The 72,089-nt window shown below is 40.9% G+C and overlaps 1 protein-coding gene across 6 annotated transcripts; it reads left to right on the forward strand.

The window, feature by feature from the left end:
• The first annotated feature begins 14,056 nt into the window (after positions 1–14,056).
• Positions 14,057–47,562, forward strand: LOC121633244 (prospero homeobox protein 1-like). Of its 6 annotated transcripts, none has more exons than XM_041975091.1 (5): positions 14,057–14,122; positions 19,935–21,992; positions 25,738–25,857; positions 30,689–30,883; positions 42,602–47,562. In XM_041975091.1, exons 2-5 carry the CDS (start codon positions 20,001–20,003, stop codon positions 42,785–42,787), a joined length of 2,493 nt encoding a protein of 830 aa, XP_041831025.1. In that variant the 5' UTR covers positions 14,057–14,122; positions 19,935–20,000; the 3' UTR covers positions 42,788–47,562. The 6 variants fall into 6 exon arrangements, with proteins under 6 accessions (XP_041831025.1, XP_041831024.1, XP_041831026.1 ...); XM_041975090.1 differs by lacking the exon at positions 14,057–14,122 and adding an exon at positions 14,898–15,476; XM_041975092.1 differs by lacking the exon at positions 14,057–14,122 and adding an exon at positions 16,561–16,639.
• Positions 47,563–72,089: the final 24,527 nt, after the last annotated feature.

Genomic DNA, 72,089 nt, shown 5'->3' on the forward strand with positions numbered 1-72,089 from the left:
ATAGCATAATCCCAGATTAAAAAGGATGGGTTAGTGGACACACAGCAACACACAATGAGCCTTTTGTGTTTGCTTGTATGTGTCTATGTGTGGTAAAGCGTTTTTGTTTACTGTACAGCTTAAACACCTGCGACAGGGAGAGAAATGTTCTCATGCATGAACTTTAGCAATGTGCAGCCCACTATTCAGTACCAACGGCACACGCAGATGTGAATACATGTTCACAGAACAGCAACAGATTTACTAAAATGATTTGTGACAAAGAGTTGGAAGTTTACAATTTCCTGTCAATGTGAAACAGAATTTGAGTAAAGCACAGCCCTAAAATACAACACTTTTATTGTTGTTTGCATCACATGATAGAAATATATCCATATCCATATGGGGTCTCCCTGGCTGTAAGCAGGGGCTGTGTTCTTGGTCAGTCATGCAAGAGAATCTGTGGGTCACACAGCAGGCTGGAAAAGAGCAGCTCACAAGTTGCTCACTGCGACAGATGTCCTCTGGAAGACTTCTCCATCTTTTTTTGCACCCTCTCACCCTGTTATCCACCTCCGTCACCCATCCCTCCCGGGGCGGGAGGGAGCGCTGAGAGGTGATCCTTGCCTGCTTAACCTACTTCCCAAGACCTGGCTCGGAAAATGGGTATGAGAGTGTCTATGCTGATGCCGAGGATAACCTCACAGCACATGTCTGAAAGTCCCATTTGTATGTAAATGCCATTCCTGTACTTTCACAAACTGCAACAGCACATCTTAGCATGAAGTCACATAATGATGGAAATGAAGATCGAGCTTATGCTTATTTAATCATCTTTTTGTATACATGCATTTTAATTGCTCTTCTTTATTTGTCTTTGGTAAAAGAAAACAGGATTAAAGATTGCTATACAGCACAGCAACACATCAACCAGTGAGTAAAATATTCAATTTAGCTTCAGTCTTAGTGGTGTGTGTCAATTTATTACTTAAGCATTGGTTGTACTAAAATAATAAGTAAATTAGAAACAAATATAATCATCAATGCACTGCTGCAGATAAATCAAAGGAGTGTGAAGCTAAATTAGACAAAGAAATGGTTATAAGTAAATGTTTATAGGAAAGAAGCGTAATCAGTAAAACACCTTTTTTTGTTCATATGATAAGGGATTTATTACATAAAGGCCAAGTTGTTCGGCTCCACACAGACACACTGTTGGATTAGGGGTCTTACATTGAGCAACTCCTCGATTCCATTTGCAGTGAGACAAAGATCAATCAGTCAGATGAAGGGAGGAAGTCTTCAGCTAAAGAGAAATTAAACAAAGGTAGGGAGCAGCAAAGGGAGGAGGGAGTCTTTTAAATAAAGAGAAATTAAACAGATGAAGGGGATGGTGTCTTTAAATACCGCTCAGCACACTGTACGGCCTCCCTCATCCTTTAATGTAATGAGAAGAGGTGGAAAAATAAAGCTTGGCCCTAGGATGAAAAGGTGAGGGCGTTTTTTCATTCTTCTTTTTCCCCAGAGAGGTGAAAGCCTTATACTAATGTAGATTAGATGTTAAATCTGACACACAGAAGGTAGAAGCTTTGCTCAGTCTGTTCACTCATTTTATACAGTTTGGCCAAAGTTTGCAGGCAGTTATGTCATGATCAGAAAAAAGAAGAAGACAAAAAGTAAAACAAAAAATGAGTTTGCATTCAGACAAACTCTTTCCCATTCAGATGTAAAAATACTGATATTTAATCATTTCTAAACGTGACAAAACAACTATGGCCCACACGTCTTGCCATGCCCTCCTTATGATGTATTACAATGTCTGTCTCCTGCACTGAAATTCAGGATGAATACCATTTGTTGGTCAAGCAGGTCATTAGTTTGTGCCAGAGAAGGGGGAAAAAAACACACTAAAATCTGTGTGTGCATGTGTGTGTGTATTTTCTCTGTAATAATAATCCCCATGAAATCCAGATTTCTCAATCCAGTAGCTCAAGCTGACACTTTAAATAAAATCATTCTAATCCCACACATGGAAAGAGAAATGAAAATGGGGAGATTAACATGGTGATGGTGGTGGGTGGGGTGGGGGGGGGGGGGGTGGGGGGGGGTAGGTTACACTCTCCTCCGCCTCCTCCGCTGTTCTCACTCACCCTTCTCATCCTTGAACCTCATTGCTTCCTCTGGTGGACCTGACAGCTTCCTCATTATACTCGCTGACAGAAAGATGCTTTCAGCAGATTTGAAGTATTTCATTTTTGCTCTCAACTCCATTTTATTTGTCCTCTCAAAAAAATGTGCGCATGTGTGTGTTCATAGTAGCATGAATGCCCTAGCATCTACCTGGGAATACAACAACTGGGCACTGGTAAGACCACTGATCCAATCAAATGATGGGGAGTGATCTCTGTGGTCTAAAGTCACCGCCTTCTCTAAAACATACACTCAGTTCATTCATTTCCCTAAATGCATGAATGGGTGGAGTTTGAATGTGTTGAAGTAATTAAGCCTTGTGTTAGACCTTTGCCATCATAAAGAGACATATTGAATGGCTTAGTCAATTTACTGGACAACACAAGTCTGAGCTACTACTAGAGTTATGGCAAGAAGTTAAAACACATCCAAACACAGCAGCCAAGACTAAATTGTTAGTCACCAAACAATAATAACTGCTAGATAAGAAATTAATTTGGCCTACGATGATGCATATATGTTTTGAACTCTATAAACATACAACAATTACTAACATTAAACATGTAACTTTTCAACTCTTAATCATTATCATTACCAGCTGAGAGTGATGTAGAAAAGTAAGGAACATAAGAAGTAGAAAAGAGAACAGACCAAGGAAAAGCCTGTAAATAGCAGGACTTAAATCTGCAATCTCTCACTTAAAAGACAGGGGGCTGAATGCCATTCCCAACCCCAGGCTGTCACATCAACATGGGGAAGCATCGACAGCAGTGCGATGGGAGACGAAAACCTAGGTACTGGGCCATTATTGAGCCTATACTGCAAAACTGCTATATATCTTTTTGTAGACCAACAAAGGTGTATTATTTTTTTTTCCTGAGCTTATGTTGGGGATAAGTATGAATGACAATTTGAAAGGTTATCTGGATAAATGGCCTGTTCATGGCGTGCTCAGTGTGAGCTGAGATTGGCTTCTGACTCTTCTGCCCCTGAACTAAATAAAGCAAAAAATAGAGAATGAGTGGAAAGATGTTCTACTAGGTGTCTTTTAAAGCCTTGCACAACAGCTTCTCTATTTTGAGGCCTCTATCACAACTTATCTAATACGTGTTTTTAGCTAGTTAAATCTAAATTAAAAACATGTCACACACAGGTTACACTCTTGAAAAATCTAAAAATCTGTTAAAGTGGACCTAATATTATCATTTCTACTCAATTAATCTTAATCTTGGGTACTTCTAGATTTCACCCACTATAACTCCTAATAGTTAATTATATCAGAGCAAGAGAGAGCTGTCACTTGGGGAAGAGAATCAACGACAAGTTTCTTCTCTATGGTCAAATTCCTGGAAGCCTGCTGTGGGGGGTAAATGAATTGATGATGGTGTCTCATGAATGCGCACAACTGGTCAGAAAGTTTCCGCAGCTTGTAAACAAAGGAAAACCTTTGACACCTAATGCCAGACATTTGAAACGGTTTCATTTACCACCTGAGGTTTCAGACTCGCATCTTTTTAATGACAGAAGAGCCTTAACGTTCAGCTTAAGTCAGGATTGTACTCGGCCTCGATCGTAACAATTGTCCTTGAGGTGTAGCAAACAAATCCAAACATTTTCACAGCTGCGTTGCCAGAAAAACAAACCGGATCCACTGAAACAAGATTTCTGGGTCTCTGTAAATTTACCCTCACAACACATTCTCTACATCTTTAAGACAGAAACAAAGTGCCATTGTCCAAGAACTAGTGCTAGATCACTGTGGTGCAAAAACACTCGTCTTTTAAATGGTCATGTATATATGGATGACATCATGAATGTATGGATGACATGTCTATTATAACTCTCAGGGGCATGTATTTGACACTGCCTGGAGAATCTGACCATACAAGGAACTCTTGGAACTATAATGTGATAGTGCACAGGTTGCTGGAAAAAAAGGCTTCTGAGTGAGTGTGTGTGATGACAAATAAATCAAGTAACTTGAGGATACCTCTTTAGGGTGATAATACATTGTTTTGGAAAAACTTGGCCATTCAGTGTATTCAGTCTGTCAGCTGACCTCAGATTTTGTTGTTGCAGTGGTCTTTTTATATTACTTTTTATCTCTTGCTTTGTGGAGATGTTTCATACAAGTATAGAAGATCCTCTTTTTTCCCAAAGTCTGGAAAACAATCCTACACAAATTTATGATGAATTCTTTTGCTACAGTAGCAACAGACACATTCATACAATCTCTCAAAGATCAATGCAAAGTTGTTCCCTTGAAGCGTAGCAGACAAGGTGGACTTCCACACAGAGCTTCATCAGCATACACTGATGACAAAAATTTACATCACTCTGATGGACTCAGGCTCACCGCTACAGTTTAAACCTGATTGACATATACAGTCTTGTGTTTCTTGCCCCATCCTTTAACCTAAAATGACGTCATACAAATACTATGGAATACAGACCCTTGAAGACATGAAGTAATTCACAAGCTTCTATGGAAACATCTAATAAATATCCTTTCTGTTTGTTAATGTGCACCAAAATTGTCTTTTGCAGGCTCGTCATTACCCCAAAAAACATAAAACTGTTCTGTTTTTACAGTTTAATCCAGCTTTTGTCCTCATCTTTCCAGCTTCCCTATTACTTTATCTCTCCATTTCTGCCTGCCTGTGTCAACCTTCCTCCGCTCTCTTTGGCTCGGTCATCTCACCTCCATCTCAGCTTTTCATTTGGACATTTCCCTCCATGCCACTTTTCTCCTCGCATTTTTGTTAACCCTCTCCCACACACACTTTATCTCCATGTGATTCATTTGCCCTCTCTCTATATATCTCCGACTGTCCTCACAATCTCTCCCTCCATCCACCCCCTCTATATCCACCTCTTAAGCACATTTTTTCTCCTTCTCTCCTCCATCTCCACCACCATCCCTTCCTTTTAAAGGATAATCTTCAGCTAAGTGGACAGCACTTCGCTCTCTCTCATTCCCTCTTAAGAGACCATCCGATAATCTCAGAACTCTCGGTCGAACACCCTGCACAGGAGGGAGGGGTAGAACAGGCCAGGAAGTTGGGGGGGGGTTGGACTGGCAAGCCCAGAACGGAAGGCCTAAACTGGGTCAAGACAAGGCCAGTGCCTGGGTCCTGTGGGGCTGATTGGACCATAGTGGAATGGAGGAAAGGCCAATGCCAGATAAAGTTGGAGAGAGATCATCACAGCAGATGGATGTAATCTTTTCATCCTTCTATCTATTTTGTTTTCTCCATTCGAATCTGAACAACCCCACCTTTGAGACGCAAAGAAAATTTTTTTTATAAATTTGAGCCATTCTGTTGTTTTTGCTCAGATAAAAGGGCATCAGTTGGACACACACACACAAAGACACACACACAACAGGCTAAACAGAGGAACTAAGGATGCATTGATGCTGGCAGGGTCAGTTAAAGGACATGACATGCACACATGGCACATACATGTGGAGGTTGTGCTGATCGTACAAGAATCACTTGCCTCCTTACTGGGGAGAAAAGAAAGCCTTAGTCAGGTTACAGAAAACACACTTTTTTTTCTGCCCCTGTCCTCTTTACAGGTCAGTGGATGAATAAAGCCGCTGTCACTTTCCTTTGGGAAGCGTCAGTGACAGGCAGACTGACCACAATAAACTTCCGTACAGGAAGAGGAGATTCCTGCAAGGAAAAAGGCCAGGAGGATCAGGAACGGCTCCAGGCAGCACTTTTGCTCTGGCTTAGTTAAAGAAACTGGAAACAGTCTGTGTGTGTGCAGGAGGGAGGGGAAGTTGGGTTTGGGGATGAGTAATTCAATCATCACTTTGTCACATAAAAAGAGTAAGTTGAATAGTTTAATGTTCCTAATTAAGCTTAATCTTTCTTTTCTTTTTTTTTTCTTTTTTTTTTTTTGTCCACATTAGTCAAATAGAAATACTCATTATAAAACAAAACAAAGATGAACATAAAAGCACATTAAAGAATGAAAGTCTTCTGCATATTGCACAGGGGAGAAGATAAAAAAAATACTTATCTTAGAGATTCTAATTTAAAATTTTTGACTTTACAAATTCCAAAAGAAAGTAAGAAATTTTTTTTTTAAATAAGTAAGTAAGTAAGTAAATGTTTATTTATATAGCACCTTTTAAGATAAAAATCACGAAGTGCTTAAACAGCTGAGCAACATCATGGAACATGAAAGGAGCATCCCGGAAGGAATAAGCAATTCAGTAAAGTAAACATGTGGAGGATTGAATTTGACATTCAAGAAAACATTTCAAAAAATGTGGAGATATAGTACAACTTTATATATTTTATAGATAGATAAATATTGTGCAAATATTTGAAAAAAATCATCAACAATGTATTTTCTGTGCAAAAGAGCAGAGGCACTATATAGTTTAAAAGCCTGAATGTTTTTGGAGTGCAACAGCTGACAAGGCATTCTTACTTCTGTGAAGGCACCATTAACACTGAATGATGTTTACAGGTTGCAGCTTAACATCCTTCCATCACACTTTAAATGCTTCTCAATGTCAAGGATGTTTTCCTGACAGGACTGGTCCTTCCGAGTCCCATCAATTTTTGATGAGGAAAGAGTCTCTCGCTGCTTTCTGAAGAAAGGGACAGGCCTAACAAGTGAGCATAGGTCACAGCAACAAACCCACAAATAGTTACACTGCACACACACACACATACGCATGCACACACATCAGAAGTAAAACTGACAAGTATTTTGAATAGTTTGTAGTCATTCACTGGAATAACAGACCTTCATTCATTCTTGCAACTTATACTTTGCTGCACTATTGCAATGCTAACGTCATTAATGTCAACAAAAAAGATGAAAACGTAAACAGAAAACAGAACGAAGCTTTTGTTTGCATCGACTTTGACGTGCATAAAGAATTAAGGGTGCTTTGAGTACACCAAGGAATCACAGACGTATCGTTGAAATTTCCCTGAACAAAGGACCAAGTCCCTCAAAGGGAACAGTTTTGTCAAGATATTTTGTGGGATCAGGACCTTTCCTTCCTTATTTCAGCAAAACAATGCCAAACTACATTATGAATGTTTTATAAGAGCAATTTTTGTTTATGAAATCAAACTTTTAATGAGCATTAAAAATATATATCGATCAATTAATTGATGTTTTAATTATTCATAAAATTATTTAATTGTGTTTTTATAGTTTTAAAAGAATCTAATTTTCTCTGAAGTGGCAAATCCAGCATATGTAATTATTCTAGATAATCCATACACATCCAATCCTCCTACAGGTAATTACTCCGCTGCATAGGCTCCAGATTGAGACAGACATAATGCATCTCTGAGTATTAACAGGTCAGAAGAGGCAATATTAGTCTTAGAGCTATTCATACCAACAGAACAAAGAGACCGTGTTCTAGTATGGGACTTTCCTCTGTCCTAACATTGGATCACTACCAACACGTGCCACTGCAGCTCATTTATAGTCAGGTTAGGCCATGGTGAAAGCATGGAGGTGTGGTGTGGCACAAGAGTGTGGAAAAAGAGTTTCTGTTCAGGCATACATGAGTGGATGTTTGACTTTTCTGTGTTTGCTAAATGTTTTTATTGCATGTTTACTGCAATAGAAAAGTTCACAATAATTCAAACAGTTTTGTGTGTATTATAGAGAATGTGTGAGCACATCAATGTGATCTTTGAGAAGCGTGACAATAATGCTTCAAATAGGCTCATGCCTCCCTATCCTTGTCTTCTTCTCTCATTGATACACAGACATGTATGTGCATGTGTTTTGTACTTGACCAAGCAAGCAGATGTGCTCCAAATTCAAATTTTGACATAAAAAATGTACAATTCCTTACTCTCAAAAAATGGCTTGTGAAATTAAAACACACTGTTGCATTTCAGTGGATTTATTAAAATTAAATACTTAAATTCTTGTGCAAAGTGTGTTTTGACTATGATAAAACCTTCAGATGGGTTGCCAAGAACCAACCAACCTGTGTGGATTGTTTGTTTAGCTGTTCCCTGTGCAGCAGTAGAAATTTTCAGCGGATAACTCAACACCTCATCTAGTCTTTGTTCTCTTTTATATATCTATTATAAGCTTCTGCACTTGGCTTCTGTGACCTGCCGGTAAAACTCTCTTATTCTTTCCAGAAACATTATACCTCCTCCAGAGAGGGTCATGAAGGAAAGGTGCGCCTCCCCAGCCAAATTCGGCACACCCTGAGGTAAATGGAACAGCAGGAGCTGATTGGCCCAGAACACCTGTGCCAAGCAGGCACACGACAGGATGAGGGTGTCGGCATCCTCCTGGTAACCACTTGCTTCCTGCTGTTTTGCTGTTCTCTCTTTCTGCTTCTCCCATTTTATTTTATTTCTCTCTCATCCCTCTCTTCAAGCAGGAAGTCATTACAATAGGAAAAGGCATTAAATGAAGATGAGGAGGGGTGTGTGTGTGTGACTCTAAACAAACAGATCACTGCGTAAAAAGGCCACTGCTGCAGCCAAAATTCCTAAAGATAGTTAAGTTAGATTGAAAGGAGGAGGCACAATGATAGAGATGGAGTGAGGAGGAGGAGGAGGAGGAGGAGGGCAGTTCTTCTCCAGGGTCATGCTCAGAGGGCGTCGGGCAGCACGAGAGGCAGGATGTTATGGTTTATTCAGCCCAGGAGTGGGGGCGACGTGGACAAGGTGCACCGTGCCCTCAGCACCATCCTCAACGTGATTTATAGCAGCGCTGGCAGACGCTTCAGTCCACGGGGAAGTCTTTGAAAATGCCGGGAGCCTGTGTGCGTGCACATTTGCATTAATGTAATCCAATGTATATGCACAGTGCACACTTGTGTGAAGCCTGTTTTATGTGTGTGTTCAGTTGTGCACATGAACACTTTACAGGCTGCTGAGTTTTAACCTGTAGCTGGAGCTTGTTGGTGCATGGCCCAGCAGAGCATAGAACGTGTAGATTAATTACAAGCAACACACAGTAAATAGCTCCTAAAGGTAATGTACAGAAGTATGATGAATAGCCTGTAGGAATAAAGATTACCACTCTATTTCCAAAAAAAGAAGTTCTGATTCCACTAAAAAAAAAAAAAAACTTTTTCGACTGCTTTTTATGAGGCTTTCAAATATTGACATGGAGAAATGTTTTTGTTTTTTAAAACATGTTAATCTGAGGCTGGCAATACATTTCAAAACACTTGCAAGAGGTGCATATTAACCCTTTTGTGTTAATTTAGGAATGTAACAAATGTTTCATATGGATTACAGCTCTGGATTGCAGGCAGGTCAGTTTAGCAACTGGACTCACTTCACGTCACAGAAAAGCTTTTGTAATAAATGTGGAATGGGTTTTATCATTGCTTTGCTTAAACATTGAGAAAGATATGATCTGCCTGGCACCATATGTTGTTATATAAATTTATATATCACAGATGAACAAATTGCCCATGAAAAGTGTACTAATACACCCCATACTATCACAAAAGCTGTCTTTGGGACTGTGCACTGATAACCACCCAAATCAATCCACTCAAGGATGAAGCATTTGTGACTTCTGAAAGAATTTCAGTTTTTGATTCATTAGACCACAGTCTGATAATTTTCAGCCCTTCAGTTCAACCTACCTGGGGGGAATTAGCAGAAGGGTTTTCAGGACTTACTGTTTTTTTCTTGACTGACAATGATTTTCACTGGAGTACCTAAACTCATCCAGCCAGATGTTTAAAGCATAGAAATGTCTAACAAAAAGCACAATTTCCTGCTTCTGTTGGAGTTAAGTTGGCCACAAATGCTCATAAAGGGGGGAAAGGGGATGGTGGGAAGTGTTAACCTTTATGAAACTCCAAACACCTTTGAGCAAGTGATCAATATGCATGCTGCATGTTTGCAACAGTCACATTCCTCACTCTTCAAGCACCTGAGCTCTCACCAAAAATGGTTAGGAGTTAAAATTCATAGTTAGATCTACATGTTTAAAAAAAATGCAGGGTTACATCACACATCTTTATAATAATTCTTCACAGAACTTGTCATGCCATGTTGACTCTCTCTGACAGGAAATAACAGCCTAAGAATAAGTTACTATCAAAGTTTACAACCACAGGTTTCGGACCAGTAGACAGACTTGTGTATTACAGGTTGACTGTAATGTAGTGAGGCAGTAACTTCTGTTGCAGGATCATGTGAGGCCTTGAAGATCACATCGCTCCAGTACCGGGTTCTAGCCTTGCTCCCTGCATACAGAGATTTCTTTGACAATTTCAGTGGCATTATGTACTTATGTACATGATGAAATTTCCAAATCCTTGTGTTAAGAAACATATTGATGAACCCCTCACCATCTGTACCTCTTAATCATGTAACAAACTATTACCAATTAATTTAGATAATTGCAAGATGTCTCATTTGGTGCTTTTTAAACAAGATTTTTCTTCAGCATCATACAACTTCTCCAGTCTTTTGCTACCTCTGACCTAACTTGTGCTAAATGTGTTGCTAGCACTGAATTCAATGTGTTTTGCAAATAACTACAGATTTGAAACATCGGAGAAGTGGTTGCTTAATTATCAATTAATAAATATAGAATTTAAATTATCTGCAGCATTTGATTGATGTTTTCATTCATATCTTCATCAGTTTATTATATGATTATTTAGGAATATGAATGCTAATTTAGTCTATGTTCAACTGTAGTTTAAAAAACAATAAAACATCAGATTCTATAACAAAATAGGTTCTGTTTAAAATCTTAATTAGCCACCTAAATATAGCTGTCAGTTCATGTAGCACACTCAACGTAAAATGCTTCTAACTGAGTAATTCATTTCCAGTTTTACCCAGTAGTAAGATAATAAATAGGTTCCACTTTGACAGATGTCATTTTCAGTCAACAACCAACAACACACCCCATAATCTGGATGTCTGTGTTTTCTATCTGCGTGTGTTTAGGGGCCAATTATAACTCTTACCCTCCTCCTGACCTCCCCCGAGGCAACTCATCTCCTCTGGTGTGAAAGGTCAGCGAGATGTCACCAGAGAAAGGACTCTCTTCTGTGGAGGGGCTGCTGGGTGCAGCAGGCCAAACATCCACACCAGAGGTCAGAGGTTACACAGATACATAAAGCAGACAAGAGAGTGCCAACAGGTACAAGGAGTGTGAATGTCCATTGTTGTAACAGGAGAGCAGACTGTTGCAGGGAGCTAAACTTATAACCATAGACTAATGTGCGTGGTGAGAGCAGCACTTTAAAGCTACTTAGCCTTGTACATGTCACCTCATACCCTATAGATGCCTCTCTTAATAGTATTTGGATAAACTGGCGCAGGTAACTGATCGCTAATTAATGTTTAATGCCTTATAGAGAAAGCTTTGCATGTGTCAGAGTATGTGTGCTGTCTGTTAGCCATATAGCGTAGAAGCTATTAACAACTCATTAACCTGCGTTTTATTTGAAGCCCCCTGCCCTTGTCCATCAGAGCCTTAATGTGTTTTCTGTCCTGATTTAATTTAGCTACTCTTTGATTTTACGACTCGCCTCTGTTATTGTAGGATATCTTCTCTTTTCCTTGTAATTTTATTTTATGACATGGAGTGAGTCGAGTACAATACGCCCCCCGGGGAGGACCACTTACCTCTACGCCAACAAATATAATTACTGCTGATCAGAGAAGCGAAAACAGACCGCCGCTTATCTGCTGCAGCCCTTGCCTTTTTTTTTTTTTTTTTTTTCCACCACCGCGTTCAGTCTGGAGGTTGATGGAAATCTAAAGCGGTAGAGGACTTGCTGACTAAAGAAAAGTAACAAGTTTAATGTTGTACCTTTAAAGTTTATTCACAACTCAGTTGTTTAGGATAACAAAGCTTGTATTGGAAAATGTGGTGCTCAATTTACAGAAGTTATTCAAGTCTCCAAAGAAAAAATAAATAAAAATTTAAAAAAATTAAAAATAGCACATCCTGTTCCGCAGCCGCTGTTTCAAAGTTGCTACGTTATTGAACGGAGATTGGTGTGGATTTAACCTCGCCTTGAAACGCGCTCCCTCACAGCAGCAGCAGGGAGAGGGACTGGCTGTGTGACCGCGGCCTTGCAGCGAATCTAACAGGCGAAGTCACCGCCAGAAGTAAACAACTAAAGTCCTTTCATGTTTACCAAGTAAAGTCCTCTGCTCCATGTTGACAGGTGAGAGTTCATAGGAGCAAAAGTTGGTCCCCTCCCGATGGAGCTGCAAGCCTGAGTGTGCATCCCCCAAGAAATGGTGAGTGCGTGCGTGCGTGTGTGTGTGTGTGTGTGTGTGTGTGTGTGCGTGCGTGTGTGTGTGTGTCAGACAGAGGGAGAGATAAACAGAGAGAGTTGCTGAGGGGGCTCTTTGACTTTGAGCGCATAAGCCCTTATTTCATGGTGCCATTGTTTGTTTTAAGGACGTCAGGCTTAATACAGTTCCAGGCGATTTCCCAGCATGTCTGTCCGCCCAAGCACCTCCAAGGCGCTGCGTGTGTGTGTGTGTTTGCGCGTGCGCTCTCATGTATGAGCACGCCCTTCATTCTAGTTGACTTTGGCCTAACTCCTGTCACAGGCAGATTTGAATACTGTAAGACACCATAAAGACTTTGAAGAGAGCGCTGCGTTATTTTCTGCCAGATATAAGTCAAATATCGGCTAAATTTAAGGGGGTTTACACAAGGCACGCATGGTAAGATTAATTGTGATGTCTAGTACCATATATAATGAGTTTGACTGCAGCCACATTCCCATCAGTCTCACTGAGCACTATTCCTTTAATTGCTCGTTATTTTTAAACAGGGCGGACTCATGTAATGTTTGAGCAAACAGGTTTTTATCTTAGATACTGAAATCCTGGTTCCTAATATCTAGAAAAGTGGTGCAATAGGGAGTGGATAAAGATTTTTAAGATATAAATTCCAAGTTAATTTCAAATTTCCAAGTTATTGCTAAGTTAAGTTACTGAGACGTTTGTTTTGTACGTGCTCTCCTATTTCACTGCTTCGTTGTATTTAGATCATACATTTGCTTCTGCAGCTATGGCAAATACCCATTCATGCAAATAAAGCATATTTGAATTTGAGTGTGTGTGTGTGTGTGTGCGCGCGTGCGTGCGTGCGTGCGTGCGTGTGTGTGTGTGTTCACTCAATGGACTGTCATAAAACAGGCCACAGTGGATGCCCACCCCCCCAACCACACACACACACACCCTCACTTTCTCTATAAAGTGTGCGTGCACACACACACCCAAACACACATATACACACACGTAACCTCTATAATCACCACTACTTGTAGCCCAGAAAGGGGGATGTGGGTCATGGGGGGCCACACTGTGCCAGTTATCACAGTCAGCCAATAGGTGATTTCACTAATAACAACATATATGTAAATTACTGTTCTTTTACTGCAGCACCGATAGAGGAAATAAATGTTTCTTATATGGCTTTCAGGTCGTACAGGCTCCTTTTTTTCTCTCTCTCTCTTTACAAATGGGTTTTATCTTGGCCACAAAAACAAGTGCTCATCTTCATCCAGCATCCTCATCGTAGTCATAACGACAGCTGAATACATCAAGTCCTGGACATGAGGCCCAACAAGGACTTCAGACTCCTACTCACTTATTACGCTCAAATCCTCTCCTCTTCTCTGTCCTGTCTCCTAAACCTTTTTATTCAGGGACCCGAAGACCTCTCCGGAACAAAACAGCTTTTAGTGCTGCCATCTCGTTGCCTGCGTACCTTGTGTGTCTATATGTGTGTGTGTGTGTGTGTGTGTGTGAGTGAGTGAGTGAGAGAGAGAGAGAGAAAGAGAGAGAGAGAGAGAGAGAGAGTCCGTCTGTCTTTCTCTTGCTCACTCGCTCTCATTTATCAGAAAATTGTCTGAAAAGAAACGAGGAGCTGCTGTAGGAGCTCATCAAGTCATTATCTGATTATTAAGGTCATTTTATGGCTACCGCTGGTGAGGAGATTGCGTCCTCTGCTATTTGCTTACACATGTTGATTTTCTATTATTATTATTATTATTATTATTATTATTATTATTATTATTATTATTATTATTATTATTATTATAGTAGTAGTAGTAGTAGTAGTTGACAAATTATACTGAGAATAAAAATTACACTTTTATCGTCTCCAGCATACCATCACCGCAAGTACGCGCAGATAGCAACTTAAAATGTGTTTAAAAAAAAAAAGGAAGAAGAAGAACAAGAAGAAGAAGAAAAAAAGTTAATAACTCTGGGAAACAGTTTTCATGGCCTCTTTCCTACTGAATATGGACACTAATAAATATGTCAAAAAATTTAGCCATCAGTGCGTAATGACAAAGCGAATTATTAGTCTTGGGTATCGAGGTGTGTCGCGCTCAACCCATGCGAGGAGGGGGAAAGTAAGTTTGAAATAAATACACGGGTGATCCACCTGGAATGGGCCGCGATAAGAGCAGCTAGTGTTAACCGACATGTTTCCTCTTCACCTCACCCGAGTCTTCCGTTTCCAAACATGCGTTTCTTTAATGTCCCGGCCTGTTTTTCCACCCTATGTGCGCAACGGGCACCCAGGGGAGCCGAGGCCAAATCAAGCCACGGGCCAGTTTAGGGAGCAAATGGGGTGGAGGGGGGGAGCGGGACACCTGCTTTGGAAAAGCCACTCCAGACACTAAACTTTGCTGACTTCGATGCAATTCGTTCATCGTAAAAAAAAAAAAAAAAAAAAAAAAAAAAAAAAACTTGCTTGCGACATGGAAAAGAGACTCGCCTTTTCCTTTTTGGCACCTGACAGAGGGGCATGTGGAAAATAAGATTTCTCGTTAAATCCTTTAGGATCCTGTTTGTGCAGAAGATAAAAAAGATTATAGTGCAACAAATGAAAAGGAAAAGCTGGAAACTGGTTGTAACTGTGCAAGAAAAACCTTTCCTGAAATAAATTAAATGCAACTCGAAGATTTAATCTGCTTTTAGGAATACGAATAATATTATAATAATATTGTAATAATAGCCCAATAATAATAATAATAATAATAATATTTATACATCTCTAATTTCGCTTAATCATTGCACAAAGAAAATATATTTTTAAAAGGTACATAAAATCGCGCAATCTAAATATCACCTGTTGTCAACATCAAGGGATAAAACTTCGGTTTTAGTGAGTGCACGAGCCGAAGTGTAATTATGAGTCTTCAGTTTGTCAAAATGAAAGAGGACTGGACAGCAGCCGTCATCATTTCATAAATCTGAAGCTCAAACTGGTTTTCCTGTGGAAAGGATTATATGTCATCGTCCGCAGGGTCCAGAGTTACAGGTGGGGAGGTGAGGAACATTTTATAATTTGCTGATAATCATTTGCAAAACACATAGCTGGGCTATTGTGATCAGTTTATACTAATGAAACACTTTTTATGACAGTTGCAATCTGTACGCAGTAAATTTAACTGGCAACAGGCTGCGAGTCCGACTGACTGACGTTTCACGACGATATTCGGCTTTTAAAATGATCGTTTCACAAGGAGACATTTTGTTCTCTTTATATTGGTTTCTTGAGGAATAATCTGAATTTGTAAGCAAAGCTGGGAACTCACTGTGCTTCTCTGCTCGTTCATTAATCAAACTTTACTTGCAACCAATGAGAAAACTATGTGTAAAATATCTCTACATGCCACTTTGAACGTCCATACCCAAGTGACCCATAACTATTCGTTCCTTTGGGAATCCGTTTGCTAAATGTGCATCAATTGCTTTGCGAAAAATAAAAAGAGCAACATGAAAAAAGTCTCCATATTAAACGTTTAAGATCATTATGATTTATCATTTCGTATGGTCTTAAATGTGTTTTAATACGTTTTAATATAAAACACAATCGAAACATGCATTAACCAGGCGTTGAGATATTAAATTTAGGATATAATGGTTTAATCAGTAATTTTGCTGCAAAGGAAGTAAGAAAACAGGCTGAAAGATTAGTGGAAACACTTGCATGGTAAAAGTCTTACATTTCCGGACTTAACAAGTAATATAATATTGTGTTCAATTAAAAAACACAAAAAAAAAAAAAAAAAAAACTGGTAGTCAAACTGCATTATCAGTTTGCTTTATCGGCTGTTATATTTAACATTTGCTATTATTGCGACTTCTTTTCTGGCACTTTATTTAAAGTCAATGTTTTAAGGATCAAGCAGTACTGACACTTAACAGTTATTTATAAAAGTCTATTAAAGATCTTCAAATTAGAGTTTTTAAAGTGGAAATAAAAAAAAACAATCTCTAACATGTGTGTGGTTTGTGCTGCGTAAGAAGTGTACTGTCAAAGTGCGCAACGATTCTTACTCGCGTGGTCGGCGATTTGAGAAGAAAGAGATTAGTAAGAGTGGTATTTCCTTTTTTCGCCTCTCCCTCACTTTGGCTGCATGATCAAGTCCCATTCTCTGGTCAAGTTCAGTGCGTTGTTCTCTGGCCCGCACGGACGCTTCTTATTGGTAGGTTGCGACAGTTACATCACGCCGCTCATGACGCGCACATCTTCCTGTTTCCTTCAGCCTTGTCTTAAAGTGAATCTTAGTGGCGGAGGAGCGCTCCAGCATCCAGTCCTCTGCATCCAGTGCGCCTCGGAGACGCACACACGCGCAGCCTCTCTCTCTCTTTCTCTCTTCAGTTCTCTCTCTAGGTCTCTCACTCTTTCGGCCACAGCAGAGGATAGAAAGAGAGACCGACTCGCAAGAGCTCTTTTAATCTTATATATTTCCCTCTGGTTTGCTGTTTTCGATCGTGTCGCTCACTTTATTCTTGCTCTTCCTCTGAGAAATTGGTCTTGCATCCCAGCATCCAGCTATCAACGGTGCCCCTACGTGTTTTCTCTTTTTCTTCCCGTAGGAGTTCAGGTTGTCCCCCTCTTCATCTAAAGGGTAAGTAACCTTGTCCTCGGATATACCTCCCTCCCATGCGCTCGTTCTGTCTCGCCGGCACAAGGTGGGCGGAAAAAAATCCCTAAAACAAATTAAACATCGTCAACGGTAAAATGTGGTCTGATTATAAACATCTAATCGTACAGCTACGACATTACTTGTTCTGTTTTGTCCCTTCATCTTGATATGTGGCGAGAGTGTATTGAGCAGACCGGGTTTTGGTGAGGATGATTTGCGAACGGTAGCCCAGCCTTCCTCATCAAAGCAGAGATCAAGTTGATTTGCAACTTTGCGCAGTAAGTTTGGGAAGTCTGCTCTTTTAAAAAGTTGTACCGAAATGTAGGCTATGACACGAGTTGGTTCCCGTGTTCTCATGAAAACTTTCAGATTTTGGATTTCTTTACTTTTCTGCTGAAAGTCATGAATTTGTCTCGACCTTAAATCGTCTTTGTCCCGAGGGGTAAATCTCATTGTCATGACAAATTCGTGCTTTTTTATTTGCAGAACATCTGCGTGTAGGCAGTTGCAGAGATAGTCAGTGTTTCTAGTTTGTACTTTGGGTTTTGACTCCTGTAGCCACTCTTAGGGATAGTTGTGATGAAGCTTTACCGGTTTGTTTTGACTGCGTCCGCAACTCTCATCTCTCGTTCAGACGGCTCGCCTGTCCGCTGCAGACCGAACATGCAAACGGAGTAGTATTTCTCTGTTATAACATTATTGGACTTCCAACTTGACTCATATAGCCTACATGATTTCATTCTTTGCTACCAGAACTTTTTTTTCTTCTTCTTTTTGCTTAATCTTTCCAGAGGTTAAACGATTATTTTGGGGGGTTTAGCAATGAAAGGTTCCTAGCTGGACGTTGGAATAGGTTTAATAGGATTAAGTAAACATATTACCATGTATATGTTTTGTTTGTTTTTTTTTATTATTATTATTATTTTTAGGTTTTCTTTATGTGAGCGACTGAAAGGGAGCGAGAGAGTGCGCATGGGCAATGTGGGGACAGGTGCGCCATCGTAAAAAGACAGGTGCTAGTGACTATTTCAGGCTCTTTGTTAAGGTCCTGTGTGTGTGAAGTCAAGTGAAACCTTGCAGAAGTTGTTTCTTCTTCTTCTTCTTCTTCTTCTTCTTCTTTTCTGAATTGCTGGCAATTGCCATCAAGATCTGAGCCAGATTAATCTATCAATGTTTTATTTGTGGTTTAAGCGCTGGTTAAATGAGAAATTATTCCAGGAAAATGACATTGTCAGTTTTCATATTCTACAATATGTCATTTTGCATGTTTCTTCAGAGAGAATAACCTGCCATGGCATGTCACTTGTGTGACAAAGCCAACAGCAGTGAGTGTCTGTGTGCAGTGTAAATGTGTGAGGCTCAGTAACAGAATAGACATCTATTAATGTGCCTTGATAATATAAAGTAGAGCAATCAAATAATCAGAAAATTACAGCATTATTAAACGCCATTTTAGTTAAATTTCCTCTGTTGTTTGCTCCTTATCTAAGAAAGCTGCATGTTAAAAATGCATCATAGAAAAGCCAAATGCATGTATTAATCTAACAATTAATCTAATGTCATTCAGGATCTCCATAACAATTGGTTATTTGCACTACTTCACTATGTTACCACGGACATTAAAAATTACTTGAGTTGTCCTGAAGTGTGAAGAGATTAAAATATATATATATATTATTGCTCACTTTTTTGTGTTATTGCTGTCAAGAAAACACTGACATTTCTATATTTACAAACCTCTGTAATATTTTAATGACTCCCACAGAGGCATCCACATTAAATTTCTTCTGATTTGATATTGGAAGCGTCCGAGGTGGCACTGACTAAGACACCGCCACCGTTGCTTACATAGCATTATTGGTGCAGTCCTGTACTGACAAAACGTTTTGCTTTCAGAGGGGCATTAGGGTTTTTGTAAGAGCGCTTTAAGTTGCTCTTTGCCAGAGTTGACCCTTGTGACCTATTCATTTGAGCAGAATTAACTGCCTTTGCCAGATGAAAAGACAAACAAAAAACACAGAATTGAGCTCACGCTGGGACCAAAATCAATAGGTCTATTTTGTGTTTCTTTTTTGTGTCATTTTGGCTATTGAGTAAGATATGATGGTCATATTGATCAAAGTGAACGCAAGACTTGCATTTTTAAAAATTGCACAATGTGTAAACATGGTTTGAAGTAGTTTGAAATATTTAGTTAAAACTAACCAAGCTCATTTACTCAATAAGATTTAGTAAACTGTAAAAATGATGTGTAAAAAGTGCATCGAATCCCCCTGGATATAATTTTTTTTTTAAATAATTTGAACCCTTTCTTTGTATTCTAAATTTTGTAAGCTCATAGCTTCTATGAGGGCTCACACTGCACAATCATGGAAATGAGGACAAGTACTTAAGTAATTATCATAATTTTATGCAGCTTTGTGTTCCGTGGGAACTGGTTCAGTGTCGCGCGGCATGTAACAGGGGACAGGATAAAATGTAGGACTTTGCCCTGGAATGTCGAGCCAAGGCCTAATTCTGACCCCATCTTGCCTGTTTTCTTTGCCATGTGTCACTGGTTCTTACTGCTTTAGTGTAATCACTGATGTTCTTGTGCTTACATAAACATATGATAAAGGACTGCCTGCTGGCTTAAGATAAAAATCTTTCTTAAATATTTGCCAATGCAATTTTTAATAGATTTTCTGAGTTTAGACTGTTTTAGATTTTTATTATATGTTACTGATTTGGTTCTGATATTTAGTTAGTAGAGAACAAAAACAGATTAAGCAAATTAAATTCTTTAAAAATGCAATAATAGAGAAAAAAGGTCAGTTTAGTGAGTCATGTGTCTGTGAATTTTCCCCCACAGATACTGGGAGGCTTTGATCCTAGAGGACTGGGTTTGTGGGATATGGCCCAATAGCAGCAGCCCGTGATGCCGGACCATGACAGCGACTCCCTCCTGAACAGACAGACGAAGCGAAGACGTGTGGACATTGGTGTTAAGAGGACCGTGGGCAGCACAGCCTCCACCACAGCAGCAGCCACAGCAGCAACCACTGATAATATTGCTCGCGCCAAAGCAGCCATTTTCAGTGCCATGAACTCTCTGAGCTCCCATTCTCACCACGGATCAGACAACGACTCCATGGAGTGCTCTGTAGTGCAGCCACATGGTGGGCCTGGCGTTGTATCAGCCAGCGACAGTGAATCTAAGTCAAACGTACTACGAAAGCTACTGAAGAGGGCCAACTCATATGAGGACACCATGATGCCCTTCCCTGGCACCACCATTATCTCACAGCTTCTTAAGAATAACATTGCTAAAAATGGAGGAGGACCTGAGAGGATGGAAAGAGGGGACAGGGGTGATAGAGGAGAAATAGGATTCCCTGGATCAGGGCTGTCCAATGCAAGTTCAGATGCCCCGCAGGAGGATGCCTGCAGTAACTCCTCCCAAGACAGCACCCCTCAAGAGTGCTTGTCACCATTTGGCCGTCCTCCTGGCCTGGCCACTTTTGACATCGAACGCCTCAACGATGAACACCTGCGTGCCAAGCGAGCCCGTGTAGAGAACATTATAAGAGGTATGAGTCACTCACCAAGTGTGGTAGTGCCAGCCGCTTCCCGTCATGAACGTGACCACGAGTTGGATGGAGAGCGGGAGATGGAGCTGGACTGTCCACCTCCTCAGTCTCAACAGCAGGCTCCCAGCAGCCCCCGGGGAGGTGAGGTGTGCACTAGCATCAGCCGAGAAAACAAGCGTAAACAGCGGCTGCCTCAGCAGCAGCAGCAGAGTTTCACCCAACTGGCGTGCCAGAGAAAGGAGCAGAAACAGGAGGAGCGACGGCAACTCAAGCTGCAGCTGGAGGACATGCAAAAGCAGTTACGGCAACTGCAGGAGAAATTCTTTCAGATCTACGACTCAACTGATGACTCAGAACACAATGACCTCCACAATGACATAGGAAACATGTCAGAGGACAGCCCAGCCAGGTCTGACAATGGTGGAGATGACCGAGGTGGAGATGACTTGCGCTCTGACAATGAGATATCTGATCTGGATCCAGGCCATTTCTTAGACAGGGCACGGGCTTTGCTTCAAGAGCAGGCCCTGCTGGCCGACGGAGAAAAGCCAAGAAGAGAAGGGCTTGGCCGAAGCAAAGGACAGGGAGGTCCAGGATCCTCCATGCATGCTGAAGGCAAACAGCTGGCAGAAACACTAAAGCAGGAACTCAATTCAGCCATGACTCAGGTGGTGGACACAGTGGTTAAGGTGTTTGCCAAGCCTCCACGTCCTACTCCTCAGCAGGCCTTTCCTCCACTTCCCATACCACCTGAAAGATTTCCCACTGCTGTCAATGGAGACAACCCAAATTTCCACACCGCCAACCAGAGGCTGCAATGCTTCGGTGATGTCATAATTTCCAATACACTAGACTCTTTTGCCAGCATGCCAGGGATCCCAGGCACCACCAATGACCAAACCGAGGCACTGCCCTTAGTAGTGAGAAAAACACCTAGTGAGCACCATCACCAGGCTTCAGCTGTGGGTGCCCATGGCGGTCACCACCACCCAGCCCTTCATCCTTCCTCACTCTCTGCCTCAATGGGCTTCAGCCCCCCATCTTTTAGACACCCCTTTCCACTGCCACTCATGGGCTATCCTTTCCAAACTCCACTTGGTGCGCCCCCAGGCGGTTACTCAGGTAAGGATCGCTCCTCACCAGACTCCATGGACCTGTCCCGGGAAACCACCAGCCTGAGGACCAAGATGACATCAGGTCACCACCTAGGACACCACCATCGCTCTTGTTCACCAGCACACCCTGGCAGCACAGCAGAGGGACTCTCTTTGTCCCTGATCAAGTCTGAGTGCAGTGATCTCCAGGATATGGCAGACATCTCACCTTACTCAGGCAGCAATGTATCCTTTTTAAAAAAAAAATTAAGGTGGGTGTTTTAAGAGGCTTGAAATGCAAAGATGAGTAAATGTTGATGTTTTATTCCTGTTTTGTCTAGTTCAAGCCAGCCTGTGCCAGATATCAGGTGGTAATTCCCCCTTAAGTGATGTTTGTGAAACCACAAAGAGTTAAAAAACAAATCTTTTTGAGTCTGAAACTTGCCTAAGAAACTGAGAAATTGTTGATGAATCACTTTTCCTCCCACTGCTGTTCTCTTCTCCATTGTTGTATTTATTTTTATACACATACCTCTTCCTTCTCACAGCACCATGCAGCCCTTTCTTCCATCTTAAAACTGAAGTCTTTTAAAAGCTTTCTTGTCATTTATGACTTACCCACAAGGATTAGGTCTCAGTGACATTTACTGACCAAATTTTTTTTTCTTCTGCAATAAAGAAAAAAGTAAGAAGACTGAAATTGCATCCTGAAACTTGGCATACAATAGTGATATATAGCCTACCTTATAGGTTAATCCCTGTGTGCCCCAATCAGGCCCTGTGGATAAAGAGGCTATCCCCTATGGGAGGCTCAGATTGAATCCCTTGAGGACACAGGACTAATAGCTTAAACAGTTACAATCAGTTTATTCTCTGCTTCCCTTATACCTTCTTACTACCTGAGCGTTCAGCATCCTGTAACCCTTATGAAAGTTTGATTCATGTCCCACTGCCTGCCCTTAGAAGCCTTTGTCTTCAAGTCATTAACATTCATTACATGCTTAAGAAATTAATCCTACAGCTTTTTACCTGTTGTGGATTTTTTTCGTTAAGTGAACACCTTGTTTTATTCTTTTGTGTGCACCTGAGAGCTGCACCTTTTTGTGTGTCTTTTCTGTGTGTGCATGTCACAAAAGGTTTGCCTGAGGACTCAGGGAAAGATGTATATTTATGATTGCTTGTGTTTTCTCTTGTGTTCCTCTTATCATCCATCGCTGTTGTAAAAAGCCCACAATCATTGTCGTTTCTTTTCTCTTTTTTTCATTTCATAAAGATCTGTCAACAGCCCGGGGGGCCCTTCGGCTGTTGCTTGGCAGCCAAATACTTCTTTTTTTGTTTTCCCTCCCTACAACCCCCCTCCCTCCTCCTCCTCTCCGTCTTTTCTTTGAAGCGGACGTTAACAGGTGTTTGCAGCGAGCTGTTTATCTTTCATTACCTCGCCTTGTCTTGTCTTCTGACCCAAGGGTGAGCGCTTTCCAGAGATCCATAATCCTTTGCTTCTACGGGCTCCCGATGGAGGGATGAAAAGAGAAAAGGGAGAGAGAGACATGCAGAGACTGAGAAAGTAGAAAATAATCAAACAATAACCACATATGCCAGATGCTGTGGCTTTCATTGTAGCATTTTAAAATTCAGGGCATTAACAGATGTATTCTCATAAATGGAAAGAATGGACGGAGCATCATGTCCACATGTGCTGTTTGTTTTGTTTTTAGCTTTTATCTTTGATTCCCACAGTTAATTTCATAACAAACTTTGGTATAAGGTATAGATTTTTTGAATTGTTACTTATTTTGCATTTGAACTCTGTATCTGTACAGCTGTTTCCATTCTACTATTCTATTCTACAGTCATTTAGCAGATGCTCTTATCCAAAGCGACTTACATCACTGCTTCTCTCCTTTTTTTTTTCTTTTTTTTTGAGCCTCTGAAGTCAGCTTGTCAGGCATTTTGCGAGGTGTGTTCAAGTTCACCAGCTCTCGCCAGCATGATGGAGCAGATGGCTGCTATCAATTTCCTCATTTGTTCACGGTCCGACTCCAAATTTTCTTGTCCTTACACCTGGAATTAGGAAGTGGAGCAGCTATTTTCCTCTCATGACTTTGGGCTTTGGGGAAGTGTTGTGAGAATGATGATGTCTTGTCAGATGTGGCAGGCAAACAGTGGGCCAGCTGGTGTGAGTGCGCCATCATGACAAAATAATAGCCTTGCACGCCACCCCTAAGTCCAATCACAATTACATTTGCAAGCTGTGAGTGAATTGGAGATGAAATTGTCTCATCAGGAAATATGAGGCTTTTTATTTGGTGGCTGAAGGGAGGTGATATTGTGTTTAAGGCTGGAGAGCTGAAACATCAATATATTTCTTTTAAGATGATTCTCAGTTTCACTGATAAGTGGGAAGGTGCTGCTAATCCTAATTGAAAAAGTAAAAACAAATTAATCTGTGTGTAAGTGCACAAATATTAAAACAGACGAATCTCACCTTGCTGAAAAGGGAAAGCTTTCTTTTTCTCTTTCTCTGTATGAGGGTCCATTGTGTCCCCTGCACTTGGAGCAGATGGTATGGTGTGGAAAGTGAAGTGCTGATCTTTTGGCCGAGCCTGACGGAGCAACACCAGTCTGCCAGGGTTTCCCTCACAAGACCCTTGCTGCTACTTTCCCTCTCCCTCTCCCTTACTGAATCAGACAAAGTAGACAGGGTCTTTAAGGAGCCAGCCCAGCGTGGTTCAGCATTTGCTGGCTCGGCTGTGTAACCCGGAGGCCAAGGGCAATCCAATCTAGCAGCTGATGCCTTCTTCCCACTCTATAGTTACAGCTACATCTGGACACTTGACTGATTTTAAAGATCACAGTCACCCTTGTACATCAGTAATAATATAAAGTGATGTATTTTTACCCACTGGAGTGTAAACTGTCTTCCTGAAAACTTTACCCCACGCATTCTGGGTTATTTCAATCCCTGTCTTGCCTGAGGTTTAATGCACACCCTGCCCCCACCCTGGTTTCCTTTTCAATGTCCTATCCTCCTGATTCATATTATCAGATACATTATACGGCCGTTAATTCACCATGGAAATGGCTTGGGCCGTTTGGTGGCGCAGATGTGTTTCAGTCTTTCCATTACTGGCCGAGTCCAAAGCCTCAGTGCCTCTCTTCTCCTTCTCCTCCTCCTTCTTTTGCTCCTCCAAGGGTTTGGCAGCAGCTGAGAGGCTTGGGGGATAGAGGTGGAGCAGTGGGAGGAGGAGGGGGATGTAATTGAAGGCTGGAGCCATGCTATCCCTCAAGGTGCCCCCACTAGCCCATCTCCATCCTCTCTGCTGTTCAATCCAGGCGATCCATTAAAAAGACAAGGCCTCTGACATGTATTTGAATATAGCCTCTGTGAATGTGAGAAGGTTTTTCATGTCGCCTGGACCCATGTTTGGGATCTCCAAGATCATTTTTTGTCACTGATATGAAGCCAGCATCACACAGTCATATTCAGGCTTGGCATGCATTGTCGCCAAGCCATTAGGCCTTCTTGCCCGTCACTGGCGTTAACTGCTGTCTTTGTGTGTGATATGCAAATATCTCCTTTTTTCTTCCTCCTTTTTAGGGTGGAGGTTAGCACGGAGTGTAGGCAAAGGCGTTTGCTTACTTTGACTGTGAAATGAGTCTCCTTATGTAAAAGACTTGACTGTACTGCTGGCCAGCGTTTTATTTACCGTGACGCTCTCACACCTGATACGGATGATGCTAATTGCAAGCAAATGGTTTTGCTTTGGTGCACCCCCTCACCCCCCATCCCCACCCCCGACCCCACCCCAACCCCCAAGCAACTCATGCCGAAAAGGAAATTTGGTTACCCATCATCCAAATGACTATTTCTTGCCAAACTTACTTCCAGTCATTAGCTAGTGCACACAGTATTTGTAATATACCTGTGTTTGTTTGATGTAGCAGTGGCATCCAAACAACTGTTATTGTCCTTAATGGCAGCCATTTTCAGATTCAAGAAGGTCTCTCCCCAAATCATCTGAAGAAAGCGAAGCTCATGTTTTTCTACACCCGCTACCCAAGCTCTAATATGCTCAAAATGTTTTTCTCTGATGTCAAGGTGAGTCCAAAGGTGCTTTTCAAATTTAATTATTCTTTTAATTTAAAAATTTTAAATATATATCTTTTCTATTATAAAGACATCCCCATAACTGTCTGCTTTTGTCATTTTAACATATTCAGTATAACTTTATCAGGTGCAAATACTAACTGGTATTGTAGAGTATCACATTTTTTATGATTAGACACATTTCTTCACCTTTTATTGTTCTGTCTTTCGCTTAATTCTTTCCTCGTATTTTGTCAACACACCTGCACTGAAAAAGGAAGTTTGATTTATAAATTGCAATGTGCCAGCTTCAGTTGCAGTGAACACTGCATACTCATCTGTCTCAGAATGATGTGCTTTTGCTCGCCAAGTTATGGTTTTATGCAAAAGATGAAAGAAGGGGAAGTTGAATGGGTTTACATGAGGGAGCTGGAGTGCCTGTGAGTATTCCAGAGATACAGAGAGGGATGAGTAATGGCGAGTTGGAGAGGGCAGAGAGGAGGATGGAGCCTGGAGATGGAGGAGTGGCTCTTCGAGCAGGTGTGGGGAGGATTGGTTGATGAAGGGAGGGGCGAAGGCAAGGAGTTGGTTTAGAGAACATGGTAAGGATGAGTGTTAGATCCACTGGGAGTTTAATAAAGAAAAATTTGGAAAACAAAGCCCAATATGTAAGCTGCACAGAAAAAACAAGAACACAATGGCTGTTGTGATGCGTGTGATTGAGTTTGCTCATGATGTTGTGTGTGTGCGTGTGTGTGCCTCTCTTGGACCATACAAGAGGTAAATACTGTGACAGATCCAGGCCATCTTATTCAAATCAGAAGATAAAGGTTCCCTTTTCTACCAGCTGCCCTCTCTTGTATGCCATCACCAACAACCACAACTCTAGCCTCACATAATTTTCACTAAGGATTTCATTCAACAGGGTGAAAGAAAGACACATGCTAGCAAAGATATCAGCAAATGTTGATTACAAAAAAAAAGTCTCAATATAAAAGCATCTCACTAATTTTGAAATATACTAGGAAATAGGATAAAGACTACAGATTTAATTTTAATCATTCCCATTGTGGTGGCCTCGTTATAAAGAGACTCATCAGAAATTTAAATAAGGTCAAGATATTTAGGGAATTATGGGTCACATTAGTTTGTTTTTGTTTTGTTTTGGATAATAGACTCAGGCTTTAAATTAGTGTATGGGAATGAGACTATCTAATTAAATTCCGGTAGCACAGACTCTTAGCAAGTGCGTGTCTTCAAACAAAAGTCTTTAAGGTTAATCGGGTCTTGAATAATCAGGTCTGGACCATCAAGAACCTAATGAACATGTGAAGTGGGTTGCCCTAACAACTGGGGGACGCTGTAGCTGTTGTTCCTGTTGATTAAGCTTCTTTTCAGAAGATTGTGACTTTTTTTCTGACTTTAGATGTTTCTAAAATGTTTTGACAGATTTGCATTGATACCATTGTTGGTGTGGCTAATAAAAGCATATATTATCCAAGTAGCTTTAAGAAATCTCATTATAATTTGAGAAGGGGTCAGCAAATCACTGAACAACTTAGATGAACATGTTCAAGAAAGTCATGTAAAGTTAAAAGAGAAGTATACAAATTATAGTTATTTGAAACTTATTTCTTCTATTTTTTCCAGTAAGCAACCAAAAACTGACACATGCTGCTTGCATTTTTGTCTTTCTGTGGCTTTTAGCAACACACCTAAGTATTTGGGCCAGTCATGTGCTGAGCAGCGGAGGTCAGGAGGGTTTTCTCCTTTCTATACGTCATTCTTTCTCTTTTCTTTTTTTTCGCTGATGGTGTGGCATAGTATGTGTGCCGTGGCGGGGCCGGGGAGAAAGAAAAGCCAGTGGCTGGATTTTGAGTCGCCGCAGCAACAAAAGACTGCTTTCCAGGGCTGCTTTTTGTGTGCAGTCAGCCAATAGGCAGCCAGAGATTATCTCCCACAATTCACTCCTGCGAAAACAGGAAACGTTGGAAAGCCCTGATGACTGTGAAGGGGCTTACGACACAGAGAGAGACGGGGAGAAAGAGACAGAGAGGGAGGCCCGTGCAGGCTTCTGTGTCTTTCTGCTCTCCTCTCCGGTTGTTCTGGATGTAGCTGAGCACTCTGAGGTCATCTGTGTGCTTTCTGCTCCATTGTTGACAACGACGTTAGAGAAAGTGTTGGCTTCAAACATGATGGCTTTTCATCCAAATGCCTCTCAGCCAACCAAAAGACAAAACTGTGAAAACAATTTCACCAGGCATAATAATCTGATCTGTGTGTGTTTGCACATTTGGGACTGAAAAGTTCTTTCTCCAGGCAGCCACTATAGTTTAAACCAAGGATACCTCAGTTTTTTCCTATTCTGGACTTAAGTACTTGTGCATGAGCAGGACATGTGTGCGAGTGTGTGTGCGTGCCACTTTCTATCTTGTGCTGTTAACACTAAGCGCTGACCTTTCACAGGCTCTTGAGTGTGAGTGTGAGAAACACGCTTTCACTGTCTCTCTCTCATCTGCCTCTCAGCCTGGCGTGCACACACACACATACCCTTATACACACTTATATGCTCAAACACAGTGTGTCAGCTCAAACACACACACACACATTCTCCTCATTGCATCTCATGTCTGTGCTGGCTGACCCCTGCCAGCTCTGATTAAGGAGCTGCAGTGATGTGCTCCTTTGAACCGATTCCCTCCTTTTACACCGAGCACACTCGTCCTTAGCTACTATCGGGGGGTCTCTGTGCCCCACCAGCAACTTAATGAACCAAGACTGCTTGGAGCTGTAGGAGGACTTGCCAAAATTGAATCCCTGTGTGTGATGAGTGCTGTTAATGCAGATATAATGCAATGTATTTACTAGGACTTACAGTAAATATATTTTTTGTGTGGACTGTCTTGTGATTGAACCACAGTGCAGCTGCACAGGCCCCAATACATCTTCTCTTGAGCTGTCAGTATAATAAAGTAATCTTTGTCCAAAGTGACAAATGTATCCCGTCACTCGGGTGCAATGACATCAAAGGTCTCCTGCATGAGCGATAGGAACTCCTTCACTGGCTTTAATCTCAGTATGTATTTCTCAGACTTGCACGCGCTCTGATGCATGTAAGCACACATGCTTACATGCATCAATACAAATTCACTAAGGCTTTAAATTCCCACCCAATAGGACTTGATCTTGAAGACAAGAGGGCAGGTTTGTGCTACACTGTCAGCTTAAGTGAAACAGTGTGTTTGTGCTCTGTTACAGTGCAACTGTCTGTCACATTGTGTATGAGTTTAAGAATAGCCCTTTGCAGCCGACGTATTTGTAAGTGTCAGTAGTTTGTTTGTTTGACACACCGATGTCACGACCCCAGCTTGCTGACTGCTCACGTTACGGCCGTCTACCCCCCCCCCCCCTACCCCCCTCCCACAGCCTCACCCCCACCACCAGCGAAACACCATTGTCCGACGGCGCTGACCTGCACCCATCCTCCTCCCCCTCTTTTCCTCATTTATGCTCACCCTGCACTTTAGGACAACTACCATGTTACAACCCAACCGCCCCCCTAAAAAACACACACCCTCCCAAACCCATTGCCAAACAATGTCAGACAGACTTATTCTTTTCCAGTCTGCCATTATGTCATCTGCTGATGGTTCCAGAAAGGCCACTACTTTAGGCCTGTCCCACCTTTCCTTTGCCTTTCCTCTGATTTCACAACTTTCTGCCTGCTCTGTTCTGCCACCTCACCCACCCATCTTTATACATTTGACTGCCATCCCAGATCAAGAAGAGTGTGTGTGCCTGTGTTGTCAAACAATAGCCAGAGTCTAATCTCCATGTCAAAACCCCTCTGCCTCCCCAGCGAGCAGTCCGCTCAGCATTTAGTAGCATTTTGTCCCCCCTTTCTTCCAGCACCACAGAAAGAGCAGAGGGGAGGGAGGAGCGAAGGCCCATGTCTGTGTGAGTGTGTGTGTTTGTATGTGTGAACAAGGGTGTGGATGATTATTGGAGGGTACAAGCTTTGAGAGGCCAGAATTCTGAGAGCAAGTAATTTCAGGGAGTTCAAGGAGTAAAGCAAGACATTAATCTAAACTTTCAATGCAGCATTTTTATTATCCTGAGCACCTGTCTTTAAGTCGAGGTTTGGATGTTATGTAAGACCAGAAGGAAAAAGAGCCGAGGTTTCTAATAGGTTTACCTCGCCTTATTGTATCCAGTCAAGCATCACAGATCAGATAGCCACAGCCTTCTCTGCAGCACTTATCATCATCGTCTTCTTATTTTGCTCTTTTCTTCTCCTTTTTCCCTGTGTGGGAGGTGCAGGGAGGGGAGGAGGATCAGGGTGTAATTGGTGAACGGGGTTAAGTACATGTTTGAGCCCCCTGCGGGCCAGGGCGCTTCAGATGATGACTTAATCGTTTTTCTGGTCAATTATGTGTTTGCGGTCTCACCCCCTCTCTTCCACCTCTCCCTCCACTCTCAGGGTTATGATAGGGGGAGGTCTGCTCCCACTGGGGAAGATGAACCACACACACTCTCCCACTCTCTTTTTCTTCCCGCGCCCCCCTCCTTGCTTGATGTCTTACTTAATATCTCTATTATCTTCCCTCACTCAACAACCTGTGTTCTCTCTTCCGCTCATCTTTTATCTCTCGCTTTCCTCCCACCTTTCCTTACGCCTCGGCTCCCTGATATAAAATGCAATTCATTCATGCTCAAATTCACCAACTAAATAAGGATCAGACATGACAATCTTCTGTCCATAATTTTTTCAAGAAAAAGCACATTGTTAAATTCTGTTTATTCCCATTTAAATGTTTTTAAACCTAAGGTGATAATTTCCTATCTCTTATTCCAGTTTAACCGCTGCATAACTTCCCAGTTGATCAAGTGGTTCAGCAACTTCAGGGAGTTCTATTACATCCAGATGGAGAAGTTTGCCCGTCAGGCCATCAACGACGGAGTCACCGGGGCCGAGGAGTTGAGCGTCAGCCGCGACTGCGAGCTTTTCCGAGCCCTCAACATGCACTACAACAAGGCCAATGACTTTGAGGTAACCGTTTTAGCGAGTTACTGCATTGCTCAAGTTTAAAAGCTTTAGGTGATCTGTAAGAAAAAGAGCTGAGAGGGAATGTAGCCCATGTGAAAAAAAATGAAAATTTCACCTGATACTTGGTGATGCAGACAGGTAGCATGACACCATCTCACTGTGTCCTCTGTTCTGTCTCTCTGTGACTGTTCTCAAGCCTGAGTTCAAGTCTCCTGTGCATCCTGTGACCCTGTAACATGATGTCCATATAGTAGTTGCAACCACAGAAATACTTAGGGGTTTTACAAATAAGACACATTCGGGAAGATCTAAGCAATTTTGTGTTAGAAACTATTATTTAATGATGGAGAAGTACGCAAACACCTCACTTATTGCTCCACTTCTTCCACATTAGATACCTTGATCTTTTTAGTAGGTGCTATAAGCATGTATGTTTTTTGGGGGGAGTTTTTTGGTTAAGTACACTTTACTTCCCCATCCTTATTTACCCATCATCAGCAGTATGATGTACATGTGTGTGTCTTCCATTGTATTGTAATCATAAATTCTCAGCAGGCAACTTCACCTTTAATATGTTTTATTTTTCACACTTCTCCTTTTGCCACCTTCTGCATGTGTGTGTGATGTGTGTGAAATGTTTCAGGATCACCAGTGCTCTCTCAATGTCAGCTGACAAAAGACCTTTAAAGGGCTTGTGTTAAGAAGGACCTGGAGAAAGCTGGATTTGTGCATGTGTGTATTTGTTAGCGAGCCTGAGTCCATGTGCGTTTGTGTATGTGTGTGTGAGTGTTTTGTTGTTGCTGCATTTCCCGGTGTCCTGTTCACCTCGAAGGGTACAGCCGTCCCTTGGACCGGCCTGGCATGCTGGCAAAGCACTTCTCCTCTGTGTGTGTGTGTGTGTGTGTGTGTGGGTGTGTGTGTGTGTGTGTGTGTGTGTGTGTGTGTCACTTTGAGGGGGGAAAAAATCTCACTGTTATCAAGGTTAAGCGTCCTACTGTTTTAGTGAGAGGAAGGGGAGAGAAAGAGGGGGAAAGGGGGAAGAGGGAGATGGATAGATAGGGGATGGAGGGTGAGAGCTTGGAGACAAAGGAAAGAGCGATGAAGAGAGGAAGGGGAAAGGAGGAATAGAGGGGTGTATTGAAAGAGGAGAAATAAGGGTAGAAGGAGAGAAGGGGGAAAAAGAGAGATGACGTGCAGGAGCGAAGTGCCCTTGCGAACAGTGGGGAGTTTTGCAAGCTCTCACATTTAAAGTGCTTCATTCTCTTTCTGTGCGTTTCCTTCTGTCTCTCTTCATCATTATTTGTCCTCTGGGGCTGTTCTGTGTGCACCCAAACACACGCACAAACACACACGCACACACAGAGACTTCCTCACATCCATCTTCAAACCTCTTAAGGGAGGCTTTGAAAGACTCTGGCAGGCAGAGGCACTTGTATATATGAGGTCTCAATCAGCTGAAAGTCCATCAGAGTGAAGTAAAATTCCTTCTATTTAGCTGACGTGATAAGTGCGGCAATTACAGTTAGTGACAGGAAATTAAGTTTAAGCTAAAACACACAGCAAGACTTCAACTTTTTTGTTTTTTTATAAAACATTTAGATAAATGCAGGATCCAAAGAAGACAATAGGTTTAGTCATTTTTGATTTCTCCCAATCCTCGAATCTAAGCTTTAATTCCATGTGTATCCAGCCTGGTCAACCAAAGCAAAAAGTTGTCATCTTACACTTGTGGAATCTGCAGATACATATAATCTTTGAGTTTTTCACATCACTATTTTTATGTGCACTTCATCTTGCATATGCCTTAAATAAAACCAAAGATCTCCCCATACAGTGTTTCTGTATGTTGGAGAAGGATTGACTTAAAAACACTGAGCTTATACACACCTGTGGTTTATATGTAAAAGAGCAATGCTTTACCCTGATGGATTAGCCGGGCAAACCCCTGACATCAATGAGAGGAAAAGGAAGTTCCTATTGAGAAATAAGCTCCCAAAAACAAGTGGCAGGAAAAAGATTGTGATATATATATATATATATATATATATATGTGTGTGTGTGTGTGTGTGTGTGTGTGTGTGTGTGTTGATAGCATTCATTTATTAAGGGCTTTTGAAGTGGACCGACATTTTAGTACACGCTAAATTCACACATTCATACAGCTTTTTTATTATATACATGAATTAAGTTAGAGATCAAACTACTGAATTTATGATCAGCAGACAATCAGATTCAAGTAAGATATAAGAAAACCAACTTTGTTAATCTGAAATTAAATAGCCCTCCCAGACACAATTTTACAACATATAAAAATAGCTTGGTTGGATTATCGTTTCCTATTACTTAACATTACTCTACTGGAGTCCCGACTTTTTCCGACAGACACAGTAAAGGTTTGACTTACTGCCTTTAATATGCTGTATGTGTATGTTGAATACATCTCAAAGATTAATTAAACCTAAAAAATATATGACTTTAACAACAGATCCCAGACTGACTCTATTCACTGTGAAACATATCAATTTCAGACACATTTTATTAATAGGATTGGCTGCAGAAACTATAGGTACCAGTCAAGGAAAACAGTTTGAAGATGCTAACAAAGCAACAGTTATGTCACACCTAACCAAACAAAATTCACATCTTGTCCTCCCCCGAACAAACCCCTTCTTTCTGAGGCATAACTTTCCCGTGACACCTCGAACAAGACTGTCATTCTTTGCCGGACACCAGGAAGTTACTGTTGAAACAAGCTTAAGGGGAACAGCCTATTTGCATACATAAATGTAAAAATTTGCAAGAAGACAGACAGAAAGGAAAAGAGTTGACAAGGCCAGGTGAATAAGTCTTCTGTTGGCCGAGGAGCTGCAGCGGTGGTGGAGGGTGGGAAGATGTTTTGCATATTAAGGGGTTTTTTTTTTTTTTTTTTTTTTTTTTTTTTGCTGGGCAGGTGTCTGAGAGATATAGGAGCTGATTAGAGTTTAGCACAAGGAAAACCTGCCCAGCCATGCAAATTCTAACCCCCCTGACAAACCAACCGCCTTGGTGAGCATGAAGACTGCGTGTAAGAGTTTATGTGTGGCTTTTGTATGTGTATGTGTGTGTGGGTGTTATTTATGATTGTGTGTGTTTGCAAGTGCGGGTGCGTGGGTTGTGTGTTTTTTGCCATTTGATGTTTGTGTGGGAATGATGTGTTTGTGTGTATTACATGTGAGCACGGACACTTGTTATGTTTTTCCATCTTATACGTGTGTGTGTGTGTGTGTGAGTCATAGAGGTAATGTGGAGATGGAAATGTACTGGATGTGTATCAGGATGGCCCCAAGGCCCTTTTCTGTGGATCTCTCCCCTTTCTCCTCCACCTCCTCCTCCTCTTCCTCCCATACCTGCCTGCACCACCACTTGAAACAGGAGCCTACGCAGATTCAGCAAGCACACACACACACACACACACACACACTGAGTTTTCCCTTTGCCAGATTCTGCATCATCAAAGTTCCATCCACCTTGGTGGCGTCTTTGGAATGAATATGTCCTCTGTTTCAGTGATCACACACACGCAGACACACACACACACACACGTCTGTGGCCTTTCTTGTTTGATGCTAATCTGCTCTGTCACTGTGCTGGCCTAATACGCTCCCCATCTCCCTCCCAACTTCTCTTTTGTTGCGATTGTTTCCCCTTTTTCCTTTCATATCCCTCCTCCCTGATTCCCTCACATCGTCCTCTCTTCCTTCATTTCCCTCCCTCCTTTCATTCTTTCATCCTCCTTTTTTTGCATGTCTTCTGTTATTCCCTCCCTTTGCTTTTCCCCCCATTAGGAAGTTTTAATGGCATAATTGTCACATTCCTTCTGGCACAATGAACACTAGCAGTAATTAAAGAGCTTGCCGTTAATTACCTAGACCCCGGCTATACTTTCCTCTTTTCTAAGCAACTACCGGCTTCCTCACGATCCCTTCTCTTCTTCTCTTCTTCTCATTCATGTCGTCCGTGGTCATCAAAGTCTTCCGAAACACGGCTTAGCCTCCCAATGCCTTGACTTTGAGCGAGCAACGCTTTCATGTGAGGACTCAAGTGAAAATTCTCACTTAGTGTCCTTTTCTTTTTTTTTCTGTGGCCCCCTTGGTCTGTCTTTGAACCTCGAATGACAACACACATCATCTTTCATAAGCCAGGAATGTGTGTGACCTGGTAATGGGTTAGAAACAGAGAAGAGAGGTGGGGTCTCATGAAGAGGCAGTTTTATTATGGCTCTGGGAAACTCTCAGATTTCTATATGATAGACTAGGCCAAGTTTTCTCTGTCAGTGACCACTCCACCCACTTGCATACACACATCTTGGCATTTAAAAAGGAAGTCCCTATGATCTCAATGCAAGAGGGAGGTGCCATGAAAGGCGGTGAGAAGAGCCTTCGTCTGCATACACACACACATACTGGTATCATGTGTCCTCCCTTATCAGCTGTTCTTTCTCCTATTGCAAAGATGTGTCACTGCTTTTGTCCCTCTCCCTCTTTTATCTGTCCATCTGTCTGTCACCCCTGTATTTTGAAATGATAACATCCTTCCATGATGTTTTTATTTGTTTTTTCACCCAAAGTGACTCAATAATGACAGAAATCTTTTTCAAGTCTGATGTCCTCTCCACTACATCCTCCCTTATTATACCCTCTTCCTTCCTCCAACTTCTCCTTCCTCTGTTTCTCTCCTTTCCTTCCTCTTGGTGTTTCTCACTACCTCTCCATCCATTACTAGAGCCACAGAGAGCTGAGAGCAGATGCTGTCTGTCCAACTGCCGTGCCCCATAGCATTGTGTGCTTCACCTCTCCTTCCCCCCTCTTTCCCTCGTTCCTCCTCTTCACGTCCCTCTTGGGGCTCCATTTGTTCTCCACCCAGAGAGGCTAATGTCTGTTTTCTCCTCCTCCTCCTCCTCCTGCTGCTGCGTTTCCCCTCCCTGTCTTCCACTCCTTCATTCCTGGTCTTTTTGGTTGTCTCATCACATAGTGCATGGAGTGTGTGTGGTGGGGAGTGTGGGTGTGTATGTGTCTTTGACCAGGGTTTGACCTCAGGGAATTTGGGGTGAAAAGGCCATATCACTGAATGCACAAGTAAAGACACAGATACAAACAAGTATAAAGATACATAAGTACCAAAACACACGCTTGCACAGGTGTGGTGCTTTTACTGAACGGCTTTAGGGTTCTCTTTGAAGAGCGATTGAAGACAAAAAAGAAAGGAAGATAGAGAGAGTGAGATAAAAAAGCTGGCTGTATAGATTTAGGTTCAGACCTGCCAAAAATACAACCAAGACAATTGCCAGTGGGTTTATATCAACAGCACACTAACACCTTCCCTCGGCGTCTTCTTCACCCTCATATCTACAGTACCACCTGCCATTTTTATTCCCCTCACATTAAGATCTCAGTACAACAAACACTCCCACAGCACATGTATTTATCATATATGCATGTATGTATTGATTTACAGCCAAACAGTAAAAGATTGCAGTTTTCTTGTTTCCAAGAGTGTGTGAGCACCTGCTAATATCAGCGAAACCAATAGACACAAAATCCCTAAAGTTAAGGCAGTGATGAGGACCTAGGGGGTGAGGCATCTTAACCAAATGTACACATTTAATAGATTCAGTGAAACATAGAAGAAGCAAAGAATTGAAACGGGCAAGATTATATGGTCACCTTTATTTATCCAGAAAAGCCTTAGAAGTACCTATCTGAAAAACTTAGCATCACTTTCCTATCTTCTTACTAGACTATGCATCTTATGTGATTAATCAAAGGTACCCTGTACTTTACAGAAAGTCAAAGTCAACTAAAAACAGCCAAAACAAATCTAAAATAGAATACTTTACAGACATTACTAAGACCTAGTTGGGCCCAGAGTGCAATTTCCACCTTGGCTTTTTAATTCTTGTGAGACTTAGAGAAAGAAAAGAATAAAGTGTGTGATTATCTGCTTCCCAGTGAATAGCTCAGGGCTATTAAGACCCCCAGTTTGACATGGTTTGACAAGTCTTTTCTTTACAATGCAGTGTGTGTGTGCACATATGTATGCGTGTTAGATTTAGAGATTCATTCTGTGCGCTGATTAAATGACCAGAGCCGTGTGTAGAGCCTGGGGCAACATAGGCAGCAAGGCAAGGAACCACTTGAACATAAAAAACTACATGATCCCTTCGCTCATTTTCTCACCTGCTCATACACACAACACTTATTGCCGTAGCTCCTGGTAGCCCCCTCCCCCCCTTTTCCTCCTTCTGTCCCTGGTCACCTTGTGAGGGGCAGCCTGCTCTGTGGCACAGCTGCTGATTATGTCATTATTTCTGGACCATTTTGGTCTCTGTCCGTGTGTGTGTGAGACTAATGAAGCGTGGCAAAGGGACGCATGCCAAAATGACCAGGGCGTGCATCAGCTCTGCAGATGTGTCAAAGCAAACCCCCCACCACCCCTCCACCCCGAACCCTCTCCGTCCTTCGCCCTGCTGATGCCAAACTCTCCCTCCTTCAGTCCAATCTGCAGTTTATTATTTTTCCTTTCTTCCCCTGCCATCTTGATCCTTCACTTGCCCTTGCGTTCTTTCTCCTTCCATCCATCCATTCATCTTCCATCCTCCCTCCTTCGCTGCAATTCCTTACTCTCCATCCTATATTATATGCTCACCCACCCACCCTCACCCTCCTTCCTCTAACCCTTCCATTCTTCCTCTCTCCCTCCCCCCATTTCTCCTCCTCTCCAGATGTCCTGTTCCTATCTTCCAGACTCCCTTGCTCCTTTCTTTCCCCTGCTGCCTCCTGCGCTCCCAGTCACTCAAAGCTGAGCTGACTTCATGACCTCCAGAGGCCCCGTTACAGCACTCCATGACCCCGCTTCATTTAGACTGCCCCCTCTTAGCCTGTGTCAGCCACATAAGCTCAGGCGATGAATTTCTGAGTCTCTAAACTAAGGCTGAAGTGATATTTCTGGGTTCTCCTGCTGTATGAAGTTAGTCTCTGTACAGATAATGTCTACTGCAGCCTTACGCCATCTGACAGTTGCTATAAACTAAGTAGGCAGCACGAGGGAAGGTGTAAATAGGTCCTGATTTAAACTGAATTCTCAAATTTTGGTGTATGTATCTAAGGGTGGGAGGGTCAGGCAAGAAGAAGAACTACTTCATCAACGTCTTTGACCCTGTCCCGTCCTTGACTCCCTACTGGAGGTGCACCTTGAGAAGAGTACCATGTGACGCTAATGCTCCTGCACAAATAGACACACCAGACAGCTAGATATGCACACACATACATGTATACACGGCAGCCCCTCAAGGCTCCATGTTCTCAAGGCTATCAGTGGAGTGAGGGTGGCTGATGTTTGCTCAGCTTTGAGGCCCATTTCCTGTCCCAGCAGTCTCCAAAGCACAGACCTCACAAAAGAGAGATCTGAGGAACTGAAAGGTATCATGGAAACGCAGAAGGCTGTTAAAAATGAGGGATATTAAGCCCTTGAGAGAGAATTGATTTAACTGAGGATCCCCTGTGACTTGCTTGTTTCTTGTCTCTTTTAGTTGGTCAGACTCTTCAGCTGTGGCACAGTCTTATCAGTGGGAGGGGGACTAGGGACAAAAGTAGTGAGGGGTAGGAAGAGAAGGGACATGGGTTGTGTTTGCTTAAAGTGACAGTGTGGGCCAAGGGCTTATCACAGCCTTTGTAGACTATTGATTGGAGCAGATACATGAGGTACAGGGACCGGTGTGTGTGAGTGTGTGTTCGAAGTTCGGAGAGCTCTGGCTAGACTCATTGAAAATGTCAAAGCCTTCCTCAAGTTCAGTTTCAACTCTCGTTTTTATGCTAATCAGATTAGATATTCTTCTTCAGGCAGCTGAGCACAACATATAGGTTTTTCTGGAATCTCCTTGTCTCACACACATAAACCCAATACAGTGACCAAGAATTATGGGAAGTTTTGGTATTCCCAGGCTTGGTTAGAGTTAGGAATTAACCTGGCTAGCAGAGGGGGCTTGTGTTGTGTCCCTGCATTTCATCCTTCAAGGCAACAGCTTGCTAGCACACACACTCCCTTGCACACACACAGCCTTATCTTCCAGGGTCTTGTCTTGTTTGGCTAACACTGTGCAAATAGAAGGTGCAATACATCTCCTGACAGTTCCCAAAAGCAAAAGGGGAGAAACACGCTGGTCAAACAAACAGCCAACCCTGAGTCACCGAGAGAGAAGAGATTTCTCAGGCTTTACCGAAACACATGCAAAAACACACAAGTATATACTTGCACACAGTGTGTAAAACAGTAGCCTTTATTTAAGAGCTTGGGCCTCTGGCAACCTTTTTAAACGTTTTTCTAAGCAGTCTTAAGACAGGGGCTGCTGCTGGAGTGAATAGCTCCCAGCAAGCAGGCCACAGGCTCCTATTGTCCTCCGTCATATTTTATTATCTCATCAAAAAGCAGGAAATCCGATTCCCTCTCTCTGAAAAAGAGCTTATCCTTCTGTCTCAAAGCAACCTGTCACGAGAGAGAGATGGAGAGAATGGGGTAGAGTAGTTGGGGAGAGGGGGAGTTAGAGAAAAGGAGTGATTAACTGCCTTACTGCTATCAGACCCTCTTTCTTTATTCTGTCCCGCTTTCGTCTTTCCCTCTTGATCAGTATTTATCCAACACATGGCACAATGCAAAGGTAAGGGAGGTGCACATTTATCTCCTTTGCTGATTCTTCGCTTCATGGTTTTTTTCCCTGGCTGCCATCCTTTTTTCGTATTGCATTACACGAGGCGAGAGCAACAGTAATATCCATTTTCATAAAAGCTTTGGTTTTTTAACCTCTCGCCACACACACATTTCTGTCCTCCATCTTTTTTTGCTTTCTAACTCAGTCTCATGGAGAATCATGTCATACTGGTGGACACTAGTTGTCAGATTTGTTTTCATGAGAGGTAATACAGCCTTAAGGTTTCTTTTGTGTCTTTCCCACTTTTCATCTAACTTGTGGATGGGAGTGAAACCATCACCTTGGTATGGCAAGAAGTCATTTTTACTCATGACATGCATTGATTCTCTAGAGACTGAAGATGCTTTTTTCCATGTGATGCACAAAAGAAGACGATCCATATCAGATGTGATTTCACATGGTCAAAGGCGAAAATGTTCAGTCAAGTTCACAGTTTGATTGTAAATAGTCGCTTGCCATTTGTTAAATTAGATCATTTTAATCATGCCTTTGAAACTAGAGTTTCTTAATCAAGTTGCTTTTCATGAAATTAAACAACCCATCATTTTCACTCTGGCATATTTTTACAGTATCTTTCTGTTTTCACTCCAGTCAGATGGTAGAAAACATTATCAATGCAGTCAGTCACTCCCTGTGAATTCTCTGGACAATGGCCTGCTGTTTTCACACATGAGCTCAGTCAAACATACAAAGAAACTGTCATAAAATTGCAGTTTGTGTGTAAACATGTCTATAAAACAGGCTTATTTTTTGGATTCAACCTGCTTATGGTGGATGCACTCTCAGTCACCTTGTTTGCCTTTTCCAGGCGTCACTTCTCTTACACACAAAAAACTCTGTCCGTCCCTCTCTCCTCCCCTCTTTGAACATTCGTGTTTTAATTTTGGGCTCTGCTGAGAAGTTGTTAAAAAGCCCTATGAAATATGTATGAAGGATTGTGAGCCACGCGATTGGCCCCATTTACCGGACAGCAGAGCGAATGAACGGCCACACTGGATAATCCCCCACAATGCCTCTGGAACAAAGACCCAACAGCTGACCCCAGAGAGACAGAAAGAAAATGAAGGGGGGGGGGGGGGGGTGCAAACAGTTAAGGTTCACTGCTGGTCAGGAGGCAGCTTGCTCACATACACAACTCACAAAGTGGCAAAGGCTTGTGGGACAGGAATAACTCCCTCCATTCTGCTGTTCCACGCTCTCCTTAGACTGTTCTCAGCCCCTCCTTCTCTCACCATCCCTCCCTCCCTCCCATTCTCACTCTCTCCCTCTCGCAGTCAAGAGGATCTGAAATACCAATACCCTTTTCTCCTTGACATTGCTTTCTCCTTGCAGTCAGCGTTTTGCTGTCCTTTTATAGTCAAAACGTCAGGAGAAATTCCATGCAGGAATATTCTTAGTAATGCAGCACTCCCTGCATCTAACGGCTAGGACGCAGCGCTCCTCTGGCTTGTCAGCGGAGCCTTTTGGGAAAAGCGTGCACGTGCAGTCACACACACTTCCTGTATGGCGTACACACACAGAGCTGCCCTCACGCCAGGGTTATTGTGCCAGTATTTCAGAAGCGACAAGCAGCCCAAACAATGAATTATATCAACTTCCATTCCCCCAGACGGGGATTCAATATTTAGGGAATTGGGTTATAGCTAATGTTTTTCCTCGCTGTGTTTTAAAAACACACATAAAGTGTACAAGCTCCTGATTCACGACTCACCTTTTTACTCCTTCATAAACACATACACACCGAAACACCCCACACACACACAAGCATCTTAGCATCCATTCATCACCCTGAGGGGGGTGGTGGGTTGTCCCATGTGTGTGTAAGTGTGTGTGTGGCAGTGTCCATCGTGTATGTGCGTATTCCAGTGGCTACTAACCTTGCTGTGTCCTGACACTCCTGATGAGTATCTGCAGGACACTGGAGGAGAGGAGCAGAGTGGAGTGCGCACTGTCAGGCATTTGGGCAAGCTGCTGCCGTATAATATATATATATATATATATATGTGTGTGTGTGTGTGTGTGTATGACAATATGTGTTTGTGTGAGCATCAAGGGAGGCGGGCAGGGAAACAGTCAGCATTATCCAAGCAGGTGACCCCTGAAGGCTGCGTTGCCCTGGAGCTCTGAGTCGAGAAAAGAGACTCAGCCAAATACGCCAAGGTAGCTGATGTGTGTGTGTGCGCAGGGAGCAATATGTAGAGCTCTGTCACCATACAGGATGTGTCATCTCCTTGGCACAAGGAGGTGTACGCGCTGGTGTGTGTGCTCACGCCTGCATAAGCATGTGTGTGTGACAGAGTGTTGGCTTGGGGGAAGGTGTCACAGATCTTTGCCAGACTAATCATCTCCATGGTGTCGGTGAGCACTGCTGTCAGGGACACTAAAGAGGCGGCATGTCTCCCCATTCCCAAAGCATTTAGTACTTCCTCTTTCGCCAGCACCTCTGTGTCACTCTTCAGTCAGGTCCGCTCTCTCGTTTGGTCACAGATTTGCAGTGGAAATCATAAACATGTCACAAGTGCCATGTTGCTGGGAGGGAAGTGGGAGGTGTGAGAAACCTGAGAATTCACAAGAAGTGGCCTTTCTCAGGCTGACACCTCAACTGGCTTTTAAGGAAGTGGACACTCAAGGGACAGGAGATTTATGGTTTTACATCCACAATGAAAATATCAACATATTCTACAGCTGAGGAATACATGTTGTTGAGGTTCATGCAAAAGGAACTACTATATGCTGTAAAATGTAATAGCCCTGTGATGTGGGAGGGGTCATCCTCAGTATTGGTTTGGATTTTAGGACTTAAGTCTGATCCATATTTGTAGAGTTAACAATGATTAAAGCACAGATGATATTGTCAACATATCTGTGAGACTATTGGCTCACAATGAAGGGAAAAGGTTGCACCATTTGTTAAAATGATTAATCACTGATCAAATGTGATTTGGTAATTAAATATCTCCCTTCCCATGTCTTTGAAGGTCCCTGATCGCTTCCTGGAAGTAGCGGAGATCACACTGAGAGAGTTCTTCAACGCCATTGTTGCTGGCAAAGACGTGGACCCGTCCTGGAAGAAGGCGATCTACAAGGTCATCTGCAAACTTGACAGCGAGGTCCCTGAAATCTTCAAGTCCCCTAACTGTCTGCAAGAGCTTCTACACGAGTAAAAATTTCCCTCCTTCTCCCCGCTTAACTCTTTGCGCTTTTCTTTTTTGTTTGTTTTCTCTGATTTCATAGATTTGCAATTTAATATTTCTTTTGTTTTTCTTTTCTCTGACTTAACTTTTTTTTTCATTTTTTGAATGTATGAAAGTGATGGAGTAGCATTCCCAATCTGAAGCCTCTGTGGCAGTTCCTAAATGGCCTAGCTATTGTGTTGATGTTCTTATATTATTATGGTTATTATATGTTTTGTTTTTCTATGATTCTGAATTGAAGAGACTCTGATTTGTGGGTGTTTTATTATTTTTTTTTTCTTTCTTTCTTTCTTTTTTTCTTTTTTGGACTGTGTGAACCTTCATCTGTTTGGCCTGTTTCATGATCATCACTCCCTGAATTTTGAGGGAGTTACCATTAACTCTTTTAACACAGGCAGGGTTCCTGAAAGACTACATGTGGCATCTATGGGTGCCCCTCCAGTTCTGGAGGAATTCTGATGAACTGTCCTTGCTAAGCGCAAAGTGGGTGCCCAACAGACTGTGCTATACAAAATGCCTCTAATTGGACTGACATACACACACATGCACATAAAAACGAGGCCTAGTGAAGTTACTGACTGGACTAAAACTGGACTTGTGGTACTGGTCTACACTGGTCTTTGGGACTTGGACCGGTCTCTAATAGCTACTGAGATCTACCATTTTTTGAAGTGTGTTTTCCCTTCAAGTAGGGCATTGTGTTTATTGGGTGTACACTATTATTTGATTACTATTCTTATTGTTGTTGTTTATGATTATTATTTGTCATTACTGCTTGCTGAAGGTTGGCACTGCAAGATTTGTTTGTCCCTTGATCCCGTTGCAGAAAAAAAAATAAATTATTGCTATTAATATTTTTCCAAGGGTTTTAGATTCTGAAATATTTTCTTCTCATCCCCCATCCTTACATTTACTCACTTGTTTTAGTTTGCCCATCACTTACATTGCTTTTGTTTTGCACGTTATGTTTTCGATCGGGACCTCAGGCAACTTTGCTGGAATTGGGTTGAAATCATCAGAGTGAGTTTTGCTGTTCTCTTGTGGTGACAAACTCGCCTTACAAGTACAGTAATGATGCTCTGGGAAGAAAAACAAAGGCTGCAAAAAAACACCAAATGTAGAAATATAAAAGTTAAAAAAAGAAATGAAGTTTGGCTGTTTTTCTTCATCATAACTGTCTTACATTTCCATAGCTGCTACACCTACTCTGACTAAAAGAAATCTTGCTTATCTGTCAGTATATTATTTCAATTTATCTGTTCAGGATTAGTGGCAATATATAATAATAACTTCAGATTTTTTCATCCTTTTTTAGAGCACTGTTTACTCAACAGCTTTTTGAAGATGAAGGCTGCCTGTTTACTCCTCAGGCTTTCAATATGATAAACCTACACATGGTGTAAATTAGATTATGAAGTTCCCTTAAAAAGAAGTTTTATACTTGAATATATCAGAATATTGTGGCAATTTAAATTGAAAGGACAGTGAAGCAATAGATAAATAACACGAATGACTGGAAAAGTGACAAAAAAGAAGATAACTGAAATAAAGCACATGCATAAGCTGAAACACAACTGTTCATTAATTCTGCTTCAAAAATAACTTTTTCCATAAACAAAACACAGACACGCAGACATTGCTCCTTCCTTCCATCTTCATCTGCTAGCGAGTGATCCAGCTCTTCTCTCAAAGCAACAATTAGAGGTCGGAGGTGAGCACTCACCCCAGGAATAGATGGAGAAGCTCTCAGCACTACAAAGAAAAGGGACAAAGGCGCACGAGTACGAGGAGCAGCACACACCTGAAACCCTCCGCTCTGTCCTGCCATCCCACACTGGCAGCTTTTCAAACCCAAACTATGATTCTTTGAAATGCCATGTAACAAGTGCAGATTGTTACACAGCATCCTTTCAGTTTCACCTGAGATTCTAATCCTAGATTTTCCACTTGAGCTGCATGTTTTTGTTTGTTATTGTTCTTTTAATTTTTTTTTTTTTTTTTTTTTTTACCTCTCTGCCTCTTAAGATTTTAGGAAACAGCAGATATTAACTGCCTTTTGATGAGGTGAATTTAAGGCAATGAGATGACCTGAAGACTTTGTGTGGTGTGTGCAAGCAAGCTGTTGTGCTCACCTTGGTGACATTACCTTAGAGTAAATCTGTGTGCACGACACAAAAGATCAAAAGGGCCATGTTGCTTAACCTGCTGACTCGTCTAAGCGAGACAATGCACCTGACAAAAGGAGGCAGAGAAAGACAGAGAGCTACTCCCTTCATTATGTCCCCCATCTTCTCCTCCCTGGACAGTGTTCTTCTTAAGATCGGGAGCCCTGAGAGAAAGACCTGGACACATTTCTCACTGAAGGATGGGCTCGGCCCTGCCTGTCTCAGAGTCTCAAAGCACCAGCCAAGGGCTCTAAAGCGCTGCAGACAAAGGAGAAGGGAAAGGACACTTTTATCTGATGCACAGATTGTTATCGCTCCCCACCCTGCCCCTTCCTGCAGCTCCACCCTAAAGTTGAAGAGTTTCTGCACCTAAAAATGTTCAGGATACTAAAAACATACACATAAAATAAAAACAAACAAACATTTAAAAAAACGAAAATTTTGATGAAAAAGAAAGAAAAATACCTTAATGCTGTGTTAAAATATTTTTGTCAAGATTTCCTTTCTTGAGGACATTTTATATTTAGGATAACATAAAAAATCATATATAGGCTTTTTTTAAATAACTGTACAATATAAATCTATGGGAATATATATACAATAGTGGAAGGTCTTTGAAAGGCACTAGTAGAAACCATTTCATAAAATAAATCTAGAGGTTATTTTCAGTGATGTTTTGTTTAAATCTGTACTCTGAATAAGTGAGTTCTTGATAGATTAGAAGACATAACACTAGGTTTTTGAGGGTTTTGTGACCAGTTTTCTTTTCTTTTCTTTTCTTTTCTTTTCTTTTTGTTTCTTTACATCTTTTGTATATTGTTCAATGGCATTCTTTTTGCGATCAGAAGAATAAAACTTGGAATACATTTTCAGAGAATGAAATGCTGTTTTGGCAACTGTAAATATGTCAGGATAAAACAAAGGACAGTTGTACAGTTTTTTTTTTTTGTTTTGTTTTGTTTTTGTTTTTTTTATTTTTTTTATTTTATTTTTTTTTGTATCATCTGAGTGCTACGAAGGAGTTAAGAGTGATTTAAAAGAAAAACATAAAAGGGTGAACCACTCAAACTGGACTCAGCACTGGATTCTTCAAAAGGAAAACCACAAAAGAGACTTTTTTCCCCCAATGACATGCCTTTAATGGGAGTTTATCTCCTATCGGCAGTGCCCTTGAAGTTGCACCAGCATCGATTTCTTAAAAATTTTTTTTTTGACAAAACAATGCATTACAGGATGTGGGTGATGATGTCACAGAGTGACCCAATGGCCCATGGGCCCCATCTCACTATTAAAAAAAAATAAAAACAAGGGCAATCTGCCGCCGCCACGTAGCTCTAATATCAATCTGGGGAACAGACAGATATTGTCATCAGAAGACTACAGCAGTGCCATGGAAGGGAGACATGTACAGTTACATTTTAATATAAGAGACTGCAGAGAGAAAGAGAGAGAAAAAGTGATTTATACCTTTTTTTTACCGGGTTTAAACAGTTTGTGGACTTTCTGTATGCTTTGCTTCATGTGTTTGCGTGTAGAAAAACTGTATCCGAGTGTGCATCTGTGTGAGAGAAAAGACCGATTATGAGAACCTGTGAACCAGTGAGTGACACAATTCTCAACACTGTGGCCCCTCCCCCACCCATGGGAGTACCATCCTGACATGTAAATGAATCTCATTAAGCATTGGCAACATGTGTTTGGTGTGTGCACGTGTGTTGCGATAATTTCCTATGATCTGTTTTTCTGACCTGTTTGAAAGAGGTTTTTGTTTCTCGATGCTTTCAGTAGAACTTCCTTTTAATTATTATTATTATTATTATTATTATTATTATTATTACATTGCTTCTCTTTTATTGTAAATATACGTGGACTTACAGTGATAAATACGGCCTTTGTATAACTTAGCAATATGTTATGTAAATAGTGTTTTGTTGATGCTTTTTGTATGACATTATGATTCGAATCTAGTGCAGTAATTCCATCTGGAACAGCCATGTTTCTAATACAGTGAAAAGTTCCACAGGTTGTGAAATAAAACTCATGACATGGCTGCTTGTTTTCTGTTACTGGTGTCTATTTGTCTTGCAGATTTTGTGTAATTTATTGGTTTAATTTATCCTAATTTATTTGATGTTGTTTAATTTTGTTTTCAAACAGGGAAGGCTGTACTGCATTTAAAATACACAAACCAACTTAAATGATTTCCTCCTTATCGATTTTAAAAGTGAATATATAAAATTTGGACAATAGCATGCTCGCTGGATTGACAGAAATGATAAGTGGAGATCTTGGCAGCTAAATGGAACTAGACAGTTTAATAAAAGATGTGACAGGACAGAGGGTGGACTAGAAAGCTTAAACTAGTTTTTATTTTTCATGTTTTGCTTTGTGTTTTTTTGTTTTGTTTTGTTTTGTTTTTTTCTCCCCCTGTATTGCTTTGGCCCAGCCCAAAAACAACCAGTAGTCAAATTGCCTTTCGTGCCTTCACCCTCTATGAACTGAATGTATGTGCAGTATATATGCAAGCTTGTGCAAAATGATTAAAAAATAATAAAAATGAAAAAGAGTGGAAAATTTCAATTGTGTGTGGTTTGTTCGGATCAACTTATAGAAGACACACAAGCACACAGTTTCAGTGTTTATCATGAAGTTTGCCTTGAAGTTATATAAGATCAATTTTTTTTGTCTATCATGCAAATGTTGTTTTTTGTTCAATTATAAAATAAAAGCATCTAAAGATTTGTCAGCTAATCAGTTAGTCACATCGTCCAATAAAATCTGTACCTCTGTTAATGTGCAAGTGCAGTTTTATTACGGTCTAAAATGGTCCCTATCTGTCTGGAATAATGTCTGATGATGAAAAAATTTTCTGTGTTTTGTTTTTAAAGAAAATCTCAACATTCACATGTTTCACATTTCTGCAGTGATTTTATGTTTTTGGAGTCTTTTAGGAAGAAGCCAAGACTATTTTATAAAAGTATGGGGAGTTCTCTGCATCATTTTGCTGTTTTCTTATCATGACCTCTGTTGTACTTTCCAGCACGCCTGCCTGTCGCTCTGTTAGTTTTCTTTCTTTGTTCTTGCCTTACTGCTTTTCTCTGTTTTTGCTTTGATGCTCAGTTTTGGAGTTGCTTCTTTTGTGTCTTTCTTTCTTTCTTGCTTGCTTTCATTCTTTTTATCCCCTCTCCCATGTTCCTTTTCCCTCTCGTCCTCCGCCTACCTCCCTCCACTTGCTTTAACCGGAGGCTACAACTCCTTAGGTTGGGCTGAGACAGCATCTTTGTACAACACTGACCGTCTGCTCTGTAATCAAATACCATCTGTCGCTACATCTGAAGACTCACTCTCTTGCTTCTCCATCACACACACACACACACACACAAGCATGCATGCAGGCACATGCACACACACCACATCTGTGCTTCACACTCTTGAATAATATGTGTATGTGTGCTTTTTATGTACAATGACCTGTGTACTTACAATCATTCCACCTGATTCATTCTTGGCCTGCAGGGAGGAAGTCACCGGAGTCACTTTCACCACTTCCTGTTTTTTCCATCTCTCCCACTGAGGGTTCAAGGGTCATTGTCTTCAGGTATCCATGTTTGTTCTGTGTGTCAGCAAGACCTTGGCTGCTGTATCACACAAGAGATAGTGGACTTTAGCTCCTCAGTCTTAGATCAACGGCCCACTATCTCAAAGGCTGCCAGCCTTTCCCAATGTTTGCCCAATGCTTGTCCCTGCTCCAGCACACAAAAAGTTGACACAATCCCCAAGGTCCCTCTCCAAGTCCCTCCTCCCTCTGTGGTCACTCGTTATCATACACTCAGGTTCAAGAACATTTTCCATTCAGTGTTAAGACCATTTTTTTCTGTTCGTTTTTTTTCAGTTGGACAGGTTTGCTTCAAGCTTTCATCCCATGTTCATTTAAAGTGTATTTTACAGTTTGGCCCCAGAACGCCAACTCAACAACAAACAACAGATTTTTGGTAAATTTCACCACACACAAGCGCTGATGTAACTCCACCATGCTGGGAAACTTCTGTGACGAAGAAACACAAGGACTCAGGGCCTCGTTTCGATTTCTTCTCTGTGCGATCCTCCTACTAGTGACCAATATGAGTGTTTGAACCATTTTGACATCTACTCTTAAAATGATTGTGGGCTTAAAACTAAAACAGCAGACTTTGTTTTTCTTTTTATATACTGAGGAAATAATGTGTATGCGTGAAATTTTATTTCAGCACCTGTTATTCAACATTTCATTTGCAATAAAAAAAAAAAAGTACAACGTGATAATTGATGTTTTCATTCTACATGTGTCAGTAATATGACTCTAGATTTCATCTACTGTGGACTGAGTAATACACTGGTCTGCTCCAGAGCCAGGGGGACAGTATGGGATTAACGCAGGTTTGCCCGCATTTAGCATCAATTGTGGGGACACCTAGTGGTCAGTATGTGTTGTTCACCCTCACTGAGTCGATTTTCTGACATGCCCTCCTGTGTAGTTACTCTTTTTGTTTTTCTATCCTCTTTGTTCTTCTTGTTTGTGGTTCTTTCTTTTCAGCCTCTCTCTCCTTCCACATCTTTTGCATGTGTGCATACATTTTGTTCTGTGGAATTGGAAGACTCCAGTTGGACAGATCATTGTGCCCTCTTTTTCATCCCTCTCTCTGCCGCTCTTGCTGGAAGGCTCCGACGCAATTGGAGCCTCGGAGGCTCAAGAGAGGAGCCTGGGAAAGAAGGAACAAAGGGCCGTCCGTCTGCAGCAATCACCACTCCGCACCTCCTCTCTTCCCCGTTCTTCCCTCCATGGTCCCCCTCTCTTCCCTCTCCCTACTGGCCTGCGCCCCAAATTAAGACTTCAGACAAGAATATGGGCTCACTAAAAAAGGGAGAGAAAGCGAGAGAAAGAGAGGGAGAAGGAAGTCTGTAACAAGCCAAGAGGAGCAGAGCAACAAAGCCTCTGTTGTTGGATCGCAGGGCCCCTCTGTCGCTCTGCGAGGAACTGTCACTGTGTCAACTTGGACCCCTTGTTGTGAGGGACATAAACCATAAAGAACACACACACAAAACATACACTCTCAGACAGAAAACATGCTACACAGGACACCATACCCATAGAAAATGCTGTGTGAAAGCGCAGACTCTGAAGTTTCTACCTGTCATTGTTTATAACTTATCGTAAAAATGATTTAGTCAATGTTTTTCCTCACATGTCCATAAATAAAATTGAAATTGACAAAGTAGCGACAACTTTTTAAAGGACTTTGTTGATTAAGACAAATATCCACTTTACACACCAATTCAAATCCTTATGAAAAAAAAAAGTAAATCTTTGGACATAATTAAGAAATATCTGCATAGTCTCACAGTTTATAATGTATGCCTAAAAAAATCAAGCCATTAGGCTGAGAAAGCTGTGGCTGACAGGACTGGGTCAAGGATCAGTTAACAGAAAGGGTACAAAAAATGTTTTCTGAAATACTTCAAGTTTCCAAAGTTACAATAAACTACATCATTTTATAAAGCAAAGGAAAGGAAGCAGGTCTGCCTACCCACCATAATCTAGTAATCAGGGATCAAGAGAAGTGCCAATATTACCTGAAAAAGGAAATCGTGTGATCAGAAGCCCTCACTATTTCCAAATGTCTTTCAGAATGTGTAGAGGAAACCAGGCAATAAATATCACCCTTTAATACCATCTTCACTGAGAGACATGGTGATGTCCTCCATCATCCTATGGGGAGATGGAAGCACATCTACATACTGCAGGTTTTTTGGGCAAGGTACTGAACCTCACTGACTCAGATACATTCAGGGTTTTATAAAGCAAGCACACACTCATATAAGCTGGTATTGTTATCTTTATACAAACTTTCCATGGGCGTAACATGTTCCTCAGCCCTAATACCAGGTTTTGACTCAACCTGTCATTATAAACTTATGAATTACAGTGTAATGGTCACCACAAAATTGTCGTTTCCCACAAGTGTAATATGCTCCTGATGTTTGATCAGATTCATTTATACAACAAACATAAAACCTGAGCTTGTTTAATTTCTCAGAATTGGATTGAAGTATTTCAGATTTCTTTTATGTTTTACCCAACAAGTATTTTTTTTTATTTCTGCAGAAAATATTGTGTGTGTGCCTGTGAGTGCATGTGCATATATAACTGTGCATGGGGGTGTAGAGATAAAAACTGAACTGGTTTGGCTTCTTCCAGTCTAAACTGGGTCTAGTGGGTCCAAGACAGATGGCACTCAGGGCAACGCCAGTCTGGGCTCTCTCTCTCTATTTCTATCTCCCTCTTTCACTCTATCTCTCTTTTACACACAAGCACACACACACACGCACACACAAGCACATACACACACACACACACACACACACACACACATCTCTTTTAATAGCCATTATTGGCATCCTTTGCCTCTTCCAGATCCCTGAATCAGAAATCACAGAGGCCCATTATATTTCCTTTTGACCCATTTGGCAAGATGATGGGAGCATAGAGTCCTGGATTAAATGGAAAGCAGTTTATAATCCAGTAATTCTAATGTTTTAATTACTTAGATGAACAGGAGGTGTTTGAGCAAAGGCTAATCTCTGAGACATAAGGGACAGAGAGGGAGAGGGATCGAGATTTGTCTCTTTCTTTGTAATACACACACATAGGCTTGTTCATGGAATATTAGCTTTGTATTCAAGTTTATCACCTGTTATCAGCACAGATTAAAAGATTCACAGACTTAATCATTTATATTAAGGTGATGCACAGAGAGCAGGGGTACAAAATCATTACCAGGGTGAAATGTCATGGTGTATTGGTATGTTATTAAAATGTTTGTTTGCAGGACGATTGTGATTTTTTTCCACTTGATAAAACTCATACTTCTGCATTAAATTCAGTTACTCATCATTAGTCTTTTCTTTTCTTTTCTTTCTTTTTTTTTTTTTTTTTTTTTTTTTGCGCTTTATCTTGAGTCACATCCATTGCTGCAACTGATCCCACAATTGTCTTTGATAGCCACCCTTCCTGTCAATCATGTAGCTGGACAAAGGCTGCTAAACCAAGGCTGATGACCTCATGCCTAAGGTCTGCTCCGTACTAAAGGGGTCTTAACACTGTTCAACTTGCCTTTTGTGTCTGGAGCCGTTTTTCAGATGCTGCTGAGTACTGAGAATCACATCGCAGTATCTCTCGGGGCTCAGGATGCACGCACATACACACACTCACATTAGCCAGTGCACATCCCCTTGATCCATGGGCTGAAGCACTGAGCCAGGAGTGAGCCTTAAGACAAGGAGTGACAACCGGGACAGCTGCAGGGGTTGGAAGCCAGTCTTAGCCCACCCCATCCACCCTCTAAAATACACATTCACACACACACACACCGCTCCACCACCACAGCCTCCAGCCAAACAAGCCATTGTCTCTGGCCGGGGCCTGTGGTATTTCATTTGTCATGAAATGGATATGGACACGGGATGACCACGAGGCTGTTTCTCCAAAAAAGACACTGCTACTGCTACTGGTGCTGCTGAGACCACTGACCCCAAATTGCAAACTCGCCTCATCCTTAACCTTCTCATGAATTCTGCTCTGAACTATGTCTGCTTTTTACTCAGGTAGAGAGCCAGTGAGGGAATGGTCAAAGAAGATTTAGCATTTCTCAAAGGGTGTAAAAAATGAAGAAAAAAAAAAGATTGTTAATGCAAGAGGGAGGTTAGCTTATGTGTCAATCCATTTTGGCCATCTATCATAATTTTCACTTTCTCAGGTTTCTCAGTGGACATTTGGCAGGTTAGGCCTGTGAGCCAGGTAGGTCATTAGCATCCCGCTCAGCTGTTGTCAATCTCTGCCTAGAATGAGTTTGATTCTGTAGGTATTAAAAAATTGCCACCAAATAATTGGTCAACCTTTTACACATTCAGCTGGCTCCTCAATGCTAAGCTGCTCACATATGCCGGGTCCCAAAGCAACTTTCACCACGTAGTTAACAGCAAAAGGAGGAACTGACAGCCATATCTTCTAGAGGCTTCAATGAAAACAGTAAAGATGCTAAGATACACATCACCCTTTGCAGGTCCTTCACCAATAAGTCTCCAAGGCCAAAAGAGTTCATGGACATAAAAACAATACCCCTCTATCTCCGTCAAGGGCATTCCTTGGCACAACAATAGGACCAAACCCCCCCCATATTTTCCTTTCCTCCCCTCCCTCCTCATTCTCCAGCCCTTCCATCAAAGAGCATTCCAGCTCCAGAGCCCCCTAAGCCCTTCACTCTGGGCCTGTCCATGTGACACGGCATGCAGACAGTCATCTTTAAGAATTGATTCACTCTGGTATCCAAAGCCTAGGGAGCCTGGCTGCCAAGATACCCAGCATAGGCGCCACTCATGGGGTCCAGGTACACAACAGCTGCTCCCCAACAATAAAGGCAAAAAATGGAAGGCACTCAGGGGGAAGATGCAGCCGTAACCTCTCTCTCAAGCCTGAACTGGTCACCTTGAGCCAGTTGTTGCCTGCCTGCTTTCCGAGACGACAAAGGATTGGGTCCAACTTTGAGATGAGGGTTGTGGAAGGGGGTGGCGACTGAAAGACACAAGAGAAAGGCACAGGCAAAAGAGGAAAGAGAAACATTTTTTTCTTTCCTTGGAGGAAACCCACTGTGACAGCTGTGCAACCAAGATTGTACAGTGACACATAAAAAACCATAAATAAGACAATGGAATGTTGTTTTCTTCAGAGGCATATCTGCTAGCCCGGAGGTCAAGTGAAGGAGATGCAAGCCCTTTCCAGAAACTCCACACATATAAATGCACATGCAGGAGTAACCTAGGGAATTTTGTGATACCCCAGATAGAGATCACAAATCATACAGAAGGAGACAGGACAGATATTACCTCACCTGAAATGTTTCCATAAACTCCAGTGTACCAAAGCCTTGGGAAGTGGTATCAGTCTTGTAGCAGGTCCTGACCTGCACATATAGTGATTTATGATCTTACAATCCAGTACATCATCCATCATAAATAAGGTAGATCAAATTAATAGAGTTTGTGGATACAGCAGTTCAACCTGAGAAATTATGTATACTGTTTCTGTGTAGCATAAAAGCACAAATGCCACGATCATATGGGAAAGAGGAGACATACATCCCTCAGTCCTTCCTGTAAGTTAAGGAGCAGAGCAAAGGCAAGCGAAGAGAGAGAGGAAGTAAAAGACAACGCAAGGAAGAGAGACTGACAAGGGCAGAGGGGAACTTGGCATCATCAGTCTTCCTGTTCAAGCGGAAAGGCAGCAGAGGAAAAGCAAGAGCCACATAGAGCTGGGGAGAGAGAGGGGAATTTACCAAAGCAGCTCGGGAGGGCCCTCATTACGATATTAAACAAGATTTAATAAGTGAGAGTGATTTGATGAGGTGATTATCCTGGCCCATTAATCAAGCAGGCTTCTAGCCTCGCTGTAATATGGCCCATCTTTCCGCCTGGACCAAAGCCTCTTTAGATGCTGAGCTCCTTACTGCACTAACGCCGCTTCAGAAACAACACCAAGCCGAGGAAAAAAAAAGAAAAAAAAACGCATATTACGTCTCGTCTCTCAAGCCTGAGGGTATTTTCGAGGCTCGCTCATCCCTCCACCTCCCCGTCCACTCTTGTGGTGCATCTGATAAATTGAACTCCTTAACATCTGGGTCAGAAAGTAAAGTCTTATCAGAGGCAGCTAAGAGTGATAACTGGCAGTGATAGCAAAAAAGCATCTGTTGGCTTAAGGCTTTTTGTTTGAGAACAGAAGGAAGTTGTACAAACTCCACTGGATTGTTTGGCTTTGGGTTTTGAGTGGTAGAAGCTGCACGTGTGTGTGTGTGTGTGTGTGTGCGGGTGTGTGTGCGCGCATCGGCTGTTTCATAGATGCTTCTCAGGAAATATGATTGCATCAGTGCAGAAAAACTGTTAACGTTTTTCTGTACTGTTAAAAGTAATGTTAACGCGCATCCAACTAAAAATGGCTGTTACCAATGGAGAAACTACTGAAATTAATTAATATTCTATGAAAAATTAAATATGCCAATTAAATAAATAGAAAATAATCTAATTAATAAAATTCATATTTTCAATGGTATTTTTTTAATTTAATTACACTTATTTGTTTATTTAATAACACTTTCTTTTTTTTTACTTATTAGCACGTTTACTTCATAATGATATTTTTTACTTTGTGAAACTATTATTTTGTGGTACTAGGTTTATGTATTTTGATAAAAATAATTAAAAATGTGCACTGTGAAAACAGCAGAGAATTTTGGTGATAATGATTAATAAACAACACAAATTGATGCAACATTTCACAAGCAACCCCACCTTAACAACATAATTATTAATAACAATAATGCTGTGCTATTTACACTAGAAACCTAGTGGACACAAAACATATTAGAAAGAAATTAAATAAAGACAACAGTGGACTACAGGTGGTACTGTGTGCATTTTCAGCCATCAAATCTGGAATCTTGGGATCCTCTAACTTATGAGTTCTCTGGTACAACAAAAAAACAAGCTAACTTTGTCATGTCTGTCAAAAATTTCTTTAAAAAACTAATTCCAAACACTACTGGCATGCACCATTAGGACTATATGTTTAAAGAGAGCAATGCAGAGGACTTAGATAAACTCCATCACAGCTAAAAAGATGCTGAACATCCAGAAACATGTCTAAGTGTGAAAAATATGAGGAAGAGGACGGTTTAGTTATGAGCTGTCACTGAACCAGAACATTTAGTTCTCCTTTCGAGGTTCAGACACTTCTTTTGCTTTTTTATGTTATGTAACAATGTTAATTTGACATTGAAAGGGGGCCCCACAGAAAAAGTTTGGGACTGTGTGCTGGGTTCTTTTTTTCGATGTGTGCATAATTTTAAATATCTTCATTCCTGTTTAGTCCTGTACAAATCTAAAAGCCCTCTAAGGACTGTCATCCATTTGCATAAATATTCTCCTTGTCATCTTCAAAGTAAAAGCTTTGTTTCAGAGTAACACAATGTTTATTCCATGTCCTCTACTAAAATGACTGACTTTGTCCCGTTAAAAAGCTACAGAGTCGTTTAAAGTGTTAATTAAACATAACTTGAAACAAGACATTTTATCTAACAACTGAGAGCTCTTAAAGTTAGTTTATTGCATTTTGCATTATTTACAACTGTTGATGTACTGCATGAAGATTTCTTATGCAGTAGATGTTGTTTTGTGCAGTATTTTCATACTTTGTTGCATTAAATCACATTTTCAGAGTCTTATGTCTACACCGTTTCTCAACTCATCCTAACAGACTTTGCTCTTTTTACTTTTGAGAGATGTTGCAAGTGATGGCACCCAGAGGATTTCTGTAAGTTGTGCTATCTCGGTGGATGTGGTCACCATCATAATGCACATTTTTTTGTAAATCCATGCCCCCCAGATTACGACTGACTATAGGTGAAAACGTGTTCCACTGTCAAGTGAAGCACAAAAAAAGTTCCTGCAACATTTCGGTTTATTTTCTTGTTTTATAAACGAAAACACTTCTTTGTACAGTGAGTTATGATTAAATGCACTATATCTGGACATTTGACTCGTGGAATTTAAATCATAAAGATGCAATCTTTAAATGACAGTTTTGTTTAATATCGATCAGTTTTTACAGGGTTAAAATGAAAATATATTTAATGGAATCAGTATTCCTCCCTTCTTATTTGGATGGCAGCATTTTACTATTTATCTTCACTTCTGTGAGAGGAATCAAAATGCATCACCTGTAACATATCTTAACAGTGAACAAGTCAGTATCAGTAATGGAAGCTGGGAGTGGATGAATGAGCCTGCCAGTACAGGGGTGATCCACTGGGCCATGCAGTTCATGCCACTGAGCTCTCAGCATCTGCAAAAAAAACTAAATTCACAAGTTGGGGTGTTGAGGGCCATCACCCCCATCCCCATCCCTCCATCGTGAGGTGATTTCACCTCATTATCTTCAAGTACAGACAAACCAAGAGATTTCCCCACAGTATCTGCCACTAACACAGTTTTGCAGTGACACACTCCCCCATATACAACAGCCTTGCGCTCATGAAGACATTTCATTTGCTTCTGAGAGGAAGCTAGATTCTGTAGAACCCTCACCCCAGCCATATATAACCAATACCAAAACCCGTTAATATAATTGATCAAATTCTGAAATGGTTCAGATGGCATCAAGGGGTCGTGTAGCAGGCTCAGTGGCCCATGTACCATATGTCCAAACATCAAATCAGTGAGACTAAATTCAATAATCTACTGCTCAATTTCCCTGATAGCTAGCAATAACCAAGGAAAACTTTCTTCCCAAATCCAATCCAGCTCAACACAATAGCTATGGAGCAAGAATGTTAGCGTCTGGTGAGACCTCTTTAATGCTCCCCAGCTCTGAACATGATATGCAGATGCCACAGTGTGCTTCACCCCAAGTTGTTTCAAAGCCTGAGAAAACAGATGAGATGTAAAGCTTGAATGCTGGTCACTCTGAACTACTCTTGGTATTCCAAAAATGACAATGAAGTGGGTTAGTGCGTTTACGACAGATGTAGCAGCAACTGTCCACAGTGGATACAGAGTCAGATATCTTGTGCTGAGACACATTACAGTTAACAAGTAGTTACTGCCAGTCATCAAACGCAACAGAGGACCAGCTCAGTCTATAATCAGATAGATTATAGACTTTAAATAGCTGAGAGATCATAGGAATGGGGGCATAGGGGCTGGCTTCAAAACCTGATTTGGCTGTTTCAGTTGACAATTGACTTAAGATGAGGCCAAAAGAAATACAATAGAAAGTACAGACTTGGACAAAAGTATTGGCACCCTCTGTTGATGAAAGAAAAAACCCACAAAAGTCACTAAAATAACTTGAAACTGATTAAAGTAATAATGGTACTGAAAAATAAGACACTGATTTTGATTTGTTGTTCAGCAGAATAATTTTAAAAAACAAACTAATGAAATAGGTCTGGACAAAAATGATGACACCCTTAAATTAATATTTTGTTGCACAACATTTTAACGCAATCACTGGCAATCATCAAACCATTTCCGTAACTGTCAACGAGATTTCTGCACCTGTCAACAAGTATTTTGGCCCACGTCACATGAGCAAACTGCCTCAGTCATCTCAGGTTTGAAGGGAACCTTCTCCAGACTGCATGTTTCAGCTCCTTCCATAATGTTCAATAGGATTTGGAGCAGAGCTCATAGAAGGCCACCTCAGAATAGTCCAGGTCCTTGCTCTTGGTCCTTCTGCAGTGTTAGCTGCCTGTTTTGGGTCATTTTCCTGTTGGAAGACCCATGAGCTGCATCTGAGACCAAGCTTTCTGACACTAGGCAGCACATTTTGCTCTAGAATGGCTTGATAGTCTTGAAATTTCATTGTACCCTGCACAGTCAAGCCACTCTGTGTCAGATGCAGAAAAGCAACTTCAGAACATAACCAAACCTCCATGTTTCACATCAGGGACAGTGTTCTTTTCTTGGTGTGATTAATTTTTGCATCTGTGAACAAAGATCTGATTTGCCTTGCCAAAAAACTCAAATTTAGACTCAAAAGTCCAAAGGCCATTCTCTCAGAAGCTTTGTGCTTTGTCAATATGCATGTAGTAAATTCCATTATTGCTATTTTATAATTTGGTTTCAACAGTGGTGTCCTCCTTGGTGCGATCTGACACTGACCTACCTTGACATTGCCATTCACCTTTAATGTCTTTAGGTGATGTTCTGGGCTCTTTGGTTACCATTCTTATTACCCATCTCCTCAATTTATCATTAGTTTCATCTTGGGGCCATGTCCAGGGAGCTTGGCTACAGTCCCATGGACATTAGACTTCCTAATAACATGTGCAGCTGTAGTCACAGGAACATTAAGCTGCTTGGAGATGGTCTTATAGCCTTTACCTTTCCCATGCTTGTCTATGATTTTCCTTCTAATTCAATTAAATTCAATACCTTTACTGTCATTGTCTAAAGAATGAAACAAAGAACAAAAGACTAATCTCCTGAGACAACCCTCTCCTTCGATTTGTATGGTCCATGCTCAGTGTGGTATGTCACCACACAGCACAGTCACTGTCACACTTTGAACAGCCAGACTGACTGATCACAAGTTTTAAGACACCTATGATGCTAATTAGAAGACACACCTTAGTTTAACATGTCCCTGTAGTTAAATTGTTTTCAATCTTTTCTAGGGGTGAAACAATCCAAACAATCCAAAATCAGTATCTGATTTTCATTGGTTGATTTTCAGTAAATTTTTATTTATTATTGCTTTTGACAGTTTCAAGTTCTTTCGGTGGTTTTTTGTGGGATTTTCTTTCATTAACAGAGGGGTGTAGATAATTTTTTCCATGTCTGTAGTTATAGGTTTTATTAATCCCTTGATGTCCCAACTGATCATGCAATGCCTGCAACACTTCTTGCTGAAACTTATTTGGAACCACAACTTGGTAAACAGGATCACCCACAAAGGTTTCCAATTGAGTCATCCTGATGTGGACTCTCGTGGGGTTCTGCAACAGATGGACAAGAAGTTACTACAGGAGATGGCAAACCACTAGCCCAAACATTACCACCTGCTAGGTCATTTCCCAAAATAACATGAACAACCCTAGCTGGCAGAGCTGGACCCATCAGGATCTCACCTTGTACCAGGTCACAGCCAAGCTCCAACCTGGGCACTGGAACAGACAAAACTGATAGATAGCTTCATTCCCTTCATCACAATATACTTCCCTGTGTGAGAGTTCTCAGAAAATGGTAAGACAGAAGAATGAATAACTAAAAGCACTTGGAGATAAAGGCTCCAAACTCTGAGGGCTCCAGGGTTCATCTTATCAGAGGAACAGTAATAGGCGCTCAGCAACAGACCAACCTCTACTGTCAGCTACCCGCTCAAAAAGAGGGCGGAAAAGAAAGTATCAGGATCTTTCTAAAAACAAAAAATAGGGAACTAAAGACAGTTTACTAGAAACCAAAGAAGCCAAGGGTCCAGAGAAAGAAGCAGAAACCTGCCCACTACTATCAACCGCTAACTTGCAATCCTCAAGCTCAAGCTTTTTATTTCAGCCTGCAACAAGAGTAATCTCTCACTCTGTTCTAAAAATCAACCCCAATGCTCCCTCCAGCTTCATTGGCACCCAAGTCCAGACCAAACACTTTAACTTTATCTGAACAACTCCAGCTTCTACCAAGTTCTTTCAAAATCTGTTTCATATTCATATATTCACAACTGATGCAAGGGGAGAAAAAAAACTTCTTGAACAAGAACTACCTAACATGGCTACAACATCAACAATGTCCAGTCCACAAACTACCTACCGGGATCTTACTAAGCAAACAAACCAAGAAACTCTGACTGCTGCATGAGGTTACAACTGAGCATGGACAAATATTACTACCAGTCAACTCCCTCAGATAATTGGCAGTCTGCAGCCACCACCAGTCAGCTGTATTGCAAACTACACCAGGTCAACCAAAAGCGACAAGCCGCCACTTATTACAACATGGCTCAATCGCTGCAACAAAAGAGGGAGACAGGCCAGAGACAGTGTTCTAGCAAGATATCATTTATCAACAAAAACATCAAATGTGAACAAGTCAGTATCAGTAATGTAAGCTGTGAGTGGATGTAGTGCACAAAACAATGAAACCTGCTGAGCCTGCCAATACAGAGGTGATCTCCTGGCCCAATCCAGGAGATGCACTGACTGCAGGTAGGTGTAGCTCATTCCACTGATTAGCTTTCAGCCATACAAAACCAACTAAACGCACAAGTCAGAGGTGGGGGGGGGGGGATGTCACAGCATTGAAAAGACATCCTAGAAACTCATTTAGGTGTAAAGCATTTGCTATTTTCTCATTCATACTGGAGTAAATCACACTTTTAGGGACAAACTTTCAAAAGCTTTGGTGCACTAAGACACCAACTATATCCACATTTTATTAAAGATATATAATTTTCAATGTGCAACGAAAGCTCAACGTTAAATATAACCTTAAGAGTGGGAGAGAATAGGTATTACAAAGACAGCCAACCCCCCCAAAACACTTTATAAAAGCTCAAGTGGAAGAAGATTACCTTAGAGCAGGCGTGGGACGGAGCTTTTTCTGGGAACTGCCTGAGAGTATTAATACAATAAGCACAGAAATATAATACAAGAATGTTTTTATCAACATAATCCAGAGAGATGAGGCCAAACCAACCTGGAATATAATCCCAAGGAGAAGGTCCCCTGGTTATTTGTCATCAGGGACACACACACATACACACTTATAGACACACTCACACAGAGCCTCTTTTCATGTCTCGACATTGCTTCAAATAATCGACGGATAATCTTCAAGAGGATGTTGTCCTTTCTCTGATCTTTATTATAATGCCATCGCCAGTAATAAAGGTCAACGGGTCAGCTGCTCTGTTAAGCTATCAATGTGAATATTTACATTCATACAGCATTTTTGACATAACACTGAATTATATAGATACTGAAAAGGTTATTTGCAGAATTTTGCATTTAAGATACTTTATTTTAGATGAGCTGAACTTATCCAGTGCTTGAATTTGTAATGTAAGGATATACAAAACCAAAGCATGCATTAGGTTTATCCCTATAGCATTCAGGAAGCAGTCAGTTCCAGCAGTGATTCAAGGCAAACACAAAGTAAAGCTACATAAATCTTGTGCATAAATTAATGACTGCACTGTTTTGATATTTTGTACTATTATGATTCAATAACATGTCATCTTTCTGAAGAGAAGGGGAGGATGAAAACTCCCAAAATACAGATTTTGGTTGAAGATTTGATGAGATTTCACCTATTGGACATTTAGGCAACTCAAATGAAATTATATAACAACATTTGTATGTATTTGTAATACAAAGAGGGAGCTTTTATTTAAGTTAATAATAAGATAAGAAAATATCAAGATGATGAGCTTAAGCCAGAGTCCACAAGTCAGCACAGGAAATGTCTATTTCTGCAAATACTAACTGAAAATATCTGATTTTTATGTTGAAAGATCAAATTTCATACATTTTTTTTAAGTTTTTCAAGTTTTAAATGTACCAGTTGATACCAATGAATACAAATAACAGATTAAAGAAATAAATCAAAGCTCAACCCACCTGTATTTGCATCCTTTTGAATACAACTTTTTCTAATTTCCTCTATTGCACTTTTATTTAAAATTTTTATAACTGTACTTTAACAATGAACTTGCATTTGTTTTGTTTTTTTGTTTGTTTGTTTGTTTGTTTTTTTTACTATTTGTATTTGTAATATTTTGCTGGTTTTATTGGGTTGTATATGTGCAAACTTTCCTGAAATAAACTGGCAGTATATTTAAAATAAAACAATTATCAAGTATGTATAACTCTTGAGGAGGAACAGCTCAAGGGAACAAGTGAGGGTTTACTTGAAGGACGGGTACAACATGAATTTGGTAGTTGACACTTTGAGAGCTGTAAGACAATGTCGCCTTGGCAAGTAACTTTCTCTCTCCCCTCTGTATCACCCCCCCCCCCCCCCCCCCCCAAACCCATGCACACACACACACACACACACACACACACACACACACACACCCCTCTCTCCTGTATCTAAGCAGCGTAATTTGAGTAAATGACAGGGGAACATCTGCTGTGCATAAGAGAGAGGCCAACACTTTAACATGCAGATGTCTCTCTCCATCTGCATTAATTCAATAATTAACGCAATGGAGGGAGGGGGAAAAAATCTTTTTTATAGCTTAAGACAATGTTATCTGTGCCAGTTGGTATGGGGAGGGCAAGCGGGCAGGAGGTTGGGGTTGTGTGTGTGTGTGTGTGTGTGTGTGTGTGTGTGTGTGTGTGTGTGCGTGTGGGCGGGGGGGTGAATGAGTGTGTGTATGTGTTCATGTGCTGCTGGAGGTTTGTGAGAGGAGGGGTAGATTATTACACCATTTAGCCAGAGCAAGCTGTCACATTGCAGAGAATCTCACTAATTCCATTGTGCCCTTGGTGAGTCACTGGCAGACTCCAAGTGACGGATGATGCCTCAACGCCACCACTTGGCCACCCGATGACCATCCTGTCTCACTCTGGGTATATCTGCATGTGTTTTACATTATATGTGTGTCTGGGTGTGAGTGTGACTAACCTGTGTATTGTAATGTGTGTATGAGTATGTGAGTGTGTATGGGTATGTGGTTGAACTCCATTGGCGGTACAGGCACATCTCAAGGATGATAATAAGAAAAAAGGGGATATAAATGATCTCTTCGTGGCAGATTTTGAAATGAATCTGCAGAAATTTCAAGAGTGTATTTAATGCCATTTGTATTCATTTACATTTAACGCTACAGCACAGTAAAGTGTGTAAAAGGTGCACCTGCCTGAATTCTTTTTGAATCTACAGTCAGTCCACAGGTGATGGTATTAACTTATTTCCAGCCCTAATGAATCAATCCCTGTGACATTTAAAATGTCAGGCAATCATATTCTGGCAGGGCACCATCAAATACAATGAATTTGTGGGGAGAACATTTACATATAATCGCTTCCAATCAAATAGACCTAATTGCTGCATTGAGAGGTGGGTTGCAATATCACATTTTCATCAAAAGCCTTTATAATGCATTTAGAAAATTTGATCATCATTCCTATGCATAACTGGAGCAGATGTAGTTTTGGAAAAAAAACTTACAGTACTGTGACTTACCTTAAAGACACAACCTCATGCACCCTTCATTTATTAATCTGCTGTGTATAATACATCTGGAGACCACAGTGTAAACACAGCGGTTGCAGGTTGTTCAACAAATTTACAAATGCTCCAACAAACAGCATACCAATACAACGCTAATTTGAGAGGGCACACAACTTCTCAAATAAAAAGGTCACACTGTCCATGAGTGTCTTACAGATGAACTCACACTGACATATGCAAACAATTCAAGAATGTATCACTGTACATATATGATAACACATAAATAAACAGACATCCTGATATAATCCCCATGAGCATGCATTCACTTACTCATAAAACCACACAGTACCTTCATCCATGCACCATCACTCACACATCTAACTCTTACATGCCTGCTAAACATAGGGACAAAGGAAAATATCTGTATACTTGGCAGGCCAACTTCCTTTGATTGGAGGAGTGCTGTTGTAGGAAACAATGCACAGGCACTATTAATACACCAAGGAGAAAGAGAATTCCTCTTAGAGGAAAGCTCAAAGGAGCCATTGGCCAGGCTATTTACAGACTTACTGACTGATTGGATGACTGACTACACTATACTTAACTGTAGTCTGTGCATCTTGTCTTACACGATTCTTATTCTCTGCAAGGACTCCAGTTGATTCAGTACAAGGTGAATTAGATGGGCAATAGTAGATGATACATTCTTTAATTTGTTTTCTAATATTCTTGGTTATGATATTTTTAATGTACAGGTATCAAGTGCTCAGGAAATGTAACATCTCCCATGTACTCATCAACACATTTGTGACATTTGACTGGTGGTAAATAGCTGCCCGGCCACACTTATGATCTCCTCTCCTTTCTAAAAGTGCCCAGTTAAAGAGCATCAAATCCCAACTCGCTAAACCCTCACAAGCCCAACCTTCATTAGCATAGCTAACAAACTCTCTGAAAGAGCAACAGAGGGAGAGAACAATGGCAGTCTATTAAAGGAGGAGATGAGGAGGTAAGAGGAGGAGCAGAGGGGGGAAGTTATTGTTCTGGTCTTATTTAGCCTTTGCCGTCACCCTGCAACTGTTGTCACGTCTAAGTTTAGCTGGACGACTGAAAAGGACAGCGGAGAGAAGATGGGAAGAAGGAAGTGAAAGGGTATAAGGACAAGAGGAAGATGGAGGAAGGCAGGAAGAAATATGGGGATAAGGAGATGGTGCGAGGAAGAGAAAATGAAGAACAGCAGAGTATTAAATAGATGCAATGAGATGAAAGGAAAGTCAAAAAAAGTAATGACATAAAAGTTAAAGAAAGAAAAATCATTGCAAGCGAGCTATGTTATTTAAACATTAAGCTTACTGCAAATCAGAAGAGTGACTGAATTAAAGGACACTTTCTAAACTTCTTTTAAACAAGCTAATGCACATCTCATATGTCCAGACTGTTCACTTAAAGTTTCAGCTACACTAACCACACTGTACATCTCTCTATAACCCCTGGTTTAGCAACTGATCCAAATCAGCTGTTTCTGTGTCTGTAGCTTTAAATCCATTTCAGCTGCTACTGGCCACGCCCTTCTCAGGAAGGCTTAAGTAAGGCCTTGATTACATTTGCTATCAACATGTGTCCTGGGTAAACCAATCACAAGTGTATAGCACATGCACACAATGTCTGGATTCACACCTGGCATTATATTGTGTCCCCACATCCCTTCTGAGTGACACAAAGTACTGCAATGGACTGCCAACCTGTCCAGGTTGTATCCTTCCTCTTGCCTGTTAATTGCTGGGATAGGCTCCAGCTTCCCCAGGACACTTGGTTGGTGTAAGCAGTTCAGAAAATGAATGAATAAATGGTGCAAAGCATTTTCCGATTTGCACAAAATGTGCAGTTTGTGTAGTACACATTAACTGGAGGGTAATCTCAGACTGTGTCTGCAGGATGTATTCTGGGATGACACACTCCCAGAAGTTGCATTTTGTTTGTCTGCTAAACAAATGTGATTAAACATATGTTGAGTCCCCTCCAGATGTGACTGGAACTGAATGAGACCTCAATCCATCCTTTGTGCTTTCACTTTTGTATTTAGAGATGTCTGTGTGTGATTGAATCACACAGGATGCTGATGCTTCTGATGTCCCTCCATCTTTACATTATGCAGCCAAAAATTAGGTACAACTGTTGCTTTAATGCATGTGTATGGTAATGGTGTCAATGGTTATGAAGATCAAATAAAGCTCATATTTCTCATAAAGTGACATCTTCAAATGCCAACCCACCTAAAAGAAATATTCACCTTTCCATTATGGATGACAAAGAAAAAAATCAAATCCCCATGTGAATAATTGGGGTGAATAGTGTATAATTACGGTACAAAACATTTTGAGTGCAAATCTGTCATTCAGAACAAAGGTTTGCAGTGTCTGAAAAACATGAGAGCAAATCAGACACCAAATAGAAAAAAGCTAAAAGAAGCAGCAAAGTAAGACATAAGACAGAAAAAGGGAAGAGAGAAGAGGAAAGAAGGAGACAGATTAGCCCAGCTGTCTGCTCATAAAGCAGCCGAGGGGTGAGGTGTTAAGCCCTCCAGTGAAAGCAGAGCTTAGGTGGGTGACACAGGGCGGTGGACCCCACTCAGTCCATGGTGGCCTACAGCATAGGGCCTGAGCCAAAGCAAAGACACATGGATAAACAGTGGGAGATGAGGCTCCGCGCCTGCAAAGCCGACAGGGTTAAGACGGCCGTCCGGCGTCGCCACCCCCCCAGCCAGGAGTGGAGACAGAGGGGTTAAGGCTTGGCCCTCTAACTATGGGATGGGGCGAGATGCTAGACATTGTCTCAGTCAAGTCAGTGAGTTCATCAACAAGAATGTGGAATGTGTGTTATGTATTGCCACTGCTCTTCTCAGGAGAATATAGGAACAATTACATACAATCTTGGCTCAGATCCACTTCTAAACACAGCCCAGAATTACCAGTTACTCTGTCCTCACTCTGTCCCTTTGATGTAAACAAACATTACTGTCCATCTTCTACCCTTGCCCTGTTGTTAACCCCCTAGTTAGCACAGCAGCATGAGGACAGCTTGCAATGACAAGGTCAGGAGTATCGACTGAGGAGGCTTCTATCTACTGCAACTCCAAGTCTGAAAGTAGCAAAGGTCTTTAGCCACCCCGGATTTCACACACAACCCTCGCCCATGACCTCTTAGCAAAGAGGCATTAGCAGCTGCTGTTTTATGAGGTCCCACAAGTGACAATGTACTGCATAGACCAATCAACAATGTAGTCATAAGTTATGCATACAGTGTCATGTAAGGATGTAAAAGCAGCTATAATTTAAAAAAATGGTACCACACACTGAGGCAGTAAAAGTGTAAGTTTCTGACAAGTCGGTTCTTTCATTCTTGTTACTCTAGACACTGAAAACAGCATCCTCTGGAGTAGTTAGAGATCATTACTAGCAGTGGAGACTATTAGAGGTTTTGATTTTTTCATCTACCATTCATCGTTCCATTTGATATATCATTTAAATGAAATTAACCCCGAAATTATTCAGCCTTGATTTATAAAAAGAAGAAGATAATCATTACAAAACTAACTTTTCCTTGAAATAATTATGGGTCTAAAAATGACAAAATTATCTCAATATTCCATTAATTAATTCCATAATTACTAATTTAACAACAAAGATCTTCACAATTATATAATTCACATCCCTGTTATGAAGAAAGTTTACAATCTTCCTGTTTAAAAACACCACAAATCATTATTTATGGGAAAAACCTAAAGATAATCACCTATTAATTCCAATAACTCATAATCTGTTGATAATTTTCAAGACCAGTACTTTTGTTGTTTCTCTAAAGAAATTAGAAAAAAAAGAATTAATAATTATTCCTTGATACCTAGGTGGTGTCTTTTCATTTTTATGTCATGAAAACACTGAGTTTAATAACGAATGTGATGAAGATCAAAGTTGAGTAACTTGAGTAACTATGTTTTGTCCTGAAATATATCATTTTTAGCTTTGGCAGACCAAAAAAAATAAATAAATAAATAAATAAATAATCACAAATTCCATGCAGAAAACTTAAACACAAGGTTTTCACTTGTAAAATGTAACAAGCTGGCTGGTGTTTTGTTTTTTGCTAAATTGATGTCTCACCACAGACGTCTGTCATTGCAGCATCTGCCTGGATAATTGGTTTTAAACACAGGAAGGCTCGGTAACTTGAGAGCAGTCATGTGACACTACCAAAATTAATTTAAAATAATTCATCTTCATTTTAAATCAATTTTCTAACAGGTGAAGTGTATTTTATGTTCATAAAACTGTGGAAAACAGTGGTTTATTGCTGATAAGAGGTCGATTTGGTCACCAAAAAATGTTTTCCCATCTGTTTAGCTAAGGACCATTTTCCTCACACAAGGAGCTTTGAAGGCAGAGCTCATCAAGGATCACAGGAGATTATGTTGGATTGTTTAACTCATTGTTGTCCATCATAACAATGAGAAACAAGAAAATTAAAGAAAATCAAACAGAAGTTTTTAGACATTTTAATTTGTACATCTGGGAAATAAACACAAAATGATATTTTTTGTTTGTTTTTTAACTTCTTAATGAAATCATTAGCAACCTTTTTATGTCTTTGAATTATTGATCAACCAAATAAATAATAAATAGAAAAAACTTTTCAAATAGTCCTGGGTAATTTTTAACTATTACTCAGCTCCCAAATTAAAAGTTGCATAAAATGAACTTCCCCTAATTTGTTGTTAACTGAAGTGAAATGCATTGTGGGAAATACTCCCACCCACCACCATCACCATCTTTTTTCATGTACTCTTAATTTAATGTAATGTGAAGTTAATTGACTGAACTTAAATACATTCATTTATTTAACCTTTTGTAATCCAAAGTTCATATGACTTATTTAAGATTAGTATTACCAACAACTAGATTTAAATTACTTTATATCTACTAAATCTATTCTATTAAAATTAATGTTACGGCTTACAGCATACTTATACAATGCTGCTGAGGCTAACAATGCTTTTATGTAATAGATTTCTAAATAAATGTTAGAAAGAAAATGTGTTATTGAGATCTTTATTGAATTCTACTTTGCAAGACAAAAGAGGAAGCGATCTTCCCTCAGACTATCCTGTCAGTATCCATTTAATATGTCTGCCCTCTTATTCTTTTGATTTATCCTAACAGGGTTTTCTTGAGAACTAAATCTACTTAGGATTTATTGTTTCTTATTATTTCTAGTCATTCGAAATTATAATCCTTTCATTTAATCCCGCTGTGCCTCCCTCTCATTCAGATCATATTCATCAAGATCATCCCCTGTGAAAATGCAAGAAATCAGAACAGTGGGGAGGTCTAAAGAGATCGTGTACTGTAACAAGGGGGTTTCTTCCAAATCAAATCCAGTTCCTCTGATATAATCAAGACGAGACGCCAGAGACGACGACATAATCTCCCAGGGACATGCTTTCCTTGCTTGCACGTTATTAAAAAATGAAGAGAAACAAATCTTTAGATTGAAAGACTGGAAAAATGGAATTATAATAAATCGCAGGAAACTGGGGCAAGGTTGGATAAAGCCTTCAGATACAGATGAGGGACAAATCTTCACTGTGGTTTGTGTCTGTGTGTGTGCATGCATGGGTGTGTTATGAACGGGCATGCAAACATGTACTGTAATGTGTTTGCATGGTTGATTATAAAATATTTCAATTCACTCAAGATCAAGTCCCTGACCCGAACCCTCCCCATCTACATCTGTGTAAAAAACCAGGAGTGCTAGCTGTCCTACTAGAACTGACTGAGGACTGCCAAATAATCTCCCCATTTCTAAGGTGGCTTCCAGATGCTTTATGGATGTGACTCAGTTTTTCGACTGCACTTACAATAAACCCCCACATGATGGCCCAGTGAGACAAAAGTAGACACCTGCAAGAATAGTAAAGGCTCTTTCTATTATTCAGATAATACATGAGCTCTATGATGAATAATGAATATCACATACAATGTAAACACGGACATTGCTGTTAAATAGTTAGATCTATATCTTTAACTGATGTTCAAAAACAACTGGCAAAGTGAGGAGAGTGGGATCACAAATTCTGACATTTCTATCCTTCACCACTAGATGGCCTTATTGAACTGTGCTAAAAACACTAAAACACTGGTGTATGTACTGCACACTATTATATGGTTTTACACTAAGTATCATTTGACAAATATATTAAATTGAGTGGTATCAGTTTGAGATAAATTATAGTTGGTGCTAATTTTTTTAGTTCTTCAAAGACAGCTGAGGATGCTGGCCATGACCCACAACGTTGCATATCCTTTCTTGTCCTCTCTACTACCCATATAATTTAAACTTAATAATAACAGCATTGAAAAAACATAAAATACATTAAAAATCTTCAAGGAAGTGTACATAAATCATCACCAACAGTGCTCCCTAAAGTATGACTTGCTTTTAAAGATTAAAATCTCTATTTTGTATAAAACATTAAAAGTTACTGTCTTCCTCTAGTGAAGCTTGTTTGTGCAGATAAAAAAAATATATAAATATAGTGCTGAGACAGACATGAAATGAATATTAAGATATTTATTTCTAAATTCCCCTTCATTAAACACTGTAGCCTTTTACAGAGGAAAAGTGACTACAAAGAGGGAAAAGGAGGTTGGTCAGAAAAACAGAAACAGATTACAAAATCACAAAACACACAAAAAATATGATTCCTTATGCCTGAAACATATGTTTTTACATTATTAGTTTTAATAATAAAATTCTGCTGTTGTAAATGGAGTAATTGTTTATTATGAGGTCTTACAGCTGTCATTCCAGCATTTCATTAGCTCTAGGCTTTCTGTGTTTTATGACAGTGATTTTTTCATGTTTGCTGCTGTTATATTCTTGTAGACCAAAGATGTCATTTGGACTTTCTTTTATTGCTGGTTTCTTTTCCCAACATGACTGTCATAGGAAGGGTCTCAACATGACGGATGCAAAAACTCACAGAAAATGGATAAAGCAATCCATTTTTACAAATGACGTCATAAAAGCAACATGACAACTGCATTGTACATCGCATGATAACACAACTATTCATATTCAGCATATTTCTAATAGTCTGCATATTTTTTTTCTTGCTTTCCAGCTGATAGGCCCAGATCTACTACACCAGACAGGATCCCAGGTGCAGGATGTGCAAAGAGGTCCTTGAAACAATCTAGCACATGACAGGAGGGTGCAAGATACTCTCAGGAAAAGAATACATGGAATACCATAACCAAGTAGCCGGTATAGTGTACAGAAACATCTGTGCAGAATATGGGCTGGAGAACCCTAGGTCACAATGGGAAATGCCGTTCAAGGTGGTGGAGAATGAGAGGGCTAAGATCCTGTGGGTCTTCCATATACAGACGAACAAAATGGTGGTGGCCAACCAACCAGACATAGTGATCATGGATAAGCAGTAAAGGAAAGTCATAGTGATCAATGTAGCCATCCCCAACGATGGCAATATCATAAAGAAGGAACTGAGAGATGCCATGGACTCAAGGAAGAGATTGATAAAGCCTTGAAGATGAAGCCAACAGTTGTACCGCTGGTCATTTGAGCACTGGGGGCTGTCTCCTCAAACACTATAGAATTGGCTCCAGCCTGGAGAAATATCAGACATCTCCATCCAGAAGAGTGCAGTCCTAGGAACAGTTAAGATGCTGCATAGGACCCTCAAGTCCTTCCAGGACTCTGGTAGACAACCCGAGCTTGAGATTAACAGCTATGTATATATATATATATACACACACACACATAGGTGATAAGTGATGCCAGATGTAAAGCAATTTTTTTTTTTTTTTTTTTTTTTTTTGGACAGTGTTAAGAACTAGTTTGTATTGAATGTTTTGGCTCACAGCTGTAAATGTACTCCTGTGTTTGGTACTGAATGATTGAGGCCTTAGTCTGTATATACTTGGTAAGGAATGTGGATTATAAAAGAAACAAAACTATACATGTCATGAAGTAAATGGACAAGAAAAGTGAGTAAAAACCAGAGCTTTGCCAATATTGGAGTCCCATGCTTTTATTTTTTATTTTTATTTATTTTTTCCTTTGGTTGTGCACCTTGCAGAACCTTGCCGTTCTGCAGGTTAAACCTTACTCCTTCCCATACCATCACTGACCTGCTGCCATTAGTGGCCTGCTGAAGGTCATTTTGTAGGGCAGTGTTCCTCCTGTACAGGAGCAGATAGCTGTCCTGCTGATGGGTTATTGTCACCCTACCGCCCCTCTACACATTTCCTGGTGTATTGCCCTGT

This window comes from Melanotaenia boesemani, chromosome 22 (assembly GCF_017639745.1).
Source record: "Melanotaenia boesemani isolate fMelBoe1 chromosome 22, fMelBoe1.pri, whole genome shotgun sequence".
Taxonomy (NCBI): Eukaryota; Metazoa; Chordata; class Actinopteri; order Atheriniformes; family Melanotaeniidae; genus Melanotaenia; species Melanotaenia boesemani.

Coding starts and splice junctions, on each gene's coding strand:
- LOC121633244 (XM_041975091.1), top strand. CDS start 20,001: ATGCCGGACCATGACAGCGACTCCCTCCTGAACAGACAGACGAAGCGA. Junction 21,993..25,737: donor CACCTTACTCAGGCAGCAAT/GTATCCTTTTTA, acceptor AGCCATTTTCAG/ATTCAAGAAGGTCTCTCCCC. Junction 25,858..30,688: donor ATGTCAAGGTGAGTCCAAAG/GTGCTTTTCAAA, acceptor CTCTTATTCCAG/TTTAACCGCTGCATAACTTC.